General features: G+C 39.0%; 1 long non-coding RNA gene across 1 annotated transcript; it reads right to left on the bottom strand.

The window, feature by feature from the left end:
- Positions 1-43316: 43316 nt before the first annotated feature.
- LOC141626914 (uncharacterized) lies at positions 43317-46008 on the bottom strand. The gene is made up of 3 exons (XR_012536483.1): positions 45828-46008; positions 45671-45733; positions 43317-43456 (listed from the first exon to the last, which is right to left on the bottom strand). It is a non-coding gene; the product is annotated as an uncharacterized LOC141626914 (long non-coding RNA).
- Between the last annotated feature and the right edge of the window lie 26081 nt (positions 46009-72089).

The following is a 72089-nucleotide window of genomic DNA, read 5'->3' as shown; positions in this document are numbered from 1 at the left end:
CCCAAATGGAAGCCACCCAAATTCTAAATGAAGAAGAAAGGGAAAATAATGAGGGTGAAGAAGAATTTGGATGGCATTATGAAGCTACTCTTGTGAATCCCCCACCACCTCCTAAATTCATAAGTATTGAACATCCCATATTCCAACTTGTACCCAACTTTACAAACATTCATGATGGATGTGAATATGAAGATGTAACTTTTGAGGAAGGGGAGTGCTTGATTGATTATGGACCAAGAGTGGATGATGAATTGAAGCATAATGTTAGGGTGGAGAGCAATGATGAATGTGAGTTGAAGGCCAATTATGAGACAAGCACTTTGTCTAAATTGTCTAATGAATCTAGCTCACACACTAGCCTTGCTTCTCCAATTTGGGATACCTATGATGATGATGAGGAAGACCTCCCACCACAATTTCCCTCTTTGACCCATGTAGAGGAAGTGTGTTCCCTTGACACTTATGGGAGTGAAGGTAAAACTTTGAAAGAAGAGGTTGATGAATTTGAACTTGCAATCTTTGGGGAATTGAGAGGTCAAGAGGAAAACTATGATGTTGGCATCTTTGATCATAGTTTGGAAGAAATTGAAGCTCTTTTCTTTGGAAATGGTTCAAGTTCTAAGGAGGGTCAAGAAGAAAGTGAAGATAATGAAAGCATGAATGACCTCAATGATGAGAAGTTGACTCCTCCACATCTTATCCTTCAACTATCCCCTCATCAAAGAAATGAGAACTTTCCTTCTACTATTGAAGGATTGATGAATCAATGCTCTATCATCATAGAATTTGAAAGAGATGGTAAAGAGTGGAAGCCTCCGGATGAATATGGGCAATACTTCATACCTTGTATTGACAAAAATCATGGGCTTGTTGGTTTGAAGCATTGTAAGAAGCCAAGTGCCAAGGGCAAAACAAATGGGAGAGTATTTGGCAAGTTCTATTCCAAGCCAAGATGGGTAAACTACGTTTTGACATCACCAATCTCCTATTTATGCTTACATGAAGCCCATTCAAAAGCCTTTGACCGGTTGTTGAGAGCATTAAGCAACATGGACAACATCAATAATCATGGCAACAAGGAATGAGTTTGGTGGAGTCCTCCCTCAAACCACCATTTGTAAGATATCCTTTCCTTTCACTTTGCATTACTTTTCCACTTACATTTAGTTATATACATATACATTTAGCTTGCATTTGTATTATATTTCATATTGCATTTACATTAGTGAGTTCAAATAGTATAGTTTGCATTGTAATATATCTCACATGATTCATGTAAATAGTTGCATATAGATTAGAATTCATGCATAGTTACTAATGACCAAACCTATTTCTTTTCTACACTAGAAATAGTGTTTAAATCGGTTTGGGGAGGTTTGATCATAAGTGACCATAGTTTACTAGAAATCATGCATCATATAGTATAGTTTAGATTTCATTCATTTGTTATATATGTCATATAGAATTGCATTTAGTTAGAGCATGCATTCATTCATACCATATCATTGCATTTGTACTTTATTTCAAAAAAATCAAAAATCCAAAAACATGTATTTCTTTTTCATTCCTACTCCTACATGTACATTGAGGACAATGTTCAAAATAAAGTGGGGGATGGGAATTTATATCCCAAAAATGCATAAAAATATGTCTTTTAATTTCATAAAAACAAAAACCATAAAAATTTGAAAAATTCAAAAATCCAAAAACAAGTTCATTTCCTTTTTAGTGTAGTCTTGTACATATTATTTTGTATATATTGTGTTTGTCCATCCTTTTTCACATTGATCGACTACGCCACATCCGAGACATGAGGATATTGAAGACCGCATGGTATGATCTTTCCAATCTCCTTTTTCCTCTTTATGTTAATGACTATGTGGCTTTATTTTGATTGATGCGGTAAAAACAATGTGAACTTAGGACTTGCATTTAGTTTATATGGCATATTAGTTGGTAGAATCATTTGCATTAGGATGTATATATGCTAGTTGCATCATGGCATGTAGTTTGCATGGTTAGAAAAATTTTGCGAAACCGTCTACTTCGGAAGCTTGACAAGTGTATATAGGCCCTAGTAGATGCTTTTTCTTCTTAAGACTTTGCTTGTTAGAATACTTGTAAAATACCCTAGGATGTGTCATGATAGTATCCTTTGACCCATGGATTAAGGCCTAGTCAAGAGTACCTTGTGGTGTGATAACTCCTTGGCTACCGTTTATTCCAAGGTGACCCTTGAAACCATGCAACCATCATTCATCCATGTTCTACCATATATTTTTGTCATCAAAGGGAATGGGCAAAAAAAGAAATCAATTTGAGTTCAATGAAATGAAAAGTGAAAGAAAGTTTGCAAAAAAATGCATCAAATGAAAAGAGGAGCAAAAATAGAACTCCTAAAGCTTTAAATATAAGGCACCCTCGTTACTAATTGGGGTGAATTTGAAAATGTTCAAAAGAAAATGCAAAAAGTTGAAAGTTGTCAAGTGTTGAAAAGCCAAAAATCAAAAAGAAATGGCAAAAAGAAAGTGTTCTCAAATGTTATATGCCACAAGAAATTGGGGGTAAAAACAACAATGAAAGCAAACTCCCAAAATGAAACTCAAATACTATCGATCCCTTTTCCATCTTATCCATTTTTGTGCTTGGTAGAGAGGGGACGACCCTTCTTCTTGTCTAGGCAAGAGGGAGAATTCCGCGATCCTCCAGTGTTTCTAACGCCATAGGGAGTCTACTCTTGACAAAAGCATTTAACGATTGAGGACAAAGGTACCCTAGCTTGACACAATTTGGAGGTGATTTATTGGTATCCTTCTAGGTTTAGTAGTTTGAAGAAATTGTATCTATGAAGGAGTGTGTACCCTTGAATTGCTTCCCTTGTAGATAATTTCCGCCACTTAGATGAGGAAAGTGGCTATTCTTTTGTAGATGCATCCATTACTTGATTTTGTATGCTTAATGATTGGATGTGTCGCCATTTTGGCAAGACCCACCTTGCCTTGCAAGAAGGCATCCTACCTCATGGTTGTCTTGTTGTGAGTTGAAGGGGCGGAGTGAGACCCGCTAATTGTCTCATATCGGTTATGTTATTAGGTTAGTTTAAATAAAGGTCTAGTTTTAGTCACCTCTTTACTCGGGACGAGTAAAGGTTCGGTTTGGGGATATTTGATGTGAACATTATTTGCGCACATTTAGTCCCCTAATTGAGCCTATTTTGCATACTATTATAACATTCTTTGGCCATTTTATCCGTCAAAACCTTCCTATTTGCTTTTCTATCGCATTTCATATGTTTTGTAGAAAAGGAGATAATAAGGCGGAAATTCCCGTCTTTCGTGCATATTTGGAAGCTTATTGATGATATTAGATGGACTAGTATGAAGAAGAGGCAAGAATGATGACCAAAGATGTAGGAATAAAGAGTATATAGAAGGGTCATAAGGTTTAAAGCAAGGAGGAAAAGCAAGGAAGCCATTCATGAAGAAAACTGCTCGGAACGCAAACCAAGGGTTGCTCCTTTGGCTCTGAAAATATTCTAGATGGAACGGCGTCGAAAAAACAAGCGATCTAGGCTTTTGAATCACTCCAATAGGAGTCCGGATGAGAAAATGATGTCCGTTTTACAATCCGAGCTCAAACAAAGAAGCTGTACAGGAATCCGCGCGTCCCGCGCTGAAGACGCTCGTCCTCCCAAATCCGCTCGGATTGCTTCAAATCCGCTCGGATTCCCTCTCTTTTTGCCCGAGCGTCTTGCTCCAAATCCGCTCGGATTCCCTTGCTACAATCCGCCCGTCCCGACACTAATCCGCTCGGATTCCTTTACAGCAATTTTCGTGTTGTTCAAGCTCCGTGAAAGACGCCCTTCCTTCGAAAAATACCGGCTTCTCCCTGCTCAAATCTCAAAAGTGTAATTACTAGTTTAGCCCTTAGTTAACCCTAATGCATCCACCTAATTTCCACTATAAATACCCCATTTGTAATAATCAAACCATCAAGTTTTATTAGATTAGAACCAAGTTTTATTAGATTAAATCAAGCTTTCTTAGATTAGATTAGGAGTAGATTAGAATAGATTAATCTCAATCTTTCCACACAAATTACACATTAATCTCTCCTTAATTATTGTTCAAGTTTATTATTCAAGTTTATTATTGGGTAATTGAAGATTATTGGGTTATTATTGGGAGATTGACAACCTTCCATCAATCATCAATTTCTTCTATTATTCTTTGCATTATTATTTTGGAATCTCCATAGGTATAACTCTCTTAATCCTTGTTTTAATTATTGTTAATCTTTCTTACTTGTTCATCATGTTTTACCTTGTTAATATGATTGACAACCTTGTTAGCATGTTAAACTTGATAATGAGTGAGTAGTCTCTTAGCTAGGATTAGTGGGTAATTAAGGGAAACAAACATGGGGATTGATTCATGCTTAATCTAATATGTTCACATGATTAAATTGCTTGCTTGTTGTGATGTCAACTTTATGCACATGTTATGTTTGATGAAATGCTAAGCCTATGAATCCTTGCATTTTTACCATCTCTTATCTACTCAACTTGACTTGTAAGATATAAACCAACTCGAGTCTTGTTAGACCATGCATAGAAGTTGAATAGGAGGAAAGTAAGTCGACTTGTAGGTGTTGTACAATCTAATCGATTCGGCTCCGGGACCCAACTCTTCCTATGAACCGTAAGACATAAACCAACTCGGTTCCCCCACAATATTAATTGCTTGCAACATTGTGAACATGTTTGTATGATCAACACCATGAATCCCCTATGCCCCCATGATATCCTAGCACTTTTTATCAATTATTTACATCCTTCCTTTTATTGCTTGTTTTACCTTATTGTTTGCATTAGCCTAGAACACAACTACAAACTCCATCAAATCGTGACACTAGCATAAATTGAGATAGATAGACTTAGAACCCAAAGCACACCGTCCCATGGATCGACCTCGACTTACCGCTAACTAGTTGTATGTTGAGTATTATAAATGTGTTTGATTGGATGAGTGACGACATCGTCCGGATCAGGTACATAATTGCGGAAATAGCATAAGAAATTTATGAAATAAGTTCATACATTTGATTGATAGTGAGATTTAAATTGGGATGATTATTTTAGCAATTTAAATATGACTATGAAAGTAAGGAGAACAACTTTATTTAAGAATTGGCAGTGATTAAGGAATGAGCAACACTATTAAGTGGGTAAATGCTTTAAAGATAATAAGTTATTGTGGTTCTATACCTTTTAAGGACTTGGGAATATTATGAGTGAGTATTATAGTCTCCTCGATCCGATTTATTAAATTTCAGAGTTGCTCAGCGGAAGCGTAGTAGACCATAACCCAATCAAAGGCTAGGCAATGGAACACCAATTATCTGAGATTTGAGAACATGGTATAAGCAATATATGACTATGATGATTTTTGTTATTCCCTTAAGGAATATAAGTATGCGATGTTCACTGTTAGAATGTGAAGAGATTTTAAGGAAATAGGAAATAGACGATTATGGGCAAGTAATGGTAGAACGAAGCTCATATTACAAGTTTATGAGAGAATTATTACAAACAGAATTTCACTTTGTGGAGGTAAACATATATAAAGTTAACCAGAAATTTTGTGATTAGTAACTTTGTACGGAAATGATGAAATTTAAGGATATCGACATATCCTACAACACTAGACTTATATTTGGATATATGATCCGATTTTTATGGATGAGTGACTCATACTACGAACCTAAACCGACTTCTTATACTTTCCTAAGTTTCGAGGACGAAACTTTTTATTAGGGGGTAGGACTGTAACACCCCGTATTTTTATAAATATTTTATAATTTCTTCTTATTTTAAGTTATATTCTGTTGGATTTTTAAACTACTAGACCCCCTTTCGTAGAATGTACAAGTTTTCACTTTTTTATTTTTCACAATAACCTTGTTTTGAAGCTCCTCTCTTAAAATTTCAATTTATTTCATTTTCCATCTCAACTTAAGACGGATAAAAATCTTTCGTTAGATATCGTGATCAGATGTTGCTTATGCGATTCGAAGGGGAGAGCACGAAGTTTAGACTCACCAGATGAAGTTGAAGCTAGATTAGACACGTATCTAGTCGATCGAGCCAAGAGTTGCAAGTCACTCCATTTTTCTAACATGACTTCAATATGAATATTATGGTTTATCAAAAATAATATTTTCATATTAAAATATAGTTTCAGAGGCATTGAAATAGAACTTTTAAATATTATTTTATGCAACTTTTAAAGTACGATGTTAAAAGTAAACTGCTATTGAAACTTTTTATTTTATTAACCGACGTCCAATTTATGTACTACAAAATTAAATCTCCATTTTATAGTAACACTGGACTCGTTTGACGCCGCGACACTACATTTTCAATCAAATATTAAAAGTAATATATTTCGAGTTTCCAAAACGTTATATTTGTTACTATGCGATTATTATCAACCCGTGACCACACTTAGCTAATTAAGTAGTTGTGTTTTGTTTGTGCAATTACACCATCATAAAATCTCATTTGTGATCCGCCTTCACAAGACTAATTGTTACATCATTATTATTGTAAGAGTTATTTTCAATTGTAAGACGGAGGGAAAAATTTAACAGTTGGCCCCTAATGGCACTACGTGTCCATTCCTTTCGTTGCTCTTAAGATGACTTTAATAGTCACAATTGCCTTTCAATGCCACCTCTATTTTCCTTCGTCCTTGACTTGTCATTTACACACAAAGTAAATAAAAACCATTCTTTTGGCTTTGCATTACCAGAAAATCGAAAACGCACTAGATAAAACAATAAATGATCCAAATCCCCTTCATTATCTAGTTCAAACTTGATTAAGTTTCTCAAATTTTCATCTTGAATGCTTCTCTTTATGGATGTTCATCTCATTTATTCACCCTACAATTAGTTAAAGGTATTAATACTAATTTTCCTCTAAAAATCTAATTTCTCACATTCTTTTAGTTTACTTATGTTCAAAAATAACATGCATGTCAAAGTTTTTATGAGATCTTGACTTAAAGGTAATTTATACTTCAAAATATACTCTAATTGGATTATTATAGTGGTCTAATTGTAGAATTTTTATTGATGGGTTGATACTCATGACCGAGAAGAAAGAGAGGCGGAGGAAGCGGATATCGATTTCCCCGACTCGTTAGAACCATCTCGAGGCTGACATTTTATTAAGATTAACAAAATCCCTTTATAAGGGTGGGTAAATTAACACTTCCTTTTCATGGTTTATTGTTGCATATTTGCATGTGAAAACTACTACTTGTTAATTTTGCTTGCTCTTATTTTTGCATGTATTAACATTATCTAATAAATCAATTTCAATGAGCTTAAGATTGAGTAATAAAAATATTCGGTTAAGGAAGGTGTTGTTGGCAGAATACTTGAAATCATGGGGGTTGATATTTCTTTCTACAAGCTTAAATTTATTGATTGATACTTCATATATTTTTTTCAACTAGAGAAAGTTTTGTACGAAAGTTTTGTTTCAAATTGTTGATTGTGTTCAGCCAAATGATTTTGGTCAATAGAAGATTAGTCCTTCAAATTTTAGATTATTTTAATCTTATTTTATAAACTAGGTTTTGACTAATAATAATGATATTTATTTTGAAAACTTTGACCGAACCCTTAATTGATCGGAGGCTTTTTAATAAAAGTTTTATAAGATAAAAGTTACATTTATATCTAGTTACATCTTAATTTGGTAATACTTACTTCCATATATTATATCCTTAATCTTATTTGTTTGATTGAGTAATAAATGTTCTATGTTCTACTATTTGTCTTATTTGATTTCATTATTATAATATAATTTAGAAGCCATGTAATTTAGGTTTTTTTTTCTTATCTATTTATTTGTCCACGAAGCGATGTAATTTAATTATTGGATGCGAGACTTAACTATCGATACCCCAAAGATGTAATAATTAAAGACCTAGTTTATATTTTTACGAGTAAGTAAGAATAATTTTAGCACCATGGCAATCGCTTAGGCCAGACACACGATATCGTTAGTCCAATTTTAAAGTTTAAGATTGTATCGACGTAGAAAATTTATTTTAAGAGTCACCATTTGATAATAACTACTACTATGTCAGTTTAAGGAGGATTTGGAGTAAAAGTTACATTTACCTATGTTAAAAAGATTTGGCTAAAATAAACCCTTTCAAAATTTCTCAATCAACGCATTCATTTTTTTTATTATTATTCAAATTATGATTTAGAGGCAAATTTTCGAAGACTTGAATTTTTACTCGAAGTTTTAGATAAACTCAAGTTCTCTTAGCCTCCTTATCGTTGGTCAATTATGGAGGTACTAAATCGGAATTTTGAAACAAAGGTCTCTTAACACTTTGATCAAGTTTACTTAACCAAGATTGCTCAAATTTATGGGATATGTTAAGTAAATAACATAATAGAATTAGGAGCGATTTTTAATCAATTAATTACCAAGGGTCTAAGACTGTCCCTTAGTTAATTGATTCAACTTGGTTTGATAATCTTGTGAATCACTCGCAATATTAACCAAGTCGATAGCCAATCCCCGGCTTATAAATAGGGACAACCCCAATAAGGAGACTATTGTTTGATTATCTGCTACATGGTTCCGGCTAAAGGTTTATAAAAGAAAAGGAACTCGGTTGGAAATGGAAATTTTAACACAACGTTTTAAAAATGAATTTTGGAAATATTCTATTTTTCTTGGGCATTTTTAGGGCTGAATTCGAAAGCTCATTGAGCGGGAAAGCATGTTATTACTATTGTGTACGTAATGACATGGAAGAATATCAATTAGCTTAACCGTATAAAATCGTCGTTCGCGCATTTAAGGGTCTTTGGTGGACCTATCCTTAGACTCGAGAGTAGGCGGGAGTGTGGCCATGCTTTAGGTAGGGACCCGATCGGTCTCGTACGTGTTAGGTGGATCGCACCGGGTTCCCTAAGGTCTATATTTGGTTAGGCTTAGGGGATAATAGCCGGGTGGTGTTTAGTCCGTGGTACGGGTAATAACCCCACGCACACCGGCATTCGACCCTGGAGATGAGTGGAAGAATTTCGTTTTAAACGTGCTTATGTCACCACGGTAAACAGGGGTAATAATGTAAGCCCCCTGGTATCGGTGTGATTGGCGGTATATGATTATCGTACAAGTTTCGGTTATTGGTCATATAATCGGAATGTGTATGATAATTGGCCGGTATATCGTGATAAAGTGTTACTAAAAGCAATACGGCATTGAAAAATTTGTTTGTTTTCTCAAAAATTGTGTGTTAAAAGTATGGACGTATGATTCTGATATACATGCTGATAATGATTGTTTATGTTATGTTTTAGTTGTTTAAAGAAGTTAATCTACCCACCTGACGTTTGTTGTTTTTCTTATAAAACTTTTACAAATTTTAAAACGTCAAATTTATCAGATTTGTGAAGACCGACCATTCCCGAGACAGGCGAAGCTAAGATGGGATTTAGATATATTTTATTAGAACGTGTTAGTAATTTGTTAGAAACAATTGTAATATTTAGTATTATTTTAGTAATTGGAATTAGTTGAATATAGTAGTAAATCGGATATGTATTTATCTTCCGCTGTTTCCTATTTTGGACTTATATTTAATAAAGTCCTAGAAATCCGGGTTGTTACATCCTGGGCCTAACCCTTTTGTTGAAAGCGCGTTTGATACGTGCTTGATATGTTTGGACATTGTGCAAGGCGCGTAGCCTACGTTCATCTAGGAGGATGAGTTCTTCATATCTATCCCTCTTCCAGTCGGCTTCTGGGATTTGACTTTCGAGTAAGATGCGCAAGGATGGTATCTCTAACTCGACTGGTTGTACAGCTTCCATGCCGTAAGTAAAATAGAAAGGAGTGGCCTCAGTGGGCGTCCTAACAGATGTGCGATATCCCCAAAAAGCAAAGGGTATCTTTCTTGGCCAATCTCGATAGTTGTCAATCATTTTTCTTGAGAATTGTGACAACATTCTTGTTTGCTGCCTCTACCGCGCCATTAGTTTGTGGTCTATATGGCGAAGAGTGGTGATGTCTAATTTTGTACTTGGCTAGCAATTGTTCAGTCTCAGCTTGGAAATGTGATCCATTATCACTAATGATCTCATGTGGGCAACCGTATCGACAGATGATGTTGTTTTGCATGAACTTTGCCACGTTTTTAGCTGTGAGACTAGTGTAGGAAGCCGCTTCTAACCATTTGGTGAAATAGTCAATTGCCACTAGGATGAAACAGTGACCTCCTGTTTCGGCTGGAGTTATCTTCCCGATTATGTCGATTCCCCAGGAAGAAAATGGCCAAGGAGATGTCATTGTATAGAGCAATGAAGGAGGGACATGTTGTACATTCCCGAAGATTTGGCAATTGTGGCAATGTCTTACGTATTTGATGCAATCGGATTCCATTGTGGTCCAATAGTACCCCAAACGTGTGATTTTCTTTGCCATCATGGGCCCACTCATGTGAGGACCGCATTCTCCATCGTGGACTTTTTCCATCACTTTCCGCGCCTGTGAATGATCAAGGCAACGTAGGATTACACCAAGAGGTGTTCTTTTGTATAACTCTCCTTGCATAGGAACATATTGGGAAGCTAGTAGGCGTATAGCACGTTGTCCCCTTTTGTCCATATCCGGTGGATAGGTACCGTTGAGCTTGAAATTTAGGATTACTTGGAACCAGGGTTCATGTGCGATTTCCTCTTCATCGGTGATTTGATGGACATAAGCCGGCTCTGACCGTCGTTCGATACATAAAGGCATTTCCACCATGTCGTCTGGTATATTAATAAAAGATGCGAGTTTTGCAAGAGCATCCACAAATTGATTTTCTTCCCGAGGTAGGTGTAGATATATCACGTGATCAAAGAATTGAGCAACTTGGTCTATTCTGGCTTGATAAGGTGCTAGGCTTTCGCTTCGGATTTTCCAAGATCCCGTAACTTGGTTGATGATCAGGGATGAATCCCCATGTACTCGGAGGTTTTTAATGCCTAAGCTCACTGCCGCTTGTAGTCCAATGAGACAAGTCGATTCTGCAGCGTTATTTGTCACCTCGAAGTCGAGTTTGACAGAGATTGGTGTATGCTCACCTTCAGGAGAAATGAGCAACACTCCTATTCCAAATCCCCTTAAGTTTGATGCTCCATCAAAGTAAAGGTCCCAGGAGTCTACGTCAGTTTGGAGTATATCTTCGTCTGGAAATGACCAAGTGTCTATTGTTTGTGCATCATTGATGGGATTCTCTGCGAAGAATTCGGCGACGGTGCGTCCTTTTATTACTTTCAGAGGCACATACTTGAGATCGAACTCTGAGAGCATCAAAGTCCATCTTGCTAGACGTTCGTTGAGAACGGGTTTTTCGAAGAGGTATTTGACTGGATCCATTTTGGAGTATATTTTGACAGAGTAGCTAAGCATGTAATGGCGTAGCTTCTTCGTTGGCCACACAAGAGTGAGGCATGTCTTTTCGAGTTGTGAGTATTTGCACTCGTACTCCAAGAACTTCTTACTAAGGTAGTAGATAGCCCTTTCTTCACTTCCTATAGTTTGAGCTAGCATGGCACCTATGGCTGTTTCGGTTATTGTGAGATATAAACCAAGAGGTTGATCTTGTTGAGGTGGCATGAGCACTGGTGGTTTAGCCAATATCTCCTTGATTCGATCAAATGCCTTTTGACAATCATCATCCCACATGGTGTGATCCGTTTTCTTGAGCTTCTTGAAGATAGGCTCGCAAATCATGGTGAGTTTCGATATGAATCGACTTATATATTGCACTTTTCCCAGGAATCCTCTGACTTATTTTTCAGTTTGAGGTTGTGGCATTTCGATTAGAGCCTTGATCTTGGAAGGGTCTATTTCTATACCTCGTTGGCTAACGACGTATCCCAGGAGTTTGCCAGATGTTACTCCGAATGTGCACTTCTGAGGATTGAGTCTCATGTTGTACTTTCATAGCCTTGCGAAAAATTTGCGAAGGTTCGCAATATGACCTTCTCTATCTTTGGATTTGACAATCATGTCGTCTACGTATACCTCAATTTCTTTGTGCATCATGTCATGTAAAAGTGAAGTTGCGGTGCGTTGATATGTAGCTCCGGCATTGATTAACCCAAACGACATTACCGTATAGCAATAGGTTCCCCATTGAGTGACAAAGGCGGTCTTATGCATGTCTTCTATGGCCATCTTGATTTTGTTATAACCCGCATACCCATCCATGAAGGATAGTAATGCGTGGTCTACAGTATTGTCCACCAATATGTCGATATGTGGTAGAGGGAAGTCATCTTTAGGGCTTACTTTGTTTAAATCCCTAAAATCAACACAAACATGGATTCTCCCATCCTTTTTGGGTACAGGTACTATGTTGGCTACCCAGTCAGAATACTCGGAAACTTTGATGAACCCGGCTTTGAATTGCTTATCAATTTCTTCCTTAATCTTGAGAGCCCATTCCGTTCTCATTCGGCGAAGCTTCTGTTTCACAGGCTTGAAACCTGGCTTAATTGGAATTTTATGCTCGGCGATATCCCTGCCGATCCCTGGCATGTCTTTGTAGGACCAAGCGAAGACGTCTTTGAACTCGTTTTGGAGGTCTATGAAATCGGCCCTTTCGGTAGAGCTCAAGGTAGTCCTTATCCTAAGTTCTTGGGGTTCTAGTTCGGTTCCTACATTGATGGGTTCGGTGTCCTCTATTACTGGTCCCCCTTCCCCTTCCTGTAGTATTTCTTTGGCTACGTAGGGAGGTATTTTAATTGAGTCTGGGTCTTGGTGATCCTCAGTATCATCGTAAACAGAATTGCACTCAAGATAACACAAAGAGTAAGCAGAACCTGATTTATTCATATTAAAGTTTGAGAAAAGTTGAAACAAAAAAGCCATCTGATCTGTAGTCAATGGCGGTAAAGGGACAGTGGTTGGGACATTTCCGAAACTACTGTTACTACTCGAGGCTAGGCTAGGAGAAACAAAGGGAATGGGGATGACGAAAGGAGGAGACTCCCTAGTGACTTCTCTAGACTCTGACTCTGACTGCGACTCCGACTCTGACTCGAATTCATCGTCTTCTGGTTCTCCTTTAAACATCTCTCCTTCTCCAGTGGTGAGCTTGAAGAGTCTTCCTTGATTGTTGGTCCACTTGATTGATTTTCTCCATCCTTTCTGTTGATTCGTGTTTGTTTCTGTGATTAACGCGGTAGGGTTGAAGTGATCGTCTTGAAGTATCATGGTAATGATCTCATCTTGCACGGCTCTAAAAAATCGATCCTCTTCAAACAATAGACTAACGGCTTATTCGTCTAAGCAAGGTGCTTGACGGGCTTTGACGGTAGGAACCGTTTCTGGAGGGATGAAGTAGCAATCGTGAAAGATCTCGATTCCGGCTAGCTTCCTCTCGAGATAGTGCCAAGGTTCAGGAAATCCGTGAAAGAGTTCTAAGCTTCCTTCCTTAACGAAGTATCCGTTTAGGGTAGGGAGATAGGGTCGCATTTGGACTCCTACGTACTTACGGTTTTGAACTTGAGCAAGCATCTCGAGAGCTTCCTCTTTGGTGGGTTTGTACCCTAGTCCAAGTGGTATCCTTTTTTGGTTGCGTTCCTTGTATGGTGCGAAGGTGTTTCTTCGGATAGGATTTAAAGGCATTCCAGGGAAGTATCCCTGGGCTTTGAGTATGTGGTTGACCACCAAGTTGGAGTAGGGATCGTAGTATAAGGGTGCCAATTCACTTTCTATGACATTTATGCTTTGGAAGCCCCCAAGTTCATATACTGGGTCCACAAGGACTTGATTGTTTGACTTCTTTTCGATTATTGCCTTGATGGGTGACGAAGTGATCGTCACCACTTTGCCATTTAGTGGGATTTTGATCTTTTGATGAAAGGTGGATGTGACCGCTTTGGAAGCGTGAATCCAAGGTCTTCCTAGAAGTATGTTGAAGGAAGCTTCAATGTCTACTATTTGGAAGTTAACTTTTCGCTTAATTGGCCCTGTGGCTATGGTTAGATTAACGAGTCCTACGATCTTTCGTCGTGTAACATCGTATGCGCGAACTTCTTGATTGGTAGGGGTCCAATCCGACTCTTTCATGCCTAATTTGTATGCCGTTTTGAGGGGTATAACGTTAACCGCGGAGCCATCATCTACCAAGGTCATTGGCACGTTCTTCTTTAGACAAATGACAGTGATGCAAAGAGCCAAGTTGTGACTAGCGCCGAAAGGCGGCAAATCTTCGTCTGAGAAAGCAATAGGATTACTTAACTTCGGTGGTTCTTGGAAGACCAAGTTGACTACATCTTCGGGTGTGGAGTTATGTGCTACATTTAGTTTGGCCAAAGCTTGCAGTAAAGCTTGGCGATGTGGGAATGAGCTTGCTACCAATTGCCAGACTGAAAGATCAGCCTTTGTCTTCTGTAATTGCTTGAGCAAATGATCAGTGGAGTCATCTTCGTTATCATTTGGTGTGACTATGTTGGTTGGACCATTTTGGGTAGTGCTTTGATATGGACGCCCCGAACGGGTTAGATGGTCCACATCTTGGTCTTCGCCATTTTGGACTATTTCTTTGACTAGGGAGTTTTCAATGAGATACTCGTCCTCATCGTCATCGGCCCATACTCCATTGTTTGTAGTTAGTTCTCTCATTCTCATGATCTCGTCTTCTAGTCGTATGATTTGGTCGACTAGTTAATTAACCACGGCGACTATTTCTTGCATAGTAGCATTTTGAGAGAAGATTAGTGGCACATGCTCCTTAGGTGTTGCGTTGAGATCATGTAAAGTTGTTACCACATTTTCTAATTCCCAAACTTGTCTATCCACACTTCTTGCCCATGTGATGAAGTCGGAAATGGTAGGGGAGATAGTAGAGTAGAACCCTTCATTCTCAATCGCGTGGATCTCATCTTCAATTGGAGAAATGAGGTGTGAACAATCTAAGGTAGATTCTTCACTTGTGATCACTAAAATACCAAGAGGGTTCCGAATGTTGTTGGGTTTACCTCTCGGCGGTATTGGTAGTCGACCATCTTCAATCATGTCTTGAAGCACATTTTTCAATTTGTAGCATTTTTCTGTGTCATGCCCCTTGCCCCTATGATATTCACAGTACGAGTTCTCGTCCCAGAACTTGGATTTCTTTTCGGGTTCGGGAGTAGGTCCTATGGGTTGGAGTTTGCCTTGCTTCATTAGCCTCTTAAGGGCGTTGGAGTAAGTATCCCCAAGGTTTGTGAACTTCCTTGGTGGGGTACTTTTCTTGGATGGCTCAAGAAGGTTAACTTCATCGGTCTTGCTAGTGGAGCCGTATGAACGACTTGTTGAGCCTTGATATCCTCGACCTACCGTTTTGGACAAGAGCCCTTTACGGATGTCATCTTCTATCCTTGTCCCTAGTACGGTTAACTCCTTGAAAGTTTTGATGTTTTGGTATCTCAAATGATTTGCATAGATGGGTTTGAGATTTTCCACGAACTTCTCCACAAGGGTGGCCTCATCCGGGCGTTCAACTAGTTGGGTACTAGTCTTCCACCACCTACTTAGGAAGTCGGTGAATCCTTCTTTGTCATTTTGGGTAAGAACCTCTAGAGTGCGCATGTTAACTTGGATCTCAGCATTATCCGCATATTGCTTAGCAAACTCGATCGCGGCATCTTCCCAAGTAGCGATCTTCTTGTGTTCTAAAGAGTGGAACCATTGCTTTGGGATGGTGTCAAGAGATGAAGGAAAGATCCTTAAGAACATCTCGGGTTTGATGCCTTTGATAGACATGTAATCCTTGAAGGCACGGATGTGGTTCAAAGGGTTTTCATGCCCCTTGAATTTAGGGATATCCGTCATATTGAAGTTAGTTGGCAATTTGGAATTGACGGCCTCATACTTGCGGTTGTTCTCCCTATAAATGTCATCTCCTTTAAGGTACATCAATTGCTCCTCTAAGTATTGGCGTCTTTTTTCAGCTACAGTCATTCCCATGAGAGGATTTTTGTCCTTGGATTCACTCGCGAACTCACCTACTACTTCACTTTCGTGAGGAGGCAATCTCCCCTCTACGGCATAGATCCGGCCCTCGATAGTATCAAGGCGATCATACACTTGATCTTGAGTAACTTGGATTTGAGCTAGTGCGGCTAGGATTCGATCATTACCATCTTGAAGTTGGTGGAGATTCGTGTCACTGGTTCCAGGTATCTTGAAAACTGGATAAGAGACCGATGATGAATCAAAACACGATCGACCATTCTAAGACACTTGCAAAGAGAAGAAATGTTTTGACTCTTGAAGTGGGTGTGTGCCACTTGTGTTGAGTGAGCTTTGAAGAAAAGACAAAGTTTTGAAAATGTATATCCTAGTCAACTATAGTGTAGTTGTAGGAGTAGACTCGAAGTGAGGTTTTGAAATGGGCTTGGGCCCGAATTTTGACTCGACAAACGGACAGAGTTTTGACTGGGTTTTTATTTTTTACAAAAATCGTCATGGTTTCGTTTAAAAATGGTGATCACGTAAGGTACAAACATTCATACAAGCATTATAATGGGATGCTGAGTGCATTTAAATGGGTTTTGGTTTAAAGGGTGGGTTGCCATACCGAACAATCAAACCCGAAGTCTGTGGAGAGGCTCGTACCAAACAAGTGTAAGGCCGATTCCTAGTCCATTTCCTCAAGTAGTAAAGGTCCTTGATACAAACAAGAGTAAGCATCATGGTATGGATGACGTCAATCGCTATCCATCCTTAGGCCCAAATAAGAATTAGGACCGTTTAGATGGGACGATTGGTCGAATGGGTTGGGTTGGGCCTAGGAAGGCCGAATAAAACGGTCTAGGAAGACCGAGTTATGAAAACCGACAATTGTCTTGTACAAATTATTCCCTAACCTTGTTCAAGTTTCACCCTTTTGGCTACACGTAAGTGTATTATCCCCATCGGAGTCGCCAAACTGTGGACAACGGGGGGCCCACGGGGGCGCTTGGGAGGAAGAGAACAAGCGTTTGCATTTGTTGGAGTCGCCACCAATTTTTATGGGAAATTGGAACCGTTCGAATACCTCGTGTCATGTCATGACACAAAGTAGAGACATGAACACTAAGCAATCGTTACCCTTAGCATTCTATGTCTAGAATGACTCTCGTGGATGCCAATGAACACGGATGTTTACAGAGATCTCGAGTAAGGGGTGAGGGTACGTATTAGGAAGCTCTTTTGATCGAACACCTAATCCAGCCCGCCTCGATAGAGGCCTCTACTAATGATTAGGGACATCATCTATACTTGATATATCGTCGATTATATGCATGCAATGCAACATCCAAGTTTTAATCCTAGCATGTGAGAATTAGACTAAGCCGGTTGACACATAGTTTTAGCATACAATTGGATCAAAGTAGGATTTAATGCTCAATTACATGTGAAGGCATGCAATTAAATCATACAAATGCGATAAATAACACAATAATAGAAAATTACAATAATTACAATGGATTAATTGATTTATGTCGAAAATACCTCTAAAACGGATGATTTGAGAAAAAGAATAAAAGATAGATTTAATGAACAGATCAGTAGGTGATAATACGATTAATAGTCAATTATACGTGAGCTAATTAAACTAGGTCAAGCAACAACGGAGTTCAGAGACAGAACTCAACCTGGAACAGGCGCAGCAAGACTGCGCCCTCTGGAAGAGGCGCAGCAGATGATGCGTCTGTTCCAAGGGTGAGTTCTGGCTCTGAAGCCGGAACTGCAAATCGTTAATGTAAATTGGTGATTTTAAGGGATAATTAATGTATTTACTCGGATGAAAGTGATTAATAGGTTGTTTACATGTGATTAATGGTCATAAACGCAACAAAACATGGATGAGACGGATGCAAACAGATTATTTACATGAATGAACGATTAATTAGTGACATGGGTGAACTAAATAGGTTAGACATAACGAATTAATGACAAATTAATGACGAATACGACAAAAGACAGACGAAAAATATATCAAAGGTCGAATTCCATAAACTCAATATGAAAGAATCGAATTTCTACAACCCGGATTGAATTTAATGACAAAAACCCGCAAATATGAGATTATAAGGGATTTAAATCGGATTTAAGTGATGAATTATACGTGTGAATGAATGATAAACAATATACATGAGATTATTAGACTATTGTATCGAAGAATTAAAGAAAACAAATCAAACAAACAAAGACGAACGAATTACAGAGGACGAAGGAAGAAGAAAGGAAGCAGGAACTGCGGCAGCCTCACGAAGAGGCGCAGCGAGAAGCGCTCCTTCAAGAGGCGCAGCGATTCTTGCGTCCTTTCTCGACGAGTGCCTCATCTTCTGAAAATCCGTAAAAAGGTTTTGAACACGGTTTTAGAAATAGGTTTTAACAAGGTGTTTTCGACATAAACCTTACATTAGTGATGATACAAAAAAGTAAAGAACAATAAATAAAAGAGAGATTTACACCCTCAGACTTACATGTTTGACGAAACGAGAAGAACTAAGTTATCGATTAGTGATGCTCGACTCGAATGTAGACGAAAGTGCCCTCGTAAGAGGAATACGATTAGATTAATTAAGTTGATTGATGTGGAGTTGGTCAAATTGGTCGGTCATGCAAACGAGGCTGGTACTCAGAAGGATCCGAGCTTACGTGGTCGAATGTTCAAGCACGTAGACGCCAAAAAGTAAGAACAAAGGTCTAGAATGCAAAGGGAGAAGAGAAGGGCGGACACTCGCGTTAGAAATATGAGGAACGAAGGCTCCTATTTATACTAATCACGTGAAGGAATAGGATTTCAGAGAGTCTTTGAAAGTGAATCTTGGAAAGATATGAAAAAGATACGAAAAAACACGCAGAAAAGGACTTGGGAAGAGGTGCAACAGTCATTGTGTCTCTTGGAAGAGGCGCAGCACCTGCTGCGTCTGTTCCCAAGTGGTTTCCTCCTTCGGAAGAAAGATTTCCGTGTTTGAGTTATAGAAGGACGGAATAATTTGGTTTTCCTTAATATCTTGTAGGAATATTACGGGAAATTGTTTACCAAAGATTAAAGATTGTGAAATAATTATAAAATATGGAATAGAAATATCCGGAACATTCCGACTCGGGATTTAACGGTTATCAGAAAATGAAGACGGTTTTAGGCCCGGACTCCAAATGTACTATAATTACTGTCAAAACAACCGTATCGGCACGTAGATGACAACTAAGAGGTAGACATTAATATTTGAGCAATCACTTGACGAAAAACTTACGAACTGTCACAAATCGTTCCGCGTACCAAACATGCGGCCCAATCATCACCGGGTGGTTTGCGAGAGGTGCAGAAATGAGGTATCTACACACAGGAAAGGGTAAAAGATGACATAGGATAGAATATGTGGATTGAAAAGTGTACTTTTATTGAAATAAATAATAAATATATAGACTCGAGAAGACATGTGACTCATGGGACAGCCCCCGGGTTGTCACTAGGAATGGAAATGGACACGAAGAAAGACACTAGAAAAATTATGGGAAAAAAAACCTAAGACTCGGACGCAGACTTTGATTCGATCCTAAATCTAGACTCTTAATCATCATTGTTATCTTCGGGAAATCTCTTTAAGCATCTGGTAGCTTGAATGTACGATCTTGATCGTTGAACGATTTGAGCAGCTTGTTCTCGTTGTTTGGGGTACTAGAAGAGTAAAGGCCCAGGAGACCTTCCTGTCTTTGAAGACTAAGACGCTCATGAGGGTCATTCTTATCTTTTAATGGACCGAGGGTCGATAAAGATATCTTGCCGCGATTGAGCATATAGTGGATGGTATATTTGAGTTTGGAACATGTTTTAGTGTCATGTCCATTACCCCTATGGAATAAACAATATTGAGAACCGTCCCAGAAGCGATCTCTCCTCTCGTACTCAGGATCTGGGGTTGGACCGATTGGCTGGACCAGTCCTTTAGCAAAGAGTCTTTCAAAGGCGATCGTATAAGGCATGCCTAAATTGGAGAATGACCTTAGAGGCGGAGTTCCTCTTTCTGGTGAAGGTTCTATAACCTTTACGTCGGTAATGTGGATTGTTTGATTATTGATTGTAGATGTGGACGGTGAACCTTCTTGGATGATTTCATTGATACGAACAATCTCTGCTGATAAGTTTTCGACAGTCTTGGTGCCACATTTCAAATGAGAGGTGTAAAATGGGTGCAGACAGTCAATAACGTCTTCAACCAATATTGCCTCTTTTGACTGATCGGGTATTTGTGAGTTTGTTTTCCTTCTTTTAACCAAATGATTGGTGGGTCGTTCATTTTCTTGATCATCCACGATGTTGAACTCCCTATAAGGTCGCTTAGTTTCTGTATCCGAACTAGTTAGGAGCGAGATAGAAATCATACCATCCTCAATCCCATCTTGTATGACATGCTTGAGTTTATAGCAATCTTTGGTATCATGCCCCTTATCCCTATGGTATTGACAATACGAATTGTCATCCCAAAATTTAGATTTCTTTTCTGGGTATGGGATAGGCCCTATTGGTTGAAGAAGACCTAGAGAGGATAGTTTGTTCGAGGCTAGGGCATAAGGTATGCCTAGAATTGTGAATGACCTGGGAAAGTTGTTAGGTTTCTTTGACGAAGGCTCCATGAGGTTGCCTTTGTTGATTTTGATTCCTGGATGAGACGAATTAGAGATAAGTTGCTCATTTGTTGCGTTCTTCTTAGGACTGTGAGGTTGAGGGTTTGTCTGTACACTTTTCATCTTGAGAGGTTGGGCCTCAAGTTTCTTACCCATTTCAGCAAATTGGTTCTCCATGTTGGAAAGCCGGGACTATAGGTTATAAATGGCTCATTCTAACTTGGAAAATTTATTGTTGAAGGCAATGGAAAGCATGAGCATTCCACTTTGGATATCGTCTTCCTCAAGCACGTTGATCTCTTCGTCGTCACGAGGATCGAGGAGATAAGAACAGTATAGGGATGAATCTTCATCATGTTTAGTGCTGCTAGACCAAGAGGGTTGATCCTCTCGAATTGCTCGACATAAGGCGGCACTGGAAGCTTGCCCTCTTCGATCATATCATGGATGGTGTGTTTCAAGAGAAAATACTCTTCAATATCATGGCCTCTACCTTGGAGATATAGGCAGTATTTGTTGCCCTTCCAGAGGTTCATCCGCTTCTCTAAAGGTGGATCCGGAGTCGGACCTATTGGATGTAGCTTACCTTCGGCAGAGAGTCTCTTCAAAGCATCGGCATAAGACATGCCTAAATCAGAAACAACCCTTTGATGCCGTTCAGGTGTCCTTTCGGTTGTTTTCAGCTTCCTAAGACGACAGTTATTGCAAGAGGTAAGCTTTGGATGACCTAGACTAGAGGTTTCTCTAGGTGGCGTGTTCTTTTCCACCATCCCATTTTTAAGGGCGAGGACGCGAATGCTAACATTTTCCACTATAGCTTGAACTCGTAGGAGCATGGCATAAATGTTTGGGAGATACACGGTGCTTGTGGCTCGAACTGCTTTGTGATTTTGCTGACTGACGGAACTTGTTGGATTCCTACTCGATAGAAATGACGCACATTACAACTCGATTCGACATGGGATCACGCATACTAAGGCAATAAGTAACGAACATAGGAAGGGACAAGTAATCACGAGGATAAGATGACAAATCTAGACTTGACTTGTGAATTCGTTAAATGTCGTGAGTGACTTCTCGTGTTTGAATTCACGGTGCTTGACTTTAATTTTAGACTCGAGTGTTGACTTTGACGGAGTGACCCTTGTATGGTTGACCTTATTGGCGGGATTAATGACACGTGTTCATTCTAGACTCGGGTATAAGTGTAGATACCCGAGGTGTGCTTATAGGTGTTAAGAAGACGGCTGCAATTTAGACTTAAATGTGAGGCCCATTGAGATTCGTGTGTTGAGCCTCGGGACGTGTCATTAGGGAAGTTATAAAAACACTGCTTTGAAAGAAAATGGATTTGAAAGGTGAGCTCCATTAAGTCTTTTGTGTACGACTTGGGCACGTGTGACACGAGGTGTCGAAAATATTTAGATCCTAAGTGAATTGGGGTATGGTGTCTAAAATGACGGCGTGACGCCTTAGGACTTGACTTGAATTTGAAAAGACCCAAAATGTAAAGGAAGACGGGTTTATGACCCGACAGAGTTCCGACTAGGACATAGTCGGTTTGAATTTTGACTCTAACTTATCCAATTGAATTTACATATTTACATTTACATGGTTTGAAAATATTTTCTAAAACGTTTTTTTGGTTTTTTTTGGACTTTTTTTTTATTTTGTTTTGAGAATTTACGAAGGATTTTGTTTACAGAGAATTTAAAATTGACTTGAATTTTGAAAATAAATTTTATAGAAAGTGGAAAGGTAATGGATTTTACATCTACAAAAAATTGAACATTATTTGATTTACAAAATGGATTTTTGAAAAGTTTTTTTTTTCTTTGTTGGAAAATTTAAATTTGAAAATCGGAAAATTCGGCATTATCTGGTTTACAAATGGGACATTTGAAAGGTTTGAAAATGAATTTTATTTACACCAAAAATTTTGACATTATTTTGTTTAGAAATGAGGAATTTAGACACGTGACTGATTCGGAAAACACATACATACAAATAGGCATTATAACAGTATACTGAGTGCATTTAAAAGGTTTTGGTTTAAAGGATGGGTTGCTATACAAAGCTATCATACCATGGTCTTTGCAGAGGTCCTTGCCAAACATGAATCGGGTCGGTTCCTAGTCCATTCGCACGAGTAGTGAAAGCTCATGATACAAACATGAGTAAGCATCGTGGTATGGTTGACGTCAATTGCTATCCATATTTAGATGCAAATAGGAACTTGCAACGTCCAGACGGGGCGATTGGTCGAATGGGTTGGGTTAAGCATAGGAAGGCTGGCTAAAACGACCTAAGAAGGTTGAGTAATGAATACTGACAACTGTTTCATATAAACTATTCCCTAACCTTGTTCAAGTTTCACTCTAGGTAACACTAGACTTAGTCTAAGTGTATTATCCCCAACGGAGTCGCCAAACTGTGGACACAGCTACCCGCGCCGCGCGCACCTGCTCGTTGATTTGGAGGTGGCAACACTTCTCCCACGGAACTCCAGCGTGAGGCTGAGGCACGTCATGGGACGTTACCGATTTGAAATGCATTGAAACCAGTGAAAGGTTTGACAATCTTGCATTTGTGGAGTCGCCATCAATTTCTATGGAAAATTGGAACCGTTCAAATACGTCGTGTCATGTCAAGACACAAAGTAGTGACATGAACACTAAGAAATTCGTTACCCTTAGCATTCTATGTCACGAGGATCGAGGATATGAGAACAGTCTAGGGATGATTCTTTATCATGTTTAGTGCTGCTAGACCCAAGAGGGTTGATCCTCTCTAATTGCTCGACAGAAGGTGGCACCGGAAGCTTTCCCTCTTCGATCATATCTTGCATGGTGTGTTTCAAGAGAAAACACTCTTCAATATCATGGCCTCTACCTTGGTGATATAGGCAGTATTTGTTCCCTTCCAGAGGTTCACCTGCTTCTCTAAAGGTGGATCCGGAGTCGGACCTATTGGATGTAGCTTACCTTGGGCAGAGAGACTCTTCAAAGCATCGGCATAAGACATGCCTAAATCAGAAACCACCCTTTGATGCCTCCCAGGTTTCCTTTCGATTGTTTTCGGCTTCCTAGGACGACAGTTATTGCAAGAGGTAAGCTTTGGATGACCTAGACCAGAGGTTTCTCTAGGTGGCGTGTTCTTTTCCACCATCCCATTTTCAAGGGCGAGGACGCGAATGCTCAAATTTTCCATTGTAGCTTGAACTCGTAGGAGCATGGCATAAATGTCTGGGAGAGACACGCTGCTTGTGGCTCGAACTGCTTTGTGATTTTGCTGACTGACGGAACTTGTTGGATTCCTACTCAACAGAAATGATGCGCATTACAATCGATTCGACATGGGATCACACATACTAAGGCAATAAGCAACGAACACAGGAGGGACAAGTAATCACGAGGATAGGACGACAAATCTAGACTTGACTTGTGAATTCGTGAAATGTCGTGAGCGACTTCTCATGTTTGAATTTACGGTGCTTGTCTTTAATTTTAGACTCGAGTGTTGACTTTGAAAGAGTGACCCTTATATGGCTGACCTTATCGACGGGATTTATGACACGTGTTGATTCTAGACTCAGGTATAAGTGTAGATACCCGAGGTTTGCTTATAGGTGTTAAGAAGACGGCTGCAGTTTAGACTCAAATGTGAGGCCTATTGAGACTCGTGTGTTGAGCCTCGGGACGTGTCATTAGGGAAGTTTTAAAAACACGGCTTTGAAAGAAAATGGATTTGAAAGGTGAGCCCCATTAAGTCTTTTGTGTACGACTCGAGCACGTGTGACACGAGGTGTCGAAAATATTTAGATCCTAACTGAATTGGGGTATGGGGTCCAAAATGACGGCGTGACGCCTTAGGGCTAGACTTGAATTTGAAAAGACCCAAAATGTAAAGGAAGATGGGTCTATGACTCGACAGAGTTCCGACTAGGACATAGTCGGTTTGAATTTTGACTCTAACTTAGCCCAATTGAATTTACATATTTACATTTACATGGTTTGAAAATATTTTGCTTTAAAATGTTTTCTGGTTTTTTTTGGACTTTTTTTTTTACTTTTTTTTTTATTTTGTTTCGAGAATTTAAGAAGGATTTTATTTATAGAGAATTTAAAATTGACTTGAATTTTGAAAATAGAATTTTACAGAAAGTGGAAAGGTAATAGATTTTACATCTACAGAAAATTGAACATTAATTGATTTACAAAATGGATTTTTGAAGAGGTTTATTTTTCTTTGTTGGAAAACTTAAATTTGAAAATCGGAAAATTCGGCATTTTCTGGTTTACAAATGGGACATTTGAAAGGTTTGAAATTGAATATTATTTACACAAAAATTTTGACATTATTTTGTTTATAAATGAGGAATATAGACACGTGATTGATTCGGAAAACACACACATACAAACAGGCATTATAACAGTATGCTGAGTGCATTTAAAAGGTTTTGGTTTACAGGGTGGGTTGTCATACCAAGCTATCATACCATGGTCTATGGAGAGATCCGTGCCAAACATGAGTCGGGTCGGTTCCTAGTCCTTTCGCACGAGTAGTGAAAGCTCATGATACAAAATGAGTAAGCATCGTGGTATGGTTGACGTCAAAAGCTATCCATCTTTGGATGTAAATAGGAACTTGCACCGTCCAGACGGGACGATTGGTCGAATGGGTTGGGTTAAGCCTAGGAAGGCTGGCTAAAACGACCTAAGAAGGTTGAGTAATGAATACTGATAACTGTCTCATATAAACTATTCCCAACCTTGTTCAAGTTTTACCCTAGGTAACACTAGACTTAGTCTCAGTGTATCATCCCCAGCGGACTCGCCGAGCTGTGGACACATCCACCAGTGCCGCACGCACCAGTGCGTTGATTTCGAGGCGGCGGGACTTCACCCGTGGAACTCCGGCGCGAGGCCGAGGCACGTCATGGGCCATTACCGATTTGAAAGGCATTGAAACCGGTGAAAGGTATTACAAGCCTGCATATGTGGAGTCGCCACCAATTTATATGGAAAATTGGAGCCTTTCGAATACCTCGTGTCATGTCAAGACATAAAGTAGTGACATGAACACTAAGAAATTTGTTACCCTTAGCATTCTGTAACACCCGCAAATTTCTCGGTTTGACATTTGTAATTTATTTAACCATTCTATTACTTTATTTTATATTTTTAAATTATTTGATTTAATTTATTTTATTTTAAGCATGGTTTTTATAAAAGTAATATTTTAAAGCTTAATTTATATAAAAATACGTATTTTAGTCGGATAGTAATAATATTGACAATAGTAATAATAGTTTTCCGTCTTAAGTTAATATAGACTTCAGACATTTTCCCGTCTAGCATAAGACCGTCACATTTCACTTTTGAACCTAGTTTAATTCGGACCAACCCAATTTCGACAACACAACACACTCACTTACTCTCTTACACTCTAACTTATTATTATTATTATTATTATTATTATTATTATTATTATTGTTATTAATATTATTATTATTATTATTATTATTATTATTTTTTTATATAAAGGCGCGCAGCTTTCATTAAAATAAAAGTAAAAGTTTACATGAAATTGGTGGGGAGCCGAGATACAATCTGGGCTCCCACACCCTTAGCAATAGAAAAGCTAAGTCTAATAAAAATGTAAGCGGCCACCCGAGCTCCCGCATCCTGAGATACCGAGAATTTCTGGATCCGCTTGAGCAGGGCCACAGCATCCGAACCCAGCTCCCCTAGTGAAGAGAAAGAGAAAGGAAGGAAACCGTAGCCCGCCACCGTGCACAGATCCCCATACTTAGCACACTTCCGCTGAGCAGCATCAGCGACAACCCGACCAGGCACAAAATCCACCATCCCAGTCTGAGTCAAAGGAGAAGAACCTGTCAAGTCAACGCACACATCACGCCCCCTGTCCCAAGAATAAAGCAATAAATCCGCAGACGAAGAGAGCCACCATGTCCATCAACCAAACCGATATCAACCTCCTTTCCCGCAGAATACGGATCGATGAGATGTCGAAAAGAGTGTCCCGGACAAGGTTATGCCGATGTTTAACGCCCACAGTACCAGTATAAGAAACAGCGTGGTCCCCAAAAACATCCTCGGCAAAAACCCGAGAGCAAGCCGGACATGGCTTAGATACCGTGAATAACGGAACACCCATACGATATCCCAGCACACAACGGTAATTCCTCCCGTTCATAGTCTGACCCAACCCTGAAATAGAAACCGCACGCAACCAATCAGAGGAGTGAGAACCCCGCTGAGACTGCCATAAAGCAATCTGGCGTGGCGTCAAAGAGAAAAAGACTCGAGGCAGAAAGAACGTCGCGAAATAAATATCGCCAATTTCTTCATAAGTTTGGGGCAGCAATTTCACAAGGGTTACCTAAAACACCAGATCCCCGTAGTCACAAGTAAACACCGCGCAAAGATCATCAAAAGCAGGGCCAGCAGCTACAATACCAGAAGGGCCGAGGAGCTTAGCCTGCAAACCAGCAAACTGCAAGCGAGACGCAATAAAGGCATAAAATAAAACATCTCCCGCCGCATACACACCAAGACCACCAAGCTGAAAAGGGAAAGTAGCAAGGCGCCACTGCCAATCCCCAAAACCCGGCCCGGACGCGGTGACAATACGTTCCAAGCTAGAACGCAGAGCGGCATCAAAAGGAAGATGGACAGACCCAAAAACAGTAGGGGAGCAAGTACGAAGGGAGAAGTAAATCTTGGAAATACCAGTACAAGCTCGAAGAAGAAGCAACTCACATTGCGGGTCCTCAATCCTCGCAACCAAATCCATTAGCTCAATGGTCTTGGTTACTCTCGTCGCCACAACCGCACTGCTAAAATCAGAACAAGCACTGACAGGTCCGCCCAAAATAGTAACACCACGTGATGGCCGAGAAATAGAAAGGGGGAAAACCCCAGGAAGGCGACTCCGAGGATCCTCAACAGGCCAAAAGACCTCCGTCTTGGAAACATTAAGATGCAACCCAATAAGAGGGTCGTCCACCATAATCATATCCAAGACCTTCCCCACCTCCAAAGTATCACCCACGATGGTGCCATCATCTAAGTACCATGCCTGTAAAGTAAGGTCAAAAGTGTCCCGGATCTTGCAAACTAACGGATGCAAAACCAAAGCGAAAAGCAAAGGGCCCAAAGGATCACCCTGCTGAACACCCTGACAAGACCACAAGCAGTGCTCCCCATAAAAAAGGCAGGCCGAGCTGGAATAACAAAACTCCACCCAACGGGAAAGTGCCGGGCAACGACGGCGGACCTCCTGAAGCATGGTCGAACGATCAACAAGGTTGAACGCATTCTGGAAATCAACCAGCAACATAGAAAGCCCCACCTGAGTCCCCCGATCCTCAATAAGCCGGTTCAAGGCATGCAAGATAGCCTCTCCTCCACCAGACACCCCAACCCCAAACTGAAGCCCATCAAAATAAGAAGATAAGGACGGACCAACCATAGAAGCACCAACCTTGGAGACAAGCCGTCTCCAAACCGTACCAACAGCAATAGGACGAACCCCACCACCCGGTTTAACGAGTGGTGTGAGAGGGGCGCTAGCAATGTACTCACCCAGAGGAAGAGGACAACGACCCTCAAGAAAAAGATTAACCACCCTAGTAATAGAAGTGATCAAATCATCTGAAATAGCCACAGCAGCGCCACTCAAACAATCCATAAGGTGTTGGGCACGAAAACCATCCCTCCCACAGGAAGTGCCACGAGGGAAGCTCCGAATCATATCCAAGATCACAGCCGAAGAGGCAACCAGAGGATGATGATCCCTAGACAGAGGAGGCAAAGAAGGAGGCGGGGCAACAGGATGCTTCTCACGCAAGGCCACGAGAGTGGCATCGGAGTAGGGGGCGACCCCAGAGGAAGAAAGCACTCGTAGAGAAGCAGTATAATGGCCATCAGAAATCTTCCGCCGACATTGGCGGAGGTTAAGCTCACTCAAATCCAGCTCCTCATCCACAGAAAAAGAAGAAGGACCCTCATCAAAACACTCATGTAACAACTGCAAACCCCCACCCCCCCAGGTGTCCCCCAAGCAAGTATATCCCTGGCAATACACTCCTCCTGATGCTGACGCCGAATAGCTGTCCGACACTCATGATTACTCCGAGGAGCAAAAGTCCTGAGCAAACAAAGGGGTAGAACAAGCAACCGAACCCAGCGGGAGAGATCACAAGGGGCATCAAACACCGCATCCAAGGCCCCTTTCAAAGCCCGAGCAAACCCAAGACGGCACTTAGGAGGAATAGATTTGACGGTGCGAAGGCCTAAAGACAGCAAACGATCCAGCGAAGATATAGACCACTGAACGAGCTCTACACTATCATCAGAAGAAACCGAAGTAGAAGGAGCCAAAGGTCTCGGAATACCATGAATATGGAAGGTGTAAATGCCATCAACACACCCCGGATGCTCCATAATATCACCCCGATTATGCCGACATCTAGCTCTAACAGTACGGGTCATAAAACACACCCCACACAACCAGAGCCCCATCCGTCTCAAAGAACTCTCGGCATTGGAATAAACAGTCAAACTATCAGAAAGAGTCTGCCGCGTAAGGTCCAATGCACCGTCATGACAATGTCGGACCTGTAAATGTTTCTGCCAAGCTGCATTTGTAAGGCCCTTACCAAAACCATCCCGACACCCATGAAGACCCGAAAAAGGACAATGGTACCGCACAAGCTCGGGCATGAAGGGAGAAGCAAAACCCCACGCCCTACCTGCACAAAAATCGTGATAGTTGTGAAAGGATCCCCACGTGATAGTGACCAAGCCACACACGCGCAAGAAACGACCAAAGAGCAAGCAACCACACCCCTTCACAATACCACTAGGCTAAAAACCACTACCCGAAAAAGAACACCACGTCAACCCACTGACAAACACCACCAAGATCGAGCAACCAATCAAAGAACAAAGACGGCAAAGAGGCGAAATAACGCGACAAAGAGAGAGGAAAAAAAACGCGACAAAAGAAAGAAACCCAAAACACAAAAGAAAAACCCCGAGAAAAAGAAACCCGACAAGGCGGGGTAAAAAGCAACAAGCGATGGCAGACGGTCAACCCCACCGAGAAAACACCCCTCAAACGACCAAGGTAACCGGAGGCACAAGAGATCCCGTCAAAACAGTAAAACTCGCACAACCCGAAAACCCGCTAGAAGTCGATAAACCAATCAAGAACACCCAAAACCCGCACCAGCGTAGAAAAGAGTGTTGATGAAAGGCAGAGGGGATGTTAAGGATTAGAACAACAGTAGCAACCGGAGAAGAACACCAGCAGCAACCGGAGAAGAAAGAGTTGCCCTAATCGCGAAAACAACTACTGCCCTAGCCGCGAAAACATAAACAGAAAACACCACACACAGGCACGCACAACGACGACGTGAGTCCTACCGCCGGCGTGATGTGGTGGAGAGGGTCCTTGGTGGCAGCCGATGACAGCAGCAGCAGCAAGCAGTACACAGACAACCCCGCAAAACTGCAACGCCACAAAAAACGACCCCGACCACCCAGTAAAACATGACGCCGGTGACGTGAGGTTACCGGCGGTGAGGAAATCCGACGGTGACGTGAGGTTACCTGCCGGCGTGAGGAAGAGTGAGGAGCACGAACCCTAAACGCTGATCGCCTTTTCTATCGCCTCCTCTCTCCTTATTATTATTATTATTATTATTATTATTATTATTATTATTATTATTATTATTATTATTATTATTATTATTATTATTATTATTATTATTATTATTATTATTATTATTATTATTATTATTATTATTATTATTATTATTATTATTATTATTAAACCCCCTCACCCGTCCCCTCACTCTATCCCCTTCCTATTTCGACTAAACATGCAGTATCAACAACTCCTCATACTCACCATTAACATTCGATCTTCAACCTCCGTTTTCTCCCTAGTTTCTCAACCTTTTTCCTTGATTTTCACATCATTAGCTTCCACTCTCCGTCCTTCAACTTTTTGGGGAAGAAAGTTTCGCTTTTGTTGAATTTTCGAAATGACCCGTCTTATGGGAAATTCGATTTTTAGCTTAAAGATCCCATCTTTCTCGTTCTAGGTGAAGGAATTGAAGACCCAGAGTATGACTTATGCCTTGTGGACCATTTATTCGAAGAATAAGGAGCATTTGAGGTAACGGGGATAGGTTACTCGATAAATGTCAAAATCTCTTGTTATTATGTCGTTTTGTGTGATAAATTCGTATGTTGAATGTTTAGTTGCGGTAAATTTTCATTCTTTATGAGGTTTCGCTTTATTTTCGTTTGAAAACGGTATTTTAGCTGGATAAAATTTCAGCTTGTTCTTGTCTTAAGTGTCGTCTTATAAAGACTCATTTTTGGGCTGTTTTAGGCATGAAAACAGAGGACTATTATACTATTTTGAGACGGGATTTAGGGTGGTGTGAATGGTGGTTGTGGTCAGTCGAATGATGGTCATGTGGGGCTGCTCGTGGCCTGTATTGGGACCGTTTTGGTACCGTTTGTGTTACTGTTTGGTGCGAGTGCAGGTAGTCTTTTCGGGGTAGTTTTGAGCAGTCGTGGGGGAGCTGTGTAGGGACTGTCGTAGGTGGCCATTGTAGTGTGTAAGTTAATAAATTTCTGTCTCAACTTTGCTTAGAAATCCGTCTTAGAGGTGCCTTGAAATGGCTGTCATGGTATGGTTTTGAGTGTCTTTGTGGTTCATGTCGAGTGTTGATGTTGTGGGTAGATTATTCTTACTTCCGACTCAAGTATACGTTTGAATTTCCCACTATTAACATGTGCCCCTTTCAATGGACACGGTTGTGTTATGTTTGGAGTTTGTAATCTTTACTTATGGACGGGTGGTTGCACGGCTGAGTTGGTTGGTGACGGTGGCTGTTTGGGCTATTTTGGGAGTGGGATGATGGCTGTTTGTGGACTGGGCAGGGGCCTGTGTGGCCTGTTTCACCACGGTTGGCCTGGACAATGGCCTGCCTCGCCTGGGCAGCTGCCTAGCTTGGTCACGGCTGTTGGTTGGGACATGAAAATGGTTGTCCTAAGTCCCCTCCTTGAGTCGTGTTTTGTAGCTTGGTTGGCATCAAATGTGTTTGTTTTAATTATTTAAATTTCCGTCTTGTGGAGTATATAACGTGAATTATTAATTATCGTTCATTTATATACTTTTTCTCACATGGTTTATATTTGTGAAATTCATTATTGTATGAAATGACATGTTTTCCTTATAAAATGAGTTTAATTTAATTATTGTATGCTCATGAATATTGGGGATTGAATTATATACATATCCGCCTCATATCTATTGATGCGTGTCTAAAATATGATGTTTCACACTTTATTCTACACGCATTTCAGAGCTCAAATGTGCAATATATGCCATTATTTCCCTATTTTCCTCTACTTTCGTGTTTTTGTCTATTATTGCAGAAATATGAAGAATTGAGCGGAAATCGAGCCGAATCCGTCCCTAAGTAATTGACATTGCATTTGACATGGAGTATTGACTCGAGGAATGAGCTTGGTGCGCGTTTCAAGGCCTAAAGATAGCAAAAGCATGGGTGCGTACGAGTTTAACAAGCGAAGAAGTGCTTCTCGAAACTGCAGGCTGCTTCAGATGGCTATATCTCGAGTTCTAGAGCAGATAATCGAGTGATTCCAATTGGAGGTGAAAGCTTATCCTCTTAGCTTTCCAACGCCGTGTAGAACGCTTGATTTGACCAAGTAACGAAGAAATGGCAGCTGTTTTAAGATCGGTGCGCGCTGCAGGAATCGTCAGAATGCTATTCTGTACAGCGCTGTTGGTCGATCGACTGGCCCAAGTGGTCGATCGACCACCCCATGGGTTCCAGTAGCTACTGTTCGCTGCTACTTAGTCGATCGACTGATGCTTATGGTCGATCGACTGAACAACGGGTCTGATGCGCAAATTAAAAGATCGAGAATTCCAAAGCCCATTGTGATTAGGTTAGGAATAAAGGTTACGCAGGATTTTTCCTATATAAACTAACCTATGTTTTCAGAATAATGATCAGTTTTTAGGAGAGACATTAGGTCTCGGTTTTATATAGTTTACATTCAATTCAAATATTTTAGTTTCTCAATAATGTTCGCTATTTTGCATCTGGATTTCCTTTCGGCCTTCAGTTTCGGTATTTCTCAATCATAATTTCAGTCTTTAAGTTTATTATCTTCGTAGTTAGAATTGCTAGATTAGTTCCCTAAAGCCGTAATTTTCTTTATTGCGAATTTACTGTTAAATCGTTTTAATCATGCTTCCGTTTACTGTTTTAATTGCTTTCGTAATTATAATTAGAATTATTATGAGTAGCTAAATACCCCGTGCTAAGATGTGAGGGGACCTGCGGTGAAGACGACATAGATTAGTAAACCTGATGTCGGCCTTTGGTCGATCGACTGGATTAGTCGATCGATCGATCGATTCTGTTGGTCGATCGACTGGCTTAGCTGGTCGATCGACTGACGCGCGATAGATTAGCACCGTTTCAATGTTTTAATTGTAATATTTGACAACGAGACCGAGAGGAGACTTGTTAAATGCTTAGTATTTGACCGACCCACAAGATCGAGAGATAGGGGAGGGAAAATAGATTAATAAATTGAGACGACTAAATTGCTAGATCGAAAGATAATGTAATTTAGGCATTAGGAATCACTTTTCAGGCGAGAGCGGTATTAGTGAGACCTAGGGACCGTAGCATAGCCGAGAGGCGCTACTAGTTAAGAATGGACCGAGAGGACTTCTTATTTGCCCACCTATCGTGATCTATCAGACTTACTTAGATACCGTGTCGCAGTGCAGTGAACCGACCGTCATAGCATTCTTTTTATTATTGTTTACATCTCTTTATTATTACTTGCCTTTTATTTATGCATTTAGACTTAGATATAATCCACTCCAAAACCCCCACAATTTGTTACCCTTAGACTAGAATTAATAACAACTATTATCTCCCTACCTCCCTGCGGATCGACCCTTACTACCGCTTGCTAGTAGTAGTTTGGTTTTATAAATATTATTTTTGGTATTCACTTCGACGGGTATCAAATTTTGGCGCCATTGCCGGGGAGGCAGCGCTAGTTTTAGTTGTCTTTAATTTTAGTCTTTCTTTCTTTAGTCTCAGGGAACTTCGGTTCCTTGAGACCGTTCTCATGTCGTTCTTCCGAGTTTTTCGCGGGAAGAGAACGAAATCTTTGGTGTCTATTTAGCCAGACTTTGGGAGTTTATTGAGCCCAGACGAGATGCCTTCTCTGATCTCCAAATATGCTGCACCATTTTCCGGCAAATGAATGACCCTACGCGAGCATACCTCGAGTCTATAGGTAAGTGGGATTTTGAAGGAATCCCTGTCATTGAGGTATTAAAATTCTTTAATTGGTTTGCTACTGAATCTCTTAAACCTACTTTTTCTCTTCATGTTGACTCAGATGAGGGGGTGGGTGAGACCTTAGAAACCGATCTAGGAAATGCTGACGGAGACATAGAGGAAACCATTAGCGTGGTTGACAATCCTTTTTATGAGGATAGTCTAGAACCCCTTTATGATTCTTGCAATGTTAGTGAGGACGATTTGGAGGCTCTCTTCGAGAACCTCCATCTTGACGAGTCTAGCGATGAGGAGAGTGATAGTCTAGAGGTTAAATGGGATACTTATGATGATATCGATGATGAGCCTATTTTAGGAGACCCCATTGACCCATTTGACTTTACTATCCCATGCATTTGGGACGATTATCCACCTTCTCCCTTAGTTGATCAGACTCCTCCACCTCACGTTTCATATCCGTCAGAGTACTTTAATTCTACTCGCGTTATTATTGAGTCGAATGCACCTGAGTTCGTTAATTCTCCACTTGTGGTTAACTTAAGCTTTTATATTCCGCCCTTAGCTGGAGGGCAGAATAACTCTGTGGACAATTTTAGGAGCTGCCATAGGAAATTTGTTAGGCTTAAATGTTTTTACATTTTGATTTCCTATGTTATTTCTATATTATGGTGCTACTTACAGTTTTGTGTAGCACATGCGCAGCTATTTGATAGGTTGCTGAGAGCCTTGAATTGTTTTGATTGGGCTCCATTAGAGTGAGCTGCTGAAGAAAAAAGAGGTCGAGCGGGACCTGTTTGAAACCAACGCTAGCCGGGAGGCAACCCGGATGTGTTTTGTTTTTGTTTTGAATAAAACCTCATAATTGTTTAGAAATAAAAACTCTTAGTCGTGTGCTTGTTTTTCTTTTTAAAACACTATAGACTGTTACTTTGGGTTTTGCGCAATTTTTGGGCGCGTTATTATGTGCTTTTGCAGGTTGAAGACCATGATAGCTTAATTTATTGAGCTAATTAGACGAAATCAGAAAGTTACAGATTGATTAGTTGATCGATCGATAGCAGTATGGTCGATCGACCGAGCCGCATCTCGGAGTTTCGGTCTCGATCACTTGATCGATCGATCGGGTGATGTGGTCGATCGACCACCACTGCCCGGCATTGTTGTACCTATTTTCGATCATTCCCCTGCTGTGTTTGATCGTTTTGCGGAATTGAGGGAGTCTTCCCTCCACTTTGTTTTCCGTCTTATTTCTGATTTTTTCCTTTTTCGTAACTTTGCACATAATTACCGTCCCAAAATTGTTTTCTCGATTTTATGCGTGGTTTTGTTTGTCTTTTCAGGTACTTATTGGTAGCATGCTGGCTCTGAAACCTCCTAGCTCTTATTTGGTTTGGGGAGGTTTCCTTTTGTCGCGCTCAAAGTCTTGTGAGTTCCGATTTCCACTTCATGTCATATTTATTTATTTCATTTTTCGCAAATTCCGTTTCTCTTTTCTCTCATTACATGATTTTGCACAATGGGGACATTGTGCGATTTGGTTTGGGGAAGGGTTTTGCGTCGCACTTCATTCATTTGTTTGCATTCACGTTTAAATTTCAGTTTGCATTGTTTATTTCATTTTCATTATATACAGAAAATTCAAAAATCCAAAAAAAAATTGAAAAATTTCAAAAATTTCCATAAAATGCACGTTTATTTTAGCATATAGGTCGAGTCGGAACGGTAGTATTTCTATGATGATTTTTCATTTGCACTGTTTTGCCGAGCCTTGCTAGATCAACATGTTATTGGTAGAATCGTATATGCATATCCACGAGTTTTCGTTAAATTATTTTCTTTGAGCTTGAGACTTGACTTTGAAAATTGGCAAGCTACATCATATTTTCGAGGTTTGGAGCTTTATAATCTGGTGTCATCTATGACCGGTTTATTTAGGAATGTGAGTAGTACTCCTTATGAGACATGTTTCCTTAATGTGCATAAATATGAACTTGATCTGCTTAATACCTGTATGCATTAGGTCTGTGGTTTGTTGACACATGTGGTAGAGGTTTCCTTTTCTCATTTTACCCATAAGCTTCACACTGCCAAAAATATCCTTTTTTGTCCCATTTACTACATCCTACATTTAGCCTGCCCTTGTCAAGCTAGTAGTTTACGTTCTGGGATTGTTACTTCGTTTTTGGTGGTATTTGCTCGATTGAGATGTTGTTGGGAAAATGAAAAGAAGGAAAGAAAGAAATAGAAAAGAAAAAAAAAGAAATGGAAAATGATTCGAAAAAAGAGAAAAAAAAAAGAGAGTTTTGTACTGTTCAAAACGGTCGATCGACTGCCCTTTCTGGTCGATCGACTGCAGCCCGAGACAGAAAAGAAAATCAATTCGCATAATTCAAGCCTTTATCTTATGGCGATTTTTGCTCCCACGTTGCATTTATATCTTATGGGGAGTTGATTGATTTTTATGGAGATTGTGAGATTTGTGCTTGCTATAGCACCGTTTAGTTTGATTATGAGCAAGAAGTTGGATGTTGCCATTTGGTTCCGTTTTGGTACTAGCTTGATCACCTGTACCTCCACTTTTCCATAATTTTTTTGCCTCTTCTTACCCATTACCTCACATATCCCATATATACCTCGGCATGTGTCATTGGTCATCTGTTTGGTTGGAATGCGTATGTACGGTCATAGAGATCATTTTCATATTTTATTGCTGGCATGTCCTCATAGGTCGTAGTTAGGTGAGAGTCACTACAAAATTTATTCTTTCTATCTTACGAATATATCACCTGTGCTTAATTGAGTGATTTGAGCGACCCGCGAGAGTCCAATTTGATAAGTCTCCATAGTCAAGGGTGCAGCAGTTTTTGACGACTTTATAATTCGTTTGCATGATTCACATTACTAATTGATTGTTGGTTGTGCATTAAATCGGTTTAGGCTTAACAGTTTGCATTTCGCTCTGAGATTGAACTCGTTCCATTAGGTTTTAGGATCGAGTCTAGTTCTCGCTTGGGGACAAGCAAGGTTTGGTTTGGGGAGATTTGATGCGTGTCTAAAATATGATGTTTCACACTTTATTCTACACGCATTTCAGAGCTCAAATGTGCAATATATGCCATTATTTCCCTATTTTCCTCTACTTTCGTGTTTTTGTCTATTATTGCAGAAATATGAAGAATTGAGCGGAAATCGAGCCGAATCCGTCCCTAAGTAATTGACATTGCATTTGACATGGAGTATTGACTCGAGGAATGAGCTTGGTGCGCGTTTCAAGCCATAAAGATAGCAAAAGCATGGGTGCGTACGAGTTTAACAAGCGAAGAAGTGCTTCTCGAAACTGCAGGCTGCTTCAGATGGCTATATCTCGAGTTCTACAGCAGATAATCGAGTGATTCCAATTGGAGGTGAAAGCTTATCCTCTTAGCTTTCCAACGCCGTGTAGAACGCTTGATTTGACCAAGTAACGAAGAAATGGCAGCTGTTTTAAGATCGGTGCGCGCTGCAGGAATCGTCAGAATGCTATTTGACAGACAGGTGTTGGTCGATCGATGGCCCAAGTGGTCGATCGACCACCCCACGGGTTCCAGTAGCTACTGTTCGCTGCTACTTAGTCGATCGACTGATGCTTATGGTCGATCGATGAACAACGGTCCGATGCGCAAATTAAAAGATCGAGAATTCCAAAGCCCATTGTGATTAGGTTAGGAATAAAGGTTACGCAGGATTTTTCCTATATAAACTAACCTATGTTTTCAGAATAATGATCAGTTTTTAGGAGAGACATTAGGTCTCGGTTTTATATAGTTTACATTCAATTCAAATATTTTAGTTTCTCAATAATGTTCGCTATTTTGCATCTGGATTTCCTTTCGGCCTTCAGTTTCGGTATTTCTCAATCATAATTTCAGTCTTTAAGTTTATTATCTTCGTAGTTAGAATTGCTAGATTAGTTCCCTAAAGCCGTAATTTTCTTTATTGCGAATTTATTGTTAAATCGTTTTAATCATGCTTAGTTTCATTGTTTTAATTGCTTTCGTAGTTATAATTAGAATTATTATGAGTAGCTAAATACCCCGTGCTAAGATGTGAGGGGACCTGCGGTGAAGACGACATAGATTAGTAAACCTGATGTCGGCCTTTGGTCGATCGACTGGATTAGTCAGTCGATCGATCGACTGTTGGTCGATCGATCGCTTATTTGGTCGATCGACTGACGCGCGATAGATTAGCACCGTTTCAATGTTTTAATTGTAATATTTGACAACGAGACCGAGAGGAGACTTGTTAAATGCTTAGTATTTGACCGACCCACAAGATCGAGAGATAGGGGAGGGAAAATAGATTAATAAATTGAGACGACTAAATTGCTAGATCGAAAGATAATGTAATTTAGGCATTAGGAATCACTTTTCAGGGCGAGAGCTGGTATTAGTGAGACCTAGGGACCAGTAGCATAGGCTGAGAGGCGCTACTAGTTAAGAATGGACCGAGAGGACTTCTTATTTGCCCACCTATCGTGATCTATCAGACTTACTTAGATACCGTCGTCAAATGCATTGCAGTGAACCGACCGTCTTAGCATTCTTTTTATTATTGTTTACATCTCTTTTATTACTTGCCTTTTATTTATGCATTTAGACTTAGAAATAATCCACTCCAAAACCCCCACAATCGTTACCCTTAGACTAGAATTAATAACAACTATTATCTCCCTACCTCCCTGCGGATCGACCCTTACTACCGCTTGCTAGTAGTAGTTTGGTTTTATAAATATTATTTTTGGTATTCACTTCGACGGGTATCATCTATCATGACGTAAGTAATTCACGCCCGTTTATTATATTTATCTTAAAGTAATTTATGAGAATGAAAAGAGATGTTATCAAAATGTTAGTACAAGGTTCAATTGAATTTATTATAATTTGATCAAGTGTTTTATAAGATTTAAGTGGAATGTTTACCTTTATACTATGAGAATGTTCACATCGCATTTAGTATACTTTGCTTAAGTATCATTTAGAAATGAAATGAAATGCCCATTTATGTTATACAAGTACGAATAGCTGAATTTACATAATGGGTGGTAAGGAGTCGTATTCTTATGATAATGCCTTTATGCTATACCTTTTTGCTTGACTTATCTTTACGCCTCTTTCAGACTGTCCTGCCAATTGTGGGTTTAGCTCATATCTTCTGCCTCTTTCAGACTGTCTTGCCGATTGTGGGTTCTCGATTTCCGATTTATGGTTCGAGTCTTGGATGCGGACTGTCCTGCCGCATGTCGAATTGGGAACTGTACTGTCCCGAGAGTCTGGCCAGATTTAGACTAGGACTGGGTCTTGGGAGTACCATTGTCGTCCTACCAGGGGAATTATATATAATGAGTAATAAAGGTCTTGCTTGGTTATAGATATTGTCATATATCATTTAAGGCAAGAGTTATGCCTTGTGTTGTTGTCTTGTTCCTATCAGATACTAGGGGTGAGCTATAAGCCCTCTAGTTGTGATATGATCGTCGGGATTGATGTTCCCATCCATTCTTATGGTGAGATGCAAGCCATAAGTATGAATGTGACATTAGTAGCCACGTCCCATGCAATGCTTGCTAAGTGGTTTTCCAAGTAATGGCTACAGTTTCTATTCTTGTAATTTGGATTGATTGATCCCTTACTTAACTGCTTCACATGATTCGGATTCTAATCTCACATCTATGTTGTATTTCCTAGAAATGCGTATCTTTGTCTAAATGACCGTATTCTCGTCTTTCTTATTATTTAATTATTTCACATGAATAGTTGAATCTTTCTTAGGCTAATGTTGATCTGTCTTGTTCCATCTCATTTAATTGTCATGTTTAAATATAAACTTGATATTTATATCTTTTGTAAGTATCTTACATGATTTACCTGTTTTAGTTCTTTGTTTTGTTCATTTTGACAATTTGTGGCTGAGAGAACCTTGAGTTACTCCCCACTGACTGTGGCGTTCATGTTTACATGAATGACAGGTATTAGTTGGTGCATCTATGGGGTGAAGACATGTGTGAGCTAGCGAGCACCTTGGACTAGTAGTCGGCTTAGTAGGATTACTTAGACTCACCTTTTATCATTTGTCATTCGAGGGATATATTTTCCCTCACCTTGACTATCACGTTTGTATAATTTAATCTTTATTTCCACATGCTTTATTTGTGTTTTAGATTTTAATGAACCCGCACTTTAAATTTTAAAATTTTCAAAAATTTCCTAATTTCCGCTTGAATTTATAAGTTATATTTTCCGCATTTTGTTGGGGTTTAAAGTTGGTATTAGAGCCTATGTTGCTCCCGACGCACACACGTGTACCCCAAATTTAAATTGGAACTTGACCTTGAATAATGAATGAGAGATAGGTAGAACTAAGGACCTAAGTTGGTAGTCTCTTTGTGTATGCTTCGTGGTAGGTTCTAACATGTTTGTTGATTGTCAATTATTTTTGCACCCTTGGATCAATAACCGTGAGCTTACCTGTGTGGCGATCAAGTTTTGGTGCCTATTGCTGCAGATTGAGGATTTATTCAACTTTTGAAGAATGTGCTTCTACTTCCTCGAAGACATATGTCATTCTTGTGTATCTTGCCTTGTTCTTTTACTTCTTGATGCTTATCTTTCTTCTAAACTCTCTTTTGTTTTACTTTGGAAGCTACTCTTGTACCCTCCCAACGTGTCCCTTGTCCCTTGTTAATCCTCCCTTGATGCCTTCTTGATAGTTCTCTTTCTCTCATGGGATGTTAATCTTGGTTGGATAATTTGACCTTGTGAAGTTTGTTTGTGGTTGACCATTTACCCTTACCTTGAGGAGTTTTGTTGCTGCGGAGGTTTTAGTAGTGTGGTGAGACATACCTTGGTGATTCTTATGCTTAGTAACTTGACATAGAGTGAGTGTGTTTGATTGGTGGATTCTGTGTGTTAAGTATGAGTTGCCTATGTTACTAAGGTTATGGTACTTGGTCTTATTGTTTATACTTGGAATTTGAGAGCTTGGTAATTCGAGTATTGTTGCTTAGGGTTTTGACATGGAGTAGAGTTTATGACGAGAGCTTGGAAGGAAACACCTCTAGGACGTTGTTGGCCATTAGTGATGAAAGTGTTAATTGGAAGTTGAGTTGAGCTCGAGGTTAGCATAGTCGGTATACTTTTATGAGTGTTGTGATGATTACATAAGAACCATGTTAGGCGAGAGTTGCTGCTAGTTTTGGAATCTCATTTGGGTATTCACTTTGCGGTAATGAGGGTTAGTAGCCAGAGTTCTTGAGATGTAATTATAAGTTGGGATCGATAGATGTTGAGCTGAGATGAGTTAGATGTTTTGGGTGGTTGTCTCGTGATTTGGAGAATGTCACCACCTACGCTTTAGGTTTCGAGAGTATAACAAGATCTCTTTGGGATGATAGAATGTGCAAAAGAACTTTTGAATTTGGATTTTTGATTGAGGGTTTTACCATTTTGGGAAACTCATAGTTGACACTAGTTGGATAAGAGTATTGCTTTGTTAAAAGCTTTGACATTGATCTTGTGGAGGTTGTTTTTAGTTGTTTGAGGATCTGGAGTGGTGAAATAACACTTATAGTGAAGTACCTTGTTACATGGAATAGCTTAGGTTGAAGTAACGTAAGTGTTTTGAGTAAATCCTTGGGAGCAATGTGGTTATGAGTTTTGTTGTTATGAAGTTTTCGGAACCGCTTAGGATGATGTTGTTATTTTAGATTTGAGTATCTGGCATTTCCTTGTTGTCTAATCTCCCTTTTTCTTTGACCATAAGCGTTACCGTCCATACCTCTCTTCCCCGCTTCGTCGTGCTCCTTCTTTAAGTTTGATGCTCGTAACTTATAAAAACTATATCCTTGACATCCTTGTTGCCTTACTTTGACTCTTACTCCTAGGGAGTTCATCATGGTTCTTTTGTTGATTAAGTTTGGATCCTCTTAGCGTACTTTGTATTTATGATATCTAAGTTACTTTTCATTTTGTACAATTTCTAACCATTTCAAACTACCATTTTGGTTCGTAGTTAAAAAATTATTTTACTTTTACAAAATTTTACCTATTTTAAAGGTTTAAAAATGAAAATTTGATTTAGTCCCCTATTTGTTCTTTGAGTATAGATTCCTTTATCATGATTTTTTATTGCTATACCCGAGTTGCTTTTAAATTTTGCTCGATTTCTAAATAACTTTGATTTATTTATGATTCCTTGTGAAAATTTATTGTTACATTTTCAAGAACTTAACTCCTTTTTGAATTTAAAAGTGAAACTTTTATTTTTATTTTTGCTTTTGCCAAAGAAAATTTGAGTGGATTATCATTGTTCAATTGGTTTTAACGTTGATGGGTTATCAACGCTCGTTATTAAAGGCGTCTAATAACTTGCCCTACGCTTATCGGCGAATGATTTTGTTTCAAAATTTACCTTTGACTTGGAAAGTTAGTGTTCTTGTGTGCACGACAAGAGCAATTTCGTTCCATGAAAGAGACTTATTTTTGTTGAAAACTCTTCGTAAATGTTTTTGGAAGTATTTTTTTGACTTTGAATTTCTGCAAATGATTTGATATTTGACCTTGTCTTTGATTTGGAATGTGAGGTTCTTGAATACGCAACAAGAACACTTCCGTTCCTTTGACGAGAATCTGGTACTGTTAAAAAATTTTACTTGAGACTTTTGAAGGAATTTTGATTCTTACAATGACAAACCTTTTAATATTTTAGTTACCAATTTCAAAAAGTCCGGCTTTATCTTTATAACCTTTCATTTTCTACTTTCAAGTTTCGAGGACGAAACTTTTTAAAAGGTGGGGTGATTGTAACACCCGCGAATTTCTCATTTTGACATTTGTAATTTATTTAACCATTCTATTACTTTATTTAATATTTTTAAATTATTTAATTTAATTAATTTTACTTTAAGCATGGTTTTTATAAAAGTAATATTTTAAAGCTTAATTTATATAAAAATACGTATTTTAATCGGATAGTAATAATAGTGACAATAGTAATAATAGTTTTCCGTCTTAAGTTAATATTGTGAACCCCCGCGATAAAGCGGAAAATATAAGTTATAAATTCAAGCGGAAATTAGGAAATTTTCAAAACTTTTAAAATTTAAAGCGCGGGTTCCTTAAAACCTAAAACACCAACAAATAATGTGAAAATAAAATTGAATTATACAAACGTGATAGTCAAGGTGAGGGAAAATATATCCCTCGAATGACAAATGAGAAAAGGTGAGTCTAATCAATTCTACTATACCGACTACTAGTCCAAGGTGCTCGCTAGCTCACACGTCTAAACCCCACAAATGCATCTTCACGAACCTGTCATTCATGTAAACATGAAAGCCAGAGTCAGTGGGGAGTAACTCAGGGTTCTCCCAGCCACATTATGTCAAAACGAACATAACAAAGAACATGAACAAAAAATCATATTAGATAAGTTATGAGTGAATCGTCTTATAACTAAACATGGCATCATACGTGTTTAAACCAACAAGGATAAAAGAAATGATGAAATAAACAAGTAAGGCATAAGCAACAATAAAATAAATGGAGAATAAAGACAAGGAAACAAACACGACCGCTTAGCCACGAACACGTATTTCAAGGAGATATGACCAAAGAAACCATCCAAATAATGCAAGACATTTACTACTCTTAGACTATAATTTCCCCGGGTAGGACTACGATAATGATACGGTCCTAGTCTAAATCTGCAGATTCTCGGGTGTACATCCCGATTCGACGTGCGCCAGCACATCACGCACCCAAGACTCGACTACTCATGGAGATCGAGTACCCCAATCGCCAGAACAGCACGAAAGTGGCGGAAAGACTAAGATAAGACTCACTTTCCAGCACAGCACAAGTGGCCCAAAACCACACTTGCGAACAAAGACAAGTAGGCCAAACCCGTACTTGCGTAACAAAGACAAGTAGAGCGTAAATGTATGTCAAGCACATACGATGGTAATATGGCATTTCTAAAAGAATACGACTCTTACAAGTGTAAGACCAACACAAAGTGCAGACGGAGTATCCGACTCAGAGGCTACCTTTAAAGCATGTCCGAGATACCACACCCAAGACTACATCTTAGACTCCAACCTCCTGGTAGGACGACGATCATATCTCAACTAGAGGGCCTATGGCTCACCCCTAGTATCCGATAGGACCAAGACTCAGGGACGGAATTATTAATGTCACATTCATACTTATGGCCTGCATCACCATAAGTACGGATAAGAACATCAATCCCGACGATCATATTGTAACTAGAGGGACTATGGCTCACCTCTGGTATCCGATACGACCAAGACTCTCACAACTGAACAATACAAGACGTTATCAAGGATATGACTCTTACAAGTACATATTTATAATAAATATCTCATACTTGTATTATATTAATAAATATTCCATTTCATAATTTAACATGCCGGTTAAATAAAATATAACAAGTGATAATGAATAATTTACGTTATGTGAAATTTACGGGATAAAATGTGACCAACTCAAAGACTCATTTATGAGCCCATAAAACAAGTCATAAAAACCCAATACTTGAAGTCACAAGAATCCATCAAGTTAATCATGCGAAGTCCAACCATGTAATCATGTGAAGTCCAACATTTAAAACATAACAAGCCCAAAAGAAGGAAGTTTGTAAATTCCCCATATAAATTATAGTGAACCCAATCTATAAAATATAATGAGCGGTAATGAATAAACGTTTCATTTCTCATTCACATGTTACTTGAACAAAGTATAAATAACTGATAACAAATGAATTAACTAATACGGAACACGAGGCAAAACGTAAACAAACCAAAATCCAAACCACCCATAAGTATATACGAGTCAACAAGGGAAAACTTAGGTCATGATACGAATAAAAAGCATAAACAACCATCATACACAAAGGATGTATATATTTATAGAACTTAAAACGGTAAAACGGGCGCCATTTACTCATACGGACTCCGAATCAAGTGATTCAAGTGGCTAAACCACCTAATTTTTTGATCCTGTTCCATCTGTCACATTTTCAGTGGCATTGAAGTTCGTCCCGGTCAGGTACGACAGGTATCCAGGCCAACACGGGTGGTTTATGACGGGTTTCTAAGCATGATTAAAACGTTATTCATCCATACAAATGATCCACATTCATACATGTATATACATTTGAGTCGGGCACAAGAAAATTATCTTAAACACATGTAAATCACGCCCCAAAACAACATTTATACGCCCAACAAGCCATATATAAAAATGTTGAAACGGTCTTAAGATAGATTGTTAAGCATGTAAAAGATGAAATTCACGCAATTAAACTACCAAGTTCATAAATATATTCCACCATGAATCCAAAGTTGCAACCTTTACTCAAATTAAACATGGAAAACATGTATAAAAACGTTTCAACCAACACCACATGAACAATTCAAAAAGACTAACAATTTATATCAACAAGGAACAATACACAACATACAAACACACAAATTGACATAATATCTAGTAACCCATCACCGTTACCTCATTAGCTCTTCAATAAGCATGTTTCCGACCCAAAGCTACTCCGGTTGCCCAAATCCGCAACTTGACACACAAATAAACGAAATTAACACGGGTACTCGTGCCCTAAAGGTCACGACCAGAGGAGAAATATGGAGAAAGTTAAGATCTTTCTTACCTAGAAAGATGGAGGACGGAAAGAGGAGAAGATAGATGCGAAAATCACTTGAATCGGATAAAAATTGAGCAAGTTATGGGTGTTTTAGTGGAAGAGGTGTAAGATGCAAAAATGGTGTTTGTGTTTGTGGTGGTGTTGCTGAAATTTGTTGTTAGGTGGAAGAAGATAGGCTTTCAAGCATTTATATGGGTGGAAGGGAAGAACATAAGAGAAATGTCCATAGTTGCCTTAGGCCCAAATTGACATTTTGGGTCGATATTACACTAGAAATACGCCTTAAGCTTACTACAACTCAAGACGGATATTTTTATCAACATTAATATTATTATATATGTAAAGTCGTATTTTATAAAAACGGATTTAAAAATATAAATAAAATAATAAAATGGCTAATTAAATTATAAATTCCAACACGGAAAATTTGTGGGTGTTACAATCACCCCACCTTTTAAAAAGTTTCGTCCTCGAAACTTGAAAGTAGAAATGAAAGGTTATATACAATAAAACTGGAAGTTTGGAATCGGTAACCAAAACATTAAATGGTTACTTATCGTAAGAATTAAAATTCTTTCAAAAGTTTCAATTAAAATTTTCCGACAGAACCAGATCGAAAGGTAAATCATTTGTATAAATCAAAAATCAAAATGTTTTCAAAAATATTTATGAAGGGTTTTCCAAGTATGAGTCTCATTCATGGAACGAAATTGCTCTTGTCGTGCACACAATAACGCTAACTTTCCAAGTCAAAGACAGATTTAGAACAAAATCAATTCGCCGACAAGCGTAGAACCAGTTATCAAACGTCTCCAATAACGAGTTCTAACATCTCATCAGCGTTAAAATCAAAAGAAAAAGGTAATCCACTCAAATTTTCTTTTACAAAAGCCAAAATAGATATAAAGGTTTCACTTTTAAACTAAAAAGGAGTCAAGTTTGTGAAAAGATAACATCAAACTTTGACAAAGAAATCATAAGTAGATCAAAGTTAATTGAAATTGGATAAAATTTAAAGAAATCTCGGGTTTAGTAATTAAAATTATGATAAAGAAATCTATACTCAAGGAACAAATAGGGAGTTAAATCAAATTTCTATTTTCGAACCTTTTAAAAATAGGTAAGATTTTGTAAGAGTAATATAGTTTTTTAACAACGAACCAAAAATGATAGTTTAAAATGTTTAGAAATTGTACGAAAGGAAAAGTAACTTGGACATCATAGATACAAGTATGCTAAAAGGATTCAAACTTAACTAATCAAAAGAGCTATGATGAATTTCATAGGGGTAAGATTCGAAGTCAAATCCACAAGGATGTCAAAAATAGAGTTTCATAGGTTACCAACATCAAATTTTAAGGAGAAGCATGATGAAGCAAGGAAAGGAGGTGTGAACGGTAACGTTTATGGTCAAAGAAGAAAGGGGATTAGACAAGAAGGAAACGCCGGGTACACAAATCTCAAACAACAACATCATCCCAAACCGTTCCGAAAACTTCCTAACCACAACACTTATAACCGCATAACACCCAAAGACTTCATCAAAACACTTATGTTATTTCATCCTAAGTTATTCCATGAAATGAGGTACTTCACTACAAGTGTGATCTCATCACTCCAAATCCTCAAATATCCACAAAAAACTTCCACAAGATCAAGGTCAAGGTTTCCAACAAAGCTATACTCATATCCAACCAGTGTCATCTATAAGTTTCCCAAAATGGTAGAATCCTCAATCAAGGATCCTAATTCCAAACTCTAAATTCCCAGAAAGGATTTCTCAATTATTCCACAAGGTTCTCATATAGAGTAAGGTAGTAACAAGTCAACCGAAAACTCCTTTCATAAAAGTTCACTCTACTACACACTCTTTGAGAAAGATGTTTAATCATTGAAGTATGAAAAATCCATAGGATCTCGAGTCCTTCTATCCTTTTACTTATTACGGATTCCCAAAAGTGGAACTACACTCATCTACATCATCATCCCATCATCTCAAGTACTCAATACCACTTCAAAGTTTCTAAAACCATAAATTGAAACTATGTCCTTCAACTTAACAATTGGCGTCAACCATACCATTATCCTTTCTAGTTACTAAAACAAGCGCTAAGACTTCCGAACAATGTAGCTTAGTCTCACTGTCATACCATACCTCAAATAGTAATCAAGATCATTTACTTAGACAAACTAATAATCCCACAATTAGCATTTGTTATATGGTAACATACACATTAAACCCTCATATCCAAAACAACTACGAAAGTCAATCACAAACTCGACTTACTTAGTCAATCCTACATCCTCAAATCCACCATTCAATCTCATCCATTATAAGTCAAGTACTAGGCACTAGCATCCCAAGACACGTCTCACTACACTTCCGAAGCCTTTCCAATTCCAAACATAAACAACAAAGCCAAGTTCTATAACCTTAGTAACATAGGCAATTCACACTTATACACAGAATTCCACTAATCAATTATGCTCACTTTATGTCAAGAAACTAGGTATAAGAATTACCAAGTATGTCTCACCATACTACCTAAGTCTCTCTAACATCACAACCACTAAACCAAGGTTATGGGTCAAATACAAACAAACTCAACAAAGCCAAAGTATCCAACCAAGATTAACATCTCACAAAAGAAAGAGAACTATCTAAAAGGCGTCAAGGAGGACAAGTAAGGAACAAAGGACAAGTTAGGAGGGTACAAGAGTAGATTCCAAGGAAAAAAAAGAGTTTAGAAGAAAGATAGCCACCAAGAGGTAAAGAATAAGGCAAGGAACACAAAGAATGAGGAATATCTTCGAGGAAGAAGAAGCATTCTTCAAAGATTGAACAAACCTTCAGTTTCCGGCACTAGGCACAAAGTCTTGATCTCCACATAGGTAAGTTCACAGTCATTGATCAAAGGGCACAACAATTATTAAATGACAATGAACAAACATGTTATAACCTAACAAAGAGCAAACACACTACAGACTACCACCTTTGGTCCTTAAGTCTACCCATCTCTCATTCATTATTCAAGGTCAAGTTTAAAATTAAATTTGGGGTACACGTGTGTGCGTAGGGAGCAACAAAGGCTCTGATACCAACTGTGAACTCCCGCGATAAAGCGGAAAATATAAGTTATAAATTCAAGCGGAAATTAGGAAATTTTCAAAACTTTTAAAATTTAAAGCGCGGGTTCCTTAAAACATAAAACACCAACAAAGAATGTGAAAATAAAATTGAATTATACAAACGTGATAGTCAAGGTGAGGGAAAATATATCCCTCGATGACAAATGATAAAAGGTGAGTCTAAGCAATTCTACTAAACCGACTACTAGTCCAAGGTGCTCGCTAGCTCACACGTCTAAACCCCACAAATGCATCTTCACGAACCTGTCATTCATGTAAACATGAAAGCCACAGTCAGTGGGGAGTAACTCAGGGTTCTCCCAGCCACATTATGTCAAAACGAACATAACAAAGAACATGAACAAAAAATCATATTAGATAAGTTATGAGTGAATCGACTTATAACTAAACATGGGATCATACGTGTTTAAACCAACAAAGATAAAAGAAATTATGGAATAAACAAGTAAGGCATAAGCAACAATAAAATAAATGGAGAATAAAGACAAGGAAACAAACACGGCCGCTTAGCCACGAACACGTATTTCAAGGAGATATGACCAAAGTAACCATCCAAATAATGCAAGACATTTACTACTCTTAGACTATAATTTCCCCGGGTAGGACTACGATAATGATACGGTCCTAGTCTAAATCTGCAGATTCTCGGGTGTACATCCCGATTCGACGTGCGCCAGCACATCACACACCCAAGACTCGACTACTCATGGAGATCAAGTACCCCAATCGCCAGAACAGCACGAAAGTGGCGAAAAGACTAAGATAAGACTCACTTGCCAGCACAGCACAAGTGGCCCAAAACCACACTTGCGAAACAAAGACAAGTAGGCCAAACCCGTACTTGCCAGAACAGCACAAGTAGGGCGTAAATGTATGTCAAGCACGTACGATGGTAATATGGCATTTCTAAAAGAATACGACTCTTACAAGTGTAAGACCAACACAAAGTGCAGACGGAGTATCCGACTCAGAGGCTACCTTTAAAGCATGTCCGAGATACCACACACAAGACTACATCTTAGACTCCAACCTCCTGGTAGGACGACGATCATATCTCAACTAGAGGGCCTATGGCTCACCCCTAGTATCCGATAGGACCAAGACTCAGGGACAGAATTATTAATGTCACATTCATACTTATGGCCTGCATCACCATAAGTACGGATAAGAACATCAATCCCGACGATCATATTGTAACTAGAGGGACTATCGCTCACCTCTGGTATCCGATACGACCAAGACTCTCACAACTGAACAATACAAGACGTTATCAAGGATATGACTCTTACAAGTACATATTTATAATAAATATCTCATACTTGTATTATATTAATAAATATTCCATTTCATAATTTAACATGCCGGTTAAATAAAATATAACAAGTGATAATGAATAATTTACGTTATGTGAAATTTACGGGATAAAATGTGACCAACTCAAAGACTCATTTATGAGCCCATAAAACAAGTCATAAAACCTAATACTTGAAGTCACAAGAAATCCATCAAGTTAATCATGCGAAGTCCAACCATGTAATCATGTGAATTCCAACATTTAAAACATAACAAGCCCAAAAGAAGGAAGTATGTAAATTCCCCATATAAATTATAGTGAACCCAATCTATAAAATATAATGAGCGGTAATGAATAAACGTTTCATTTCTCATTCACATGTTACTTGAACAAAGTATAAATAACTGATAACAAAAGAATTAACTAATACGGAACACGAGGCAAAACGTAAACAAACCAAAATCCGAACCACCCATAAGCATATACGAGTCAACAAGGGAAAACTTTGGTCATGATACGAATAAAAAGCATAAACAACCATCATACACAAAGGATATATATATTTATAGAGCTTAAAACGGTAAAACGGGCGACATTTACTCATACGGACTCCGAATCGAGTGATTCAAGTGGCTAAACCACCTAATTTTTCGATGTCGTTCCATCTGTCACATTTTCAGTGGCATTGGAGCTCGTCTCGGTCAGGTACGACAGGTATCCAGGCCAACACGGGTGGTTTATGACGGGTTTCTAAGCATGATTAAAACGTTATTCATCCATACAAATGATCCACATTCATACATGTATATACATTTGAGTCGGGCACAAGAAAATTAGCTCAAACACATGTAAATCACGCCCCAAAACAGCATTTATACGCCCAACAAGCCATATATAAAAATGTTGAAACGGTTTTAAGATATATTGTTAAGCATGTAAAATATGAAATTCACCCAATTAAACTACCTAGTTCATAAATATATTCCACCATGAATCCAAAGTTGCAACCTTAACTCAAATTAAACATGGAAAACATGTATAAAAACGTTTCAACCAACACCACATGAACAATTCGTAAAGACTAACAATTTATATCAACAAGGAACAATACACAACATACAAACACACAAATTGACATAATATCTAGTAACCCATCACCGTTACCTCATTAGCTCTTCAATAAGCATGTTTCCGACCTAAAGCTACTCCGGTTGCCCAAATCCGCAACTTGACACACAAATAAACGAAATTAACACGGGTACTCGTGCCCTAAAGGTCACGACCAGAGGAGAAATATGGAGAAAGTTGAGACCTTTCTTACCTAGAAAGATGGAGGACAGAAAGAGGAGAAGATAGATGCAAAAATCACTTGAATCGGATTAAAATTGAGCAAGTTATGGGTGTTTTAGTGGAAGAGGTGTAAGATGCAAAAATGGTGTTTGTGTTTGTGGTGGTGTTGCTGAAATTTGTTGTTAGGTGGAAGAAGATAGGCTTTCAAGCATTTATATGGGTGTAAGGGAAGAACATAAGAGAAAGGTCCATAGTTGCCTTAGGCCCAAATTGACATTTTGGGTCGATATTACACTAGAAATACGCCTTAAGCTTACTACAACTCAAGACGGATATTTTTATCAACATTAATATTATTATACATGTAAAGTCGTATTTTATAAAAACGGATTTAAAAATATAAATAAAATAATAAAATGGCTAACTAAATTATAAATGCCAACACGGAAAATTCGTGGGTGTTACAAATATAGACTTGAGACATTTTTCCGTCTAGCATAAGACCGTCATATTTCACTTTTGAGCCTAGTTTAATTCGGACCAACCCAATTTCGACAACACAATACACTCACTTACTCTCTTACACTCTAACTTAAATTATTATTATTATTAAACCCCCTCACCCGTCCCCTCACTCTATCCCCTTTCTATTTCGACTAAACACACAGTATCAACAACTCCTCATACTCACCATTAACATTCGAACTTCAACCTCCGTTTTCTCCCTCGTTTCTCAACCTTTTTCCTTGATTTGCACCATTAGCTTCCCCTCTCCGTCCTTCAACTTTCTAGGTAAGAAAGTTTCGCTTTTGTTGAGTTTTCGAAATGACCCGTCTTATGGGAATTTCGATTTTTAGCTTAAAGATCCCGTCTTTCTCGTTCTAGGTAAAGGAATTGAAGACCCGGAGTAAGACTCATGCCTCGTGGATCATTTATTCGAAGAATAAGGAGCATTTGAGGTAACGGTGATAGGTTACTCGACAAATATCGAAATCTCTTATTATTATGTCGTTTTGTGTGCTAAATTCATGTGTTGAATGTTTAGTTGCGGTAAAGTTTCATTCTTTATAAGGTTTCTCTTTATTTTCGTTTGAAAACGGTATTTTAGCTGGATAAAATTTCAGCTTGTTCTTGTCTTAAGTGTCGTCTTATAACGACTCGTTTTTGGGCTGTTTTAGGCGTGAAAACAGAAGACTATTGTATTGTTTTGAGACGGGATTTAGGGTGGTGTGAATGGTGGTTGTGCTCAGTCTAATGATGGTCGTGTGGGGGCTGCTCGTGGCCAGTATTGAGACTGTTTTGGTACCGTTTGGTGCGAGTGCAGGTAGTCTTTTCGGGGTAGTTTTGAGCAGTCGTGGGGGAGCTGTGTAAGGACTGTCGTAGGTGGCCATTGTGGTGTTTAAGTTAATAAATTTTCATCTCAACTTTGCTCAGAAATCCGTCTTAGAGGTGCCTTGAAATGGCTGTCATGGCATGGTTTTGAGTGTCTTTGTGGTTCATGTCGAGTGTTGATGTTGTGGGTAGATTATTCTTACTTCTGACTCGAGTATACGTTTGAATTTTCCGCGATTTACATGTGCCCCTTTCAATGGACACGGTTCTGTTATGTTTGGAGTTTGTAATCTCATCTTATGGACGGGTGGTTGCACGGCTGAGTTGGTTGGTGACGGTGGTTGCTTGGGCCATTTTGGGAGTGGGATGGTGGCTGTTTGTGGACTGGGCAGGGGCCTGTGTGGCCTGTTTTACCACGACTGGCCTGGACAGTGGCCTGCCTCGCCTGGGCAGCAGCCTAGCTTGGTCACGGCTGTTGGTTGGGACGTGAAAATGGTTGTCCAAAGTCCCCTCCTTGGGTCGTGTTTGGTAGCTTATTTGGCATCAAATGTGTTTGTTTTAATTATTTAAATTTTCGTCTTGTGGAGTATATAACGTGAATTATTAATTATCGTTCATTTATATACTTTTTCTCACATGGTTTATATTTGTGAAATTCATTATTTAATTGTCTCATTTATTTATGAAATGACATGTTTTCCTTATAAAATGAGTTTAATTTAATTATTGTATGCTCATGAATATTGGTGATTGAATTATTTACATTTCTGCCTCATATCTATCATGACGTAAATAATTCAGGCCCGTTTATTATATTTATTTTCAAGTACTTTATGAGAATGAAAAGAGATGTTATCAAAATGTTAATAGAAGGTTCAATTGAATTTATTATAATTTGATCAAGTGTTTTATAAGATTTAAGTGCAATGTTTACCTTTATACAATGAGAATGTTCGCATCGCATTTAGTATACTTTGCTTAAGTATCATTTAGAAATGAAATAAAATGCCCATTTATGTTATACAAGTAAGAATGGCAGAATTTACATAATGGTTGGTAAGGAGTCGTATTCTTATGATAATGCCTTTATGCTATACCTTTTTGCTTGACTTATCTTTACGCCTCTTTCGGACTGTCCTGCTGATTGTGGTTTTAGCTCATATCTTCCGCCTCTTTCGGACTGTCCTGCCGATTATGGGTTCTCGATTTCAGATTTATGGTTCGAGTCTTGGATGCGGACTGTCCTGCCGCATGTCGAATCGGGAACTGTACTGTCCCGAGAGTCTGGCCAGATTTAGACTAGGACTGAGTCTTGGGAGTACCATTGTCGTCCTACCAGCGGAATTATATATAATGAGTAGTAAAGGTCTTGCTTGGTTATAGATATTGTCGTATGTCATTTAAGGCAAGAGTTATGCATTGTGTTGTTGTCTTGGCCCTATTGGATACTAGGGGTGAGCTATAAACCTTTTAGTTGCGATATGATCGTCGGGATTGATGTTCCCATCCGTTTTTATGGTGAGATGCAAGCCATAAGTATGAATGTGACATTAGGAGCCACGTCCCGTGCAATGCTTACTAAGTGGTTTTCCAAGTAATGGCTACAGTTTCTATTCTTGTAATTTGCATTGATTGATCCCTTACCTAACTGCTTCACATGATTCGGATTCTAATTTCACATCTATGTTGTATTTCCTAGAAATGCGTGTCTTTGTCTAAATGACCGTATTCTCGTCTTTCATATTATTTTATTATTTCACATGAATAGTTGAATATTTATTATGCTAATGTTGATTGATGTGACCATTATTTGCGCACATTTAGTCCCCGACTTGAACCTATTTTGCATATTATTATAGCTTCTCATAGCCATTTTTCCCGTCAAATGCTTCCTATTTTGCTTTCCTATTGCTTTGTGTTTGATTTGTAGGAAAGGAGGCAATTAGGCAGAAAATTCCCGTCTCTTGAGCCTATTCGGAAGGACATTGACGATCTTGGTTGAACGAGTATTGAAGGAAGGGCAAGAACCAAAGACTAACATTGCAAGAATAAGGAAATTGTGAAGAGACGGATTCTGAAGAAGAATCTGGGCGTCCAAGAAGCCAAGACGCCCGTCCAAGAAGCTTGAATCCGAGTGTCCAAGCCTTACAGACGCTCGTCCACCCATGCAACAATCCGAGAGGATTCACCTCCTGGCCGAGCGGATTGTGGCGTCCTCAGCAAAGATGCCCATCTCTCCGAAATACTAGCGATTCCCTGCTTAAAACTTAGAATTGTTAATTACTAGTTTAGCCTTAGTTAACCTAATGAAGCACTACTATAAATACCCCATTTTGATGATAATCAAAGGGGGCTTCCACATTAGAAAATCCTCTTAGAATAGATTAGGAGTACATTAGATTAGATTACTCTTTAACCTTTCCACAAATTTCACATTAATCTCTCCTTAATTATTGTTCAAGTTTATTACTTTTGGGTAATTGAAGATTATTGGGTCATTATTGGAGGATTGACAACCCTTCATCAATCAATCAAGTTCTCTTCTTTTATTCTTGCTTTATTATTTAGATCATCTCAAGTTGGTATAATTCCTTTACTCTTTACTTTTTATTGTTTATTTCCTTAAGCTTTTATCATGTTTATACTTGTTATAATGATTGACACCATTAATGACATGTTTCCCATGATAAAGAGTGAGTAGTCCTTTAGCTAGGATTAGTGGGTAATTAAGGGAGAAAAACATGGGGAATAATAATGCTTAATTTAATATGTTTCCATGATTAAGATTGCTTCTTTGTTGTGATGTCAACTTATGCACATGTTATGTTTGATGAAATGCTAAGCCTATGAATCCTTGCATTTACAACCATCTCTTATCTACTAAACTTGACTTGTAAGATATAAACCAACTCGAGTCTTGTTAGACCATGCATAGAAGTTATTAGGAGGAAAGTAAGTCGACTTGTAGGTGTTGTACAATCTAATCGATTCGGCTCCGGAACCCAACTCTTCCTAAGGACCGTAAGACATAAACCAACTCGGTTCCTTTACAACATAAATTGCTTGCAACTTTGTGAACATGTTTGTATGATCAACTCCCATGAATCCCCTATGAACCCGTGATATCCTATCACTTTTAATCATTTGTTTACATCCTTCATTTCATTGCTTATTATACTTTATTGCTTGTATTAGTCTAGAACACAACTACAAACCCAAACAAAATGTGACACTAGCATAAATTGAGATAGATAGACTTAGAACCCAAAGCACACCGTCTCATGGATCGACCTCGACTTACCACTAACTAGTTGTTTGTTGAGTATTATAAATGTGTTTGATTGGGTGTGTGACTACCAACTCTTATCCTATCAAAATGGCGTTGTTGCCGGGGATGGTGCTATGTGATTAAGTTCTTACTTGTTTGTCTATTTTAATTGTGCTTCACCTTAAGGAACTTGTTCCTCGAGGATTATTCTTACCGTTCTTGTGTAGTTTCCATGCTTATAGTTGTTTCCTTGTCTTAGCTTTGATGGCTCAAGACTTGACATATGGAGTGTGTGGTGGATCTGTTGGAGCTTGTGTCCTCCACAAATTAGTGTGATAACATTTGTAAATCTCTAATAGGTTCACAAGGGTATACTTCGTATATTTAATCAGTTGATTAACGTTTACCTAATAACGGTTGGCTTGCTAGAAATTTTGACGTTATTATCATATAGATGGCGGTGATCAACTGGTCCCTAAAGGTCACACCTATAGGATGTGTTTGAGAAATGTGGTTATAGAAATATAATCACATTGATGCCCAATATGACTAAAAATTTAGTCAATGTGTTGATGAGATAATTATTTAATGAAAATTAAATAATATTAGTTGAGACGAATTAACTGTCAATTCGTAAATTAAATATAATAAGTAATATTTAATTAAATGTATATAATGTTAGTTTGGACGAACTAATCTGTTAATTCGTAATTAAATATAATCAGTTATATTTAATATCAACAAGATGAATGTGTCATAGTGATAATAGTGAGGGTACACAAACCAAGAGGTATTGGGTTCAATCCTCACTAGATGACAATTCAACACATATTATATATTTTTGGAAAGACCAAAAATAAGGAGGAGATACTCCTTATTTCGGTCAGTTTGGCCGAAAATTAGGAAGGATTTTTCTTTCCTAATTGACTCCAAGTTTCGGTCTGTATAAAAAGAAAGGGAGAGAATTATTTCTACCCTGATTCTTTTTCTTGACCTAGCCTCTCTCTCTCAACAGAAAAAACACAAAACAACTAGATTTTACAGAAAACTTTAGATCGATTAGGGCATTTCTCATATCGTCTTGGGTGCAACTGATAGGCGAATATCAATTTTGATATTGTTCTTAGGCCATATTTGCTAGGACCGAAGGTTAATTCTGAATTCTTTATAGTTTGTTTATGTATTTTGTTTATGACCTTTAATCATCATTGTTAAATTCGTTATAATCCTTCTAAATTAAGGGAAGTATACAGATTATTTCCCACAAGTGGTATCAGAGCACTAGGCCACGTTTTTTAATCTTGATGATTTTCATAAATTTGTATGTGAACAATGAGGAGTTTCGAAATATTTTAGGGTTTCGAATTTTTTTTGGTTCGGCAAAAACTTTTTTTGTGCCGAATTTGTTTTTTTTTTTTTTCCTGCCGTTTTTTTTCTTTTAGTTTGATGATATTTTTCCATTATATTTTTCATATTATAGTTTATAATCAGTTAAAATTATCATATGAAGAATTGGTAGTTTTTGATTTAATGCAGATTAAGTTAAAATTAAATGGAATCGTCATGTTTATGATGAAAAGATTGTTTTTGCTATATAGTTTTTGGCATATAAATTAATCATGTTTATTATTTCATATGCTATTCATGTTCTAATAGCAAATGTAAACAATTTTGTCATCAAATCTTGTTTTAGGGCATATTGCCGCAAAAGAAAGAAAAAAAAAGAGGGAGGACGTTTTTTTTAAGGTTTGCCGTAGAGAAAAAAAAAATTGTTGTGTTTTTTTTGGTAAGCCGAGAAGAAAAAAAAAAGGAAAGTTTTGTTTTCTTGTTTTTTTTGCCATATTGCCGAAAGAATAAAATATGGAAAGTTTTTTTTTGTTTTTCCTAATTGCCGAATAAAAAAAAAGGGGCTGTTTTTTTTCCAGCCGTGTGGAGCTGAAATTATAAAAAAAAAAAAAAAAAAAAAAAATGTTTATTTTTCAGCCGAGACCAAATTAGTTATTGTGAATCGGTTCACAATTTAAAGATACCGAGTTATTTTAAAGCAGTTTAAAATTTTGACGGATAGAATTCATATTACAAGTTTAATATGGATTAAGAATGAAATTAATATGATTAATTGCGGAATTGTCACTTAATTTAATTTAAATAGGTGGTTTGGATAAATTAATCAACATAATTTAGGAATTGTGTTATGTATGTTTAATTTATTTTTAGTTGATGCTTTTAATTTTGTTGTATGAATCGAATGAATGATTTTTATTTACGTATTCAATTTTTGCAATCGGTTGTAATTTGTATTACTTAGTGTGGCCTTAGTCAAATTATGTTTTCGTAATGAAGGAAACATGATTTTTATGTAATTATGAGATCTCAAATCTCCTTTATTTTAGTTTTGGATTTTGAAATTAGAATGTAATAAATAGGTCAATTATGTAATTTTATTTATTGTAATTTCAAAGAAGACTAAAGATGAAGATTCAAGCTCACTCCCGCTACATGGATCAAGATGGAACATCAAGACAAGCTTCTAGGGTCCAAGGATGGATTCCAAACTTGTATTTATTGTTCATTTTGATAGGATAGGCCATACTAGGACTTTTTTTCGTTTTTTTTACGTTTTTCATTATTATTGCGTTTCATTCACATGTTAGTAATTGCATCATATTCCGCCTAAAACCAAACCACCTACTTCTAAAATGCATGAAAATTGACTCATATAGGTTGTATGTTAGTTTTCATGGACATGCAGATGTCACAGTCTATAAGCCATCACCTTAGTTTATTCATTCTCGCATGCTAGTTTATTGTTCACTTAAAATGAATTAAAATAAAGTTGATGGGATCTTCCTCTAAAACGGAAACTGAGATTAGTCTTTATAAGGGCAAACATCTATGAATCCCTTCTTCGTCGGTAGGCCTACTATGACCCCTTCTACGTTGGGTAAGTAGTTGTGTTGACTTAGTTTACCTCAACATCATAGTCCGAAGAGTTTCTCGTGATTATGATGGACTAAAGATAGAATTTACAGAAATTTATCGACCAAGAATTCTAACGGTAGAATTAGCTAAAAGGTTAGCTTATCAATTTGCAGAGAATTGAGTCTTGGGGTCATTTATATAATTCTTGAGGGAGGTCAATTGTATAAATGTTTTGAGTCTTCGCGTTATGACATTAGTTCATTAGACTTAAAATCAAAACGATGCATGATGCGTGTCTTTTATATGATGTTTTACATCCCATTTTACACGCATTTCAGAGCTCATTTATATAGTTTATGCTACATTTCTCCCTATTTCCGTCTACTTCCGTATTTTTGTACATTATTGCAGAAATGTGAAGAATCCAGCGGAAATCGAGCTAAATCCGTCCCCGAGTATCCTGCATTGCATATGACGTGAAGTATTCACCCGAGGAACGAGCTTGGTGCGCAATTCAAGGCCCAAAAGACAAATCCACAAGATTATAGAAGTCAAGTAGCAGCTCAGCGCCGATCGACCATCGCTATCGTCGATCGACCAACTGCGGGTTCCGAAGCTATCAGATATGAAGATCAGTCGATCGATCGCCATGCTCAGTCGATCGACCAATCTGCTATCCCAGACGAGAATTAAAAGACCGAGGAAGCGCAAGCCCATTGAGTTTAGGTTTTAGAAATAAAAGTTACGTATGTTTGCTATATAACGTAACTTAGAACACCAGTTTTGAGGATCCGGATTTTATCAAGTTTTTACATTAAGTTTTAGACAGTAACATTGAGTTTTATTAGGGTTTGAAATATTGTTAGCATTGGAATTTTCGCTCTTGTTCTTAATCATTCTTCTGCTATTCTCGGTATTCTTCTGCCCTATTTCAATTCACTTCTATTTCGTTATTAGTATAGAATTGCTAGTTAGATTCCCGAAACCATTTTATTATTGCATGTTAATTGTTTGTCCTACCGCTTTAATTATGAATTCAGTACTTTTATGCCCTAGTATTATTGTTGTTATCACCTTCAGCATGAGTAGCTAAATAGTTTGTGCTAGGATGTAGGGGAATTATGGCGTAGGCGGCGTAGTATTAAATTGGACTGAATCGCGTGTCGATCGATCCGCTTTACCCGGTCGATCGATCGACCACGTGAGGTTACCTTTCATTTTAATTGATTTTAATGATGTATTTAACGAATCGAATGCATGCGACCAGTTAGATGCTTAATTTATGACTGACCCATTAGATCGAGAGATAGGGAAAGTTGTTAGATCACCAATTAAGATGACTAAACTGTGCTGAGATCGAAAGATAGGTAGAGTTTAGACCGTTAGTCACTTTTAAGGACGAGAGTCAGTATTAGTGATATTAGGGACCTATAGCGAGATCGAAAGATGCTATTTGTTAAGAGTGGACCGAGAGGACCTCTTGTTTCCCGCCTCACTTGTGTTCGATTTAGACCTGTTTAGTATGTTGCCGCCGAAGCTATAACGAACCGACCATCCTAGTACCTCCTTTTATATTTGATTTCATCTATTTGCTTAGTTTACTTTATTTTATCACTCATTAGCTATAGACCAATCCAATCAAACCCCCCACCTTATTGTTACCTTAGACTGAATTTAAACAACTAGAATTTACGCCCCGCCTCTCGTGGTTCGACCCGACCGCCGCTAGCTATAGTTGTAGTTGGAAATTATAAATTTATTTTTGACACCTCACGACGGGTATCAAATTTTGGCGCGTTCATTCGGGGAGGCAATTGTTCTAATTTTTGGTTGTCTTTATTTTAGTTCTGTTTTTTCGCCTCAAGGGAAGACGAGTACCTTGAGGCGTTCTTATCTTCTCCTTTAGTGTTGTTTATTTGCAGTACTTCAGGAGAGTCCACTCATGTTCCATTCTTGGGAGCAGCAGGTGGAGATTTGTGGGAGATGTGGCGCTGAGGGGCATGCTTCTATTATGTGCCGAGCATATATGGACCAAGTCTATGCTTACTGGCATTATAAACAAGATCATTATGCGCCGCCACATCCGTGCTATCAGCAAGGGTTCCAAGAGCCTTCATATTCTTTTGCACCACCTCAGCAAGACCCTCTTTCTTCTGAAGAGAGTGCGGAATTGAAGTCTACGATGGAGATGCTTAAACTCCAAATGCAAGAAATGGCTGAACAGAGAGAACCTTCTTTCAAAAGACTTGAGCTTCTCTTGGCTCAAGTAGCTGCCGAGCAAAATGATGATATGTATGACTCGGAGGATGATGATTTGGAGGATGATGAAGCGTCAATTGAAGACTTTAATGCTGTGCCACATGAAGAATTCGATCAAGCAGATTTGTGTGGTCGAACGATTGACATTGCAGAAGGGAGAGCGGTCGATCGACTAGAACCAGTGGTCGATCGACCAGTTATGCTGGAGGAGGAAACTACTCGATCGAGTAGTGACGCTGTTCGATCGACCCCTGCAGCCTTGGGAATTGTTAAATCGTCACCAACGCCTATTCCGGATGACGATGAGAAGGTAAATGAAGACCACTCCTATCCGATTAGAGGTAATTCCACTCCTTTAGTCGATTATGTATACCTTCTTACTCCTTCTGTTAAACCATTTGCTGCTGTAGAATTGATGCCTCCGCCCCAGTTTGGGAACAAATTGGAGGAACATCGCTTTCTTTCTCTTTCTACAGGTCTTGGCAAGTTCAAAGACCCCGGAGGTGAGTTGGGTGTTCCTAGCTTGAAGTCCTGGCACGCCGGATATATGATCCAGGAGGAGGTCCTGATGAGGATATGCCGTCTAAGAAGAAGCTGTGCGCTAAGGTGAAAGATTGGGATCCGGATGCTGCGAGACGGTTTTGTTCTTCCGTTGCCATGTTGTGGAGGTCGGGAGTAGATTTGACAGTTGCTGAAGCCACTGCGTTCAATCAGAAGCCTAGTAGTGGGCCAGTGGTTTGTGCTTTTTGATGATCGAAAAATGGGTCGATCTGGGACCGTCTAATCTAGCACTACCGGAAGGCAACCCGGAGTTTGAAACATTTCCTTTAATTTGGTTTTGGAACATTTAGCTTTATTTCTTTTTGTGTGCTCTAATAATTAGCTAGACTTTAGACTTTACATTTGGGTTTTGCGCAATTTTGGGCGCGTATTATTGTGCACTTGCAGGTTTTTAGACCTCATTGGCTCAAGTTATTGAGCAATTACGAAGAAATCAGAAGTTACAGCAGTATTTTCAGTCGATCGACTGACCCTTATGGTCGATCGACTGGCTGCACAGTTCCAGGAGCTTCTGTTCCTGTTCAATCTGGTCGATCAACTGCCTACTATGGTCGATCGACTGCCCTGGACTGTTGTATCTGTTCACGACCTCTCCCCTGCTGTGTTTGGTCGATTTGCGGACTTGAGGGAGTTTTCTACTCCACTGTATCTTCCGTCAAATTATTTATTTCTTCTATTTTCTCAATTATGCACATAGTTACCGCTTCAAAAATTGTCTTCTCGATTTTATGCGTGGGTTTTATTTGTCTTTCAGGTACTTATTGGCAGCACTGCTAGCTACTGAAACCCTTTAGCTCACGCTGGTTTGGGGAGGTTTCCTTTTTGCTGCGCTTAAAGTCTTGTGAGTTCCCGATTTTCACTTCATGTCTTATTTACTTCATTTTCTCGCAAATTCCCGTTTTCCATTTTTATTCATTACATGATTTTGCACAATGGGGACATTGTGCGATTTGGTTTGGGGAAGTTTGATGCGTGTCTTTTATATGATGTTTTACACCCTATTTTACACGCATTTCAGAGATCATTTATGTAGTTTATGCTACATTTTCCCCTATTTCCGTCTACTTTCGTGCTTTATTGCAGAAATGTGAAGAATCCAGCGGAAATTGAGCTAAATCTGTCCCCGAGTACCTTGCATTGCATTTTACATGAAGTACTTACACAAGGAATGAGCTTGGTGCGTGTTTCAAGGCCTAAAGATAGCAAAAGCATGGGTGCGTACGAGTTTAACAAGCAAAGAAGCACTTCACATTATTACAGCCTGCTTCATATGGCAATATCTCGAGTTCTAGAGCTGATAATCGAGTGATTCCAATTTGACGTGAAAGCTTATCCTCTTAGCTTTCCAACGCCGCGTAGAACGCCTGATTTGACCAAGTAACGAAGAAATGGCAGCTGTTTTAAGATCGGTGCGCGCTGCAGGAATCGACAGAATGCAGTGACAAAGACTTGGTCGATCGACTGACCTACATAGTCGATCGACCGGAGCACGACATACAGCAGCTCCTGTACAGCGCAAGTTGGTCGATCGATTGATGCTTATGGTCGATCGACTGAACAACGTCTCTGACGCAAAATAAAAGATCGAGGAAATGCAAGCCCATTGTGTTTAGGTTTTGATAATAAGTGTTATGTATATTTCCTATATAACGTAACCTAGAACATCAGATTAATCATCGAGTTTTTACATTAAGCTTTACATACAGTTCTTTATAAATAATTAGGGTTCGAGATTTCTTTCGGTATTGAATACAATTTGCTTTGTCATTCGGCTTGTTCTTTTCCTTCGCAATTCATACGGTACTTTCTGGTTTTATTCTGTTATTTCACTTTCGTTCATAGTTGTCGAATTGCTAGATCAGTTCCCAAGCCGAATTGCCATCTTTTGTTAATTGTTTATTTTATCGTTTTAAGTATGAATTCTTTTGTTTATTTCATTAGTTTTATTGTTTTTATCTGAAGACTTCAAATTTTGGCGCCGTTGCCGGGGAGGCAATAGTTCTAATTTTAGTTGTTTTATTTTTACTCTTTCTTAGTTTAAGGGACTTCTGTTCCTTAAACTTTTCTTATATTCTTTTTGTAGTTTCTTCTTATGCGCAGGTCACAGGGTGGTGAAATAGTTCCATTCAATCCTGAGATAGAGAAATCTTTGCGCGAGTTGAGACGATCACAAAGGGTATTACCGACAGAGGAAGAGCTGAGTACTCTGTCAAGCTATCACGAGAACGAGTTGTTCGAGGAAGATCCACATTCTTCACCCGTTTCCACTTCTTCAGCCGAGACAGTCACTTCTCCAGAAATTCCAGTCATGGCTGAGAAAGCGAGTATAGCTAGTCATTCTGAGCCGACAGCTGCAAATTTATATAAGGGGTTCGAATTACCAGGAGATGACAGGAAGTTCGAACCAAAGCCTTCATACATTAATATGGTTGAGAGAAACCAGTTCGGGGGAGCTGCAAATGAAGATGCAGCTAAGCATATAGAGACATTTATTGACTACTGCTGTTCTATACCCCCACCAACCGGCGTGACCCAAGACCAGATCAAGGAGACTATGTTTATCTTCTCCCTTCGTGATGCTGCAAGGGAGTGGTATAGAGATTTGGACCGAGTCGTTCATGGGATCACCGATTGGAATTCATTGGCTTTGGCATTCTACAAGAAATATTTTTCTGCCTCAAAGACCAATGCAATTAGAGCTCAAATCACGAGCTTTAAACAAGGGCCAGACGAGAACTTCCACGAAGCATGGGTCCGTTTTAAGAAGTTGGTGCAAACCATACCGCACCATGGGTTCGAAAAATGGAGCTTGTGCAATCGATTCTCAGAATGGGTCGTATGACGATCGAGGGCTATTTTGGATGCCTGCAGCCCGGTGGCCGATTTTCTTTGAGAATTTGGGAGAAACCAAGGGGTGGAAGATCATTGATGATATAGCCACCCACAAGGCTGAGTATGGGAATTCCAGAGGGAATCAAAGGAGGAGCGCTGAATCTCCTTCTGTAGCTGCGCTTGAAGCTCTCACTGCGAGATTTGACAAGTATGAACTAGGAGGAGCTTCAAAAGGGGGTATTTACCAAGTAAATGCTATGTCAGACGGTCCTTTCGTCTGTGAAAGGTGCGGAGCTGAGGGACACGTTTCGAAGAATTGTCCTAGTCCCTTTGAGTCTTATGGTGCCTTTCAACATTATAGGCAGACAAACACCTACTATGAGCCTAATGTTCATCCCAACCTGAGGTGGAGTAGCCAGAATGTCCTAAATCCAACTCCACCTCCGCAGCAGCAACCCTATGTGCCCCCTCATCAAAAGCAACAACAATATCAAAAACCTCCTTATGTGCCGTAGAAAAAGCAACAACAATCCCATGGTTCGATTTTGCTTTGAGTTCAAGAACTTGTTCTTTGAAGGAGTCCCAAGCAAGAGAGGCCGGGATGAAGCTACTAGAGAGCCAAATTGCTCAATTGGCTAGTAAGAGTACCACTCGAGCTCCGGACACTTACCGACTCAAACTGACCAAAAGGAGACCTTAAATGCCATCACGTTGAGGAGTGGGTCCACCCTGGAGGGGCCTGCCATGGTCGAGGACGCTGTTGAAAAGAATGAGGCGGATTCGAGTCAAAAGAAAGCTGTAACGAATAATTCAAAGAAAAAGGCGTCTACCAGGTATATATCGATCGATCGATATACACCTTGGTCGATCGACCGATACGGGTTACAATGTTTTCCTCGAATCGTACACCTCGGTCGATCGACTGAGGATAGTGGTCGATCGACCAATATCACTGCTGATAGCGAGATTTTTCGTCCTCCGATGCTCGATAACTTGAGGGACCATTTGTTTCGGGGCACGACAACTCCGAAAGTGTTAGGGCCGGACCGAGTCTTTGATGGGTCCGTCCCGATTCAAGTTCGATCCGATGACGGTTAATGGCTCACATTTGAGACGGTCGAGGAGGGTTCGAGCTTTAACAAGGAGAAAGCGGTGGACTTCGCCCTAAGTCCACGGATGCCGGCATGCGCAACTTAGAGGAGAGGGCTAAGGTACTTCTTACAGCCCCATATCCGGAGAGACTAGTGCCGACAAAGGAACAGGTATCTTTCAGTAAGTTTGAAAAAGTTATTCGTAGCTTGAATGTACAAGTACCCTTCCTTGAGTTAGTTAATAAAGTGCCAGCCTACACTAAATTCATGAAACAACTCTTGTCTAAGAAAAAGTCACTTGAACATGTTCACACTGTCGCATTAACTAAAGAGTCATGCTCTTATTTGTCTCACACTGCACCCCATAAGCTAGAGGACCCGGGTAGCTTTTCTATTCCTTGCAATATAGGTACCTTCTCTATTGAGAAGGCATTATGTGACTTAGGAGCTAGTATAAGCGTCATGCCTTTGAGTCTAGCTAGGAAGCTCAAATTGACTAGGTTCGCAGATGTGAGATATGACAAGATGAGATGGCTGACCGATCTGCGGTCCAGCCAATAGGAGTCTTAGAGGACATCCCTGTCCAAATAGGGAAGTTCTTCTTCCCCGTCGACTTCGTGGTACTTGACATGCCTGGGGATGCCCATATTCCCATTATTTTGGGTAGGCCATTTTCGCACACCGCCGGTGCGAGTCATAGATGTCGGTCTAGGAACCTTGACTTTCAAAGTGGGAAAGCATTTTATTGTCTTTGCCCAACCTGCTAAGAAAAAGGACCTCATGTGGCCTGTGACTTGTAACACGGTTTCTGACAAGAAATCGTACTTTGTGCTTCCTGATTTACCTATCTCTATTCCTGTTGTAACCCCTCCGCCCCAGACTGGGAGCAAATTGGAGGAAGATTTGTCTATTTCTGATAATGCAGGAGCTGGTTTGGGGAAGGAAGAACAGCAAGTTACTCTAGCTGTAAAGACCCGATCATTCAAAGAGGAGGTCTTGGTTGCCTTAGCTATGGCATTGACGAGGAAGTTGATGACGAACCGGTCAAGGCACGGAAGTCCGACTTGGACTTTGATAAGCCCGAAGAGATCATTGATTGGGGAGATGATGAGAATGTTGACCCGTTGAGTTCAGCAGACGTAGAAGCTAAGGAGGGTGCAGCTGATCAAATAAGCATCGTTGAGGCTACCTCTAGTAGCCAGAAGCCGACGAAGTGGGCCATACCGTGGCCATTCTTGATCAACTATTAGTTGATCGAGCTCTTTATAAACTTCATTTTATTTGCTTCTGTTAGACACTTTTTATTGCTTTTGTGTGCGCGAAACTTCGCATTTTATTTTGCTTGCTTAGGATTTTATGCGTTTGAGACTTTATTTTGGGTTTTGCGCAATTTTGGGCGCGTATTATTGTGCACTTGCAGGTTTTTAGACCTCATTAGCTCAAGTTATTGAGCAAATACGAAGAAATAAGGGATACAAAAGATATTTTCGATCGATCGCTACATTGGTCGATCGACCGAGTTGCACTTTCCAGAGCTACTGTTTTCGACACATTGGTCGATCGACCGCCGTCCTTAGTCGATCGACCAAGGACGCTCTTCAGTACTGTTCACGACCTCCCCCCTGCTGTGTTTGGTCGATATGCGGACTTAAGGGAGTTTTCTACTCCACTTTATTTTCCGTCCAATTATTTATTTCTTCTAATTTTCTCATTTGTGCACATATTTACCGTTTCAAAATTGTCTTCTCGATTTTATGCGTGGGTTATATTTGTCTTTCAGGTACCTTTTAGTAGCACTGCTGGCTACTGAAACCTCCTAGCTCACGCTGGTTTGGGGAGGTTTCCTTTGCTGCGTTTAAAGTCTTGTAAGTTCCCGATTTTCACTTCATGTCTTATTTATTTCATTTCCTCGCAAATTCCCATTTCTCTTTTCTTCATTACATGATTTTGCACAATGGGGACATTGTGTGATTTGGTTTGGGGAAGGGTTTTGCGTCGCATATCATTTGCTTGCATTCACATTTACATTCTGTTTTGCATTGTTCATTTCATTTTATACGAAATTCAAAAAAAAAAAAAATTTAAAAATTTCAAAAATTTCCATAAAATGCACGTTTATTTTAGCATATAGGTCGAGTCGGAACGGTAGTATTTCAGGGATGATATTGCATTTTGCACCTGTTTTGCCTGAGCTTTGCTTGATTAACATGTTATTAGTAGAATCGTATAAGTGCATATCTACGAGTTTTCGTTAATTATTTGCTGGACTTGAGACTTGACTTTGAAAATTGGCAAACTACATCATATTTCTGAGATTTAGAGCCTATAACTGGTGACATCTATGACCAGTTTATTTAGGAATGTGAGTAGTACTCCTTATAAGACATGTCATATCAATATGCATAAATATGAACTTAATCTGCTTAATACCTGTACGCATTCGGTCTGTGGTTAGTTGACACATGTGGTAGAGGTTTCCTTTTCTCATTTTTGCCCATGAACTCCACACTGCCAAAAATATCCCTTTTTGTCCCATTTACTACATCCTACATTTAGCCTGTCCTTTGTCAAGCTAGTAGTCTGTGTTCTTGGGGTTGTTACTCATTTTTTGGTGGCATATGCTCTGTTGAGACGTTATTGGGAAGATGAAATAAAGGAAGGAAAGAAACAAAGTTGAAAAGAAAAGAAAAAAAAGATGAAAATTGATTCGAAAAAAAAAAAACTGAAAAAAGAGTTCTGTACTGTTCGTGCAGTCGATCGACTGCCCCTTTTGGTCGATCGACTGAGGTCCGAGAGAAAGAGAAAGAATCAATTCGCATAATTCACGCCTTTATCTTTTGGCGGTTTTTGCTCCCATGTATTATTCATATTTTATGGGGAGTTAGTTGATTACTTTTATACCTGGAGATTGTGAGATTTGTGCTTGCTATAGCACCGTTTCATTTGTTTTTGAGCAAGAAGTTGGATGTTGCCATATGGTTCCGTTTCGGTACTAGCTTGATCACCTGTACCTCCACTTTCCCATAAATGTTTTGCCTCTTCTTACCCATACCTCACATATCCACATATATGCCTCGGCATGTGTCATGGTCTCTTGTTGGTTGGAATGCGTATGTACGGTTGTAGAGATTGCTTTCATATTATATTGCAGGCATGTTCTTATAGGTCGTAGTTAGGTGAGAGTCTTTATAAAACCAATTCTTTCTATCCTCTTATATATTCACCTGTGCTTATGAGTGCTTTGAGCGACCCGTGAGAGTCCAATTTGATAAGTCTCTACAGTTGACGGTTCAGTAGTTTTAACGGCTCCATAACTCGTTTGCATGATTCATTTGCTAATTGATTGTTGGTTGTGCACTAAATTGGTTTAGGCTTTACATGTTGCATTTCGCTCTGAGATTGAACTCGTTCCATTAGGTCATTAGATCGAGTCTAGTTCTTGCTTGGGGACAAGCAAGGGTTTGGTTTGGGGAAGTTTGATGCGTGTCTTTTATATGATGTTTTACATCCCATTTTACACGCATTTCAGAGCTCATTTATATAGTTTATGCTACATTTCTCCCTATTTCCGTCTACTTCCGTATTTTTGTACATTATTGCAGAAATGTGAAGAATCCAGCGGAAATCGAGCTAAATCCGTCCCCGAGTATCCTGCATTGCATATGACGTGAAGTATTCACCCGAGGAACGAGCTTGGTGCGCAATTCAAGGCCCAAAAGACAAATCCACAAGATTATAGAAGTCAAGTAGCAGCTCAAGCAGTCGATCGACTACTGCTATCAGTCGATCGACCAACCTGCGGGTTCTAGAAGCTACTGTATACTGAAGATCAGTCGATCGACCGCCATACTCAGTCGATCGACCAATCTACTATCCCAGACGAGAATTAAAAGACCGGGGAAGCGCAAGCCCAATGAGTTTAGGTTCTAGAAATAAAAGTTACGTATGTTTGCTATATAACGTAACTTAGAACACCAGTTTTAAGGATCCGGATTTTATCAAGTTTTTACATTAAGTTTTAGACAGTAACATTGAGTTTTATTAGGGTTTTAAATATTGTTAGCATTGGAATTTTCGCTCTTGTTCTTAATCATTCTTCTGCTATTCTCGGTATTCTTCTGCCCTATTTCAATTCACTTCTATTTCGTTATTAGTATAGAATTGATAGTTAGATTCCCGAAACCATTTTATTATTGCATGTTAATTGTTTGTCCTACCGCTTTAATTATGAATTCAGTACTTTTATGCCCTAGTATTATTGTTGTTATCACCTTCAGCATGAGTAGCTAAATAGTTTGTGCTAGGATGTAGGGGAATTATGGCGTAGGCGGCGTAGTATTAAATTGGACTGAATCGCGTGTCATTCGATCGACTGCCTTACCCGGTCGATCGACTGACCACGTGAGGTTACCTTTCATTTTAATTGATTTTAATGATGTATTTAACGAATCGAATGCATGCGACCAGTTAGATGCTTAATTTATGACTGACCCATTAGATCGAGAGATAGGGAAAGTTGTTAGATCACCAATTAAGATGACTAAACTGTGCTGAGATCGAAAGATAGGTAAAGTTTAGACCGTTAGTCACTTTTCAGGACGAGAGTCAGTATTAGTGATATTAGGGACCTATAGCGAGATCGAAAGATGCTATTTGTTAAGAATGGACCGAGAGGACCTCTTGTTTCCCGCCTCACTTGTGTTCGATTTAGACCTGTTTAGTATGTTGCCGCCGAAGCTATAACGAACCGACCATCCTAGTACCTCTTTTTATATTTGATTTCATCTATTTGTTTAGTTTACTTTATTTTATCGCTCATTAGCTATAGACCAATCCAATCAAACCCCCCATCTTATTGTTACCTTAGACTGAATTTAAACAACTAGAATTTACGTATGCCTCTCTGTGGTTCGACCCGACTGCCGCTAGCTATAGTTGTAGTTGGAAATTATAAATTTATTTTTGACACCTCACGATGGGTATCAATGCACATGCTTATTATTTTTATTCTTCTTTCGCAGCGTAGAACACGTTTATTATCAATAATACTGTTACAAAAAATGGCTGGAAATAACGCAATCCCAATGCCTAGTGCCACACTAGATCGTTCGTCCTGGCTTAAAATGTTCATGGACCAAATGAATCAGTCCACTCGACTGAAGAATGATGGGTCCAATTTTGCGGACTGGGAGGCGGCACTACGGAATGCTGCCACTGCTGACGGTAAGCTGGAGGCACTGAATTGTAAAATCAGTGAGAGCATTGTCATTGACCGAATGCTTCATTCTCTTCACGATGGTTTTGCCCTTTTCAGGGCGAACTACTATATGAATGACTTGAAAAAGAGTCCTCATGAGCTACACTCCCTTCTCGTACAAACCGAGAAGGATATGAAATTGAGTGGGAGCATGAAACAGGATGTTCTCACGATTTACAAAGGTAAAGGTAAGGGCAAGGCTCATGGCGACCTAGCTGTAGGTAAGCCAAAGTTTAAGAAGCCAGGAAACGGTAAGAGTGCGCCTGGTGAGACTAGTGGCTCACAGGGCAAGACAAAGAGCAAGGGCGGTGACATAGAGTGCCACCATTATCACAAGACTGGACATTGGAGGAGGAACTGTCCCGTCTACCGTGAGGACATCAAGGCAGGCCGCTCGTTCCTGTTGGTATGTCATCTTATATTCATATGATTGAGATTAACCATGCAAGTTTCGGAACTTGGGTACTAGATACTGGTTGTGGTTCTCATCTGTGTAATCATTTGCAGGGCCTAAAGAACATCATACCTCTCGAAAAAGGTGATGTGGACCTGGGAGTCGGGAATGGAGCACGAGTTGCTGCTGCCTCGAAGGGGACATATGTAATCCAACTCCCTAGTGGTTTTGAGTTATCTTTAAATAACTGTTACTATGTACCCAGTTTATCTAAGAACATTATTTCTGTTTCCGTACTTGCTAAAGACGGTTTTGCATTTTCAATAAAGGATAATAGCTGTATTTTCTCTTTTAATGAAATGATTTATGGCAAAGCAGTTTCCATGAATGGAATTTACATCTTAGATCAAAGCACGGAAGTATTACACATGAATAATAAGAAATTAAAGGTTGGTGACAAAGATCAAACCTATCTATGGCATTGTCGAATGGGATACATAAATGAGAAACGCGTGAAGAAACTCGTCGATAATGGGACTATTCCCGCGTTCGATTTTTCTACATATGGCACGTGTGAATCATGTCTCATTGGCAAGATGACTCGAATTTCCTTCAAAG

The sequence above is a fragment of the Silene latifolia genome, chromosome Y (genome assembly GCF_048544455.1).
Source record: "Silene latifolia isolate original U9 population chromosome Y, ASM4854445v1, whole genome shotgun sequence".
Lineage (NCBI taxonomy): Eukaryota > Viridiplantae > Streptophyta > Magnoliopsida > Caryophyllales > Caryophyllaceae > Silene > Silene latifolia.
The sequence above is the reverse complement of the archived record's forward strand: the minus strand, read 5'-3'. Positions and strand labels throughout refer to the sequence as shown.